Raw genomic sequence first — 72,089 nt, forward strand, 5'->3', positions numbered from 1 at the left:
GGCTAAATTACGGGCAACTTTAAATAGTTCCAAAAAAAAGTTTGTTGTTTAACGACACCACTAGAGCACATTGATTTATTAATCATCGGCTATTGGATGTCAATCATATGGTCATTTTGACACAGTCATAGAGGACACCCACTACATTTCTTTTTCCATTAGTAGCAAGAGATCTTTTATATGCACCATCCCACAGACAGGATAGCACATACCACGACCTTTTATATACTAGTCGTGGTGCACTGGCTGACGGACTTTAAATAGTTGTTACCGGCATTAAAATAGCAGGTTATTTAAGTTTAATTTTTATGTTTTGTTTTAGACTAGAACTGGTAATGAATCTATATTAAATATTGTTTTTGTGACAAAATTTTACCTTTCCCCACCCCCTTCAAGTTCGATATTTTAGAATCGTTGATTGATTAATAATTATCGATTAATAATCGATTAAATGCATATTCTGATTTTGGAAACTTAAATATGTATGCTACTTAGTATCATAAACGTCTAAGTTACGGTACATAAAAAAAATGAAAAAAAAGAACAAATAAATAAACAAACAAAATCATGACATAATTTGATATGAGATTTATTTTGCAGGGAAGGAAGGAATGAATGAAGGAAATGTTTTATTTAACAACGCACTAAATACATTTTATTTACGGTTATATGGCGTCGGACATATGGCTAAGGACACACAGATATTGAGACAGGAAACCCGCCGGCTGTTGCGACTTCATGGGCTACTCTTTTCGATTTACCGGCCTCGGTGGCGTAATGGCAGGCCATCGATCTACAGGCTGGTAGGTACTGGGTTCGGATCCCAGTCGAGGCATGGGAGTTTTAATCCAGATACCGACTCCAAACCCCTAGTGAGTGCTCCGCAAGGCTCAATGGGTAGGTGTAAACCACTTGCACTGACCATTGATCCATAACTGTTTCAACAAAGGCCATGGTTTGTGCTATCCTGCCTGTGGGAAGCGCAAATAAAATATCCCTTGCTGCTAATCGGAAGAGTAGCCGATGTAGTGGCGACATCGGGTTTCCTCTCAAAATCTGTGTGGTCCTTAACCATATGTCTGACGCCATATAACCGTAAATAAAATGTGTTGAGTGCGTCGTTAAATAAAACATTTCTTTCTTTCTTTCTCTTTTCGATTAGCAGCAAGGGATCTTTTATATGCACCATCTCATAGACAGGATAGCACATACCACGGCCTTTGATGTACCAGTCGTGGTACACTGGCTGGAGCGAGAAATAGCCCAATAGGCTCACTGACGGGGATCAATCCCAAACCGACCGCGCATCAGGCGAGCGCTGTACCACTGATCTACGTCTCGACCCCCCCCCCCCCCAATTTATTAGGGAGTCAAGTTTTTAGGTATAAAATAACTAAAAGTTATATAAACCAATATGTCAAACAGGGTTCATGAAATAAATATATCAATGTCAGTCATTGAAAAGAATGACTAAACAATGAACTTTTAAACAATTCCAGCTTACTTAAAGGAGCAACGCTCAGTGAAAACAATAAATTGCAACACCAATGAAAGATACGCAGTGGAACATTAGATTCAGTCAATTTTTCGTTATTTAAAACAAAGGTATTGTTCGTAAAAACAAACTTAGGTATATTTGTCCGAGAGCATTACCCACTCAACTACCCTTTCTGCGACAAATACAAAAGGACATTCGCACAAATATTTTAACCATCGGCATTTAAAATGAATTAAAACAAATATATAATAATAAAATAAAGAAAAAAAAAAAAAAAAAAAAAAAAACAGGAAAGAAAAGGAAAGGAAAGGAAAGAAAAGAAAAGAAAAGAAAAGAAAAGAAAAGAAAAGAAAAGAAAAGAAAGACACGCTCGTCTTATTATTTTAAATAACTACAATACGCTAAAAATGTTTATAATATTTTAATTATATATCGAATATTTGTTTTTGTCGTGTTTGGTCGTAAGAAAGAAAAAGAGCACAAGGGATCAATACGAGCCAACTGTTGCCGTCTTCAGAACGTTCTCGTGTGCTCGAACCTGATGATTGATTTTTAACATTGACTATTCATAGCCTGACTTATCATATTATCAGAGCCATAATCCAACAAATCATATATTCGTCAACATATGGAAAGTGTCAGGCTAATAATACGCTATACTAAATATACACGTTTACAATAATACACCTCTTGTATAGTTTTAGATTTTATATTTAGGCTAGAAATGTTGCGATTTGTGCTGCTTCTTACTATATTAGATGTAGTTAGTGGATATATGATTTACTCGAGCGCAAATGTGCATGCATTTATTAAAGCAGAAAAAAGAATACTCGATGGATTGGGAAACTATATTGACTATGAGGAAAAACGGCTCGTTGACTTGAGAAAGTAAGTAGATACGATTAAGTTAATAACAGTCTACACGTTTTATATCTTTCATTAAAATAATTATTCAGTTACACGTGGACACGTAATTCCAACAAACTTGAAAATAAGACACCAGCAATTGAGAAATTATAAAACTGCTATGTTGAGTACATTGTGTCTATTGTTGTTATTACATTTTAAGCATTCTGAATTTACCATCCATATACATATTTAAATTTTTTGTTTGTTTAACGACACCTCTAGAGCATACTGATTAATTAATCATCGGCTATTAGATGCCAATCATTTGATAACTCAGACAAAGTCTTAGAGAGGAAACCCGCTACAGTTTTCAATTAGCAGCAACGGATCTTTTCAATGCACTTTTCCTCAGACAGGAAATCACATACCACGGCCTTTGACTAATTGTGGTGCACTGGTTTGTTTGTTTTGTTTAACGACACAACTAGAGTACATCGATTTATTAATCATTGGCTATTAGATGTCAAACAGTTGGTAATTTTGACATACAATGGTCTAGAGAGAGGAAGCCCGCTACATTTTTTTTTTCATAAGTAGCAAGGCATCTTTTACATGCACCATCATACAGACATGATCCTCAACGGGGATTGATCCCTGACCGTCCGCGCATCAGGTGAGCGCTTTACCATAGAGCTACGTCCCGCCCTTCTTAAATCGTATGCTGTTCTTTGGTAAGCCTAATGTCTAGTTTTTAAACAACGTCACTTAAAAATTCATTCATTCATTCATTCATTCATTCATACGTATTTCCGTGCTTACATCTAATAAAGGTTCAAGCACGCTGTCCTGGGCACGCACATTAGCTACTTGGGCTGTCTGTTTAGGACAGTGAAAGCCTGTGTGTGGTGTGGGTGGGTGGGGTGGTGGTAGTAGAGGTTGTGGTTATTGAGACAGACGTGAGTGCAGTGGCCTTACACCTAACCATTGGATCGTTAAACTCGCTCTGGGTAGGAGCCGGTACCGGAATGCGAACCCACTACCTATCAGCGTTACGAGCGATGGCTGTCCACTAAACCACTATATTATTCTCCATTTAACATTGAAGTATTGTACAGTTTTGTTAATAAAAAATAAAAAATATTATAATAATTTAAAACTACATAGAAAGTTAAAAGTTTGTTTTGTTTAACACCGCCACCAGAGCACATTGATTTATTAATCATCGGCTATTATAATAATATTATATATATATACATATATTATAATTATATGTCAAACATTTGGTAATTTTGATGTATAGATTTAGAGAGGAAATCCGCTACATTTTCCTATTAATAGCAAGGGCTTTTTAATATGCACCATCCCGCAGACAGGATAGCACATACAACGGCCTTTAATATACCAGTCGTGTTGCACTGGCAGTGGCTGGAACGAAAAATAGCCCAATAGCCCACCGATGGAGATCGATTCATCGACCGCACATCACGTTCAAAACGTCTAGAAAGCCTGAGTTAACGTAAAAGCGTTTTAATTTTTGTAATCTTTCGTGTCAAAAAAGTAGTCGACACAACACAATTCGTAAATGTGAATGACAAACGTTTTAACCGTTATCCGCGATCAAGACTGTATCTTTGCACAATGCAGAGTCGAACGGGTGTAGAAAATCCTTTACAAGACAATACATCCTTCCTGCAAAGCTCTAGGAGGACTGCCACTCCCAGACCAGTTTACCAAATCAAACCTAGAACCGGACAGAGCTAATAAAAATAAGCACAGCTGTGATCACATGTACATATGAATCACTGTCATAACAATGATGATATCAGGTGTTTGCGAAAGCTGAGCATATCCTGCCCCACCGGTCGCACCCGTGATGAGTACTGCCACCATAGCTGCCAATTTTGCCACTTCATCCAAACGATGAAAACAAAAAAAAACCATCACACTAGCCCATGAACTTCTGTCTTGGTAGCGGCCTCGGTGGCGTCGTGGCAGGCCATCGGTCTACAGGCTGGTAGGTACTGGGTTCGGATCCCAGTCGAGGCATGGAATTTTTAATCCAGATACCGACTCCAAACCCTGAGTGAGTGCTCCGCGAGGCTCAATGGGTAGGTGTAAACCACTTGCACCTACCAGTGATCCATAACTGGTTCAACAAAGGCCATGGTTTGTGCTATCCTGCCTGTGGGAAGCGCAAATAAAAGATCCTTTGCTGCCTATCGGAAGAGTAGCCCATGTAGTGGCGACAGCGGGTTTCCTCTCAAAATCTGTGTGGTACTGAACCATATGTCTGACGCCATATAACCGTAAATAAAATGTGTTGAGTGCGTCGTTAACTAAAACACTTCTTTCTTTCTGTCTTGGTGTTGTGCCGACGATTTAAGGGAAATATAAGAAGTTAACCTTAAGATGCAGGCAATAAGAGAGACAGATAAAAAACCCTGTTATGATGTAAATAAAAATAAAATCATTTTTTTTTTTTTTAAATGTGAAAGTTCCAAGAAAAAGATAGCTGGAATAATAGGTACTGCCGCGCATGTTATAATTAACGGTACCTAAATTGTCTGCTGTCTCCCGCAATCTGTTATTTGTGATATTTATGCAGTAATCATTAAACAAATGTTCGTGTGTTGTCTGTTTTAGGTCATCTGGATATGAAAAAGACATTGAGTTGGCAGAATATAGAATTGGAAATTTAACAGAGTATGTTTCTTATTAATATTCAGTGTTTATTGGTACTATTCAGTATTAATCATGAAAACTATTGAACAGAATATCTGAATATCATCAGAATGTCTCTGTCTGTCTGTCTGCCCCCTCCTCTCTCTCTCTCTCTCTCTCTCTCTCTCTCTCTCTCTCTCTCTCTCTCTCTCTCTCTCTCTCTCTCTCTGTGTGTGTGTGTCTTTCTCGCTCTTCCCTCTCCCTCTTTCTGTCTATCCCTCCCCTCTCTATCTCTCTCTCTCTGTAACTGTCTGTCCCTGTCTCTTTGATTATTATTATGATTGTATTATGAAGAAGATGATGACGACGATAATTATTATGATTATGATGATGTCTGTTTTTCATGTAAATTGCCTGTGTATATTTCATGCAAATTGATTCACCCATATTCACATTTTTGAGAATCGATATTAACACATCAACACTGAATAAATTATTATTCTTGCAGGTTTTTCGAGCAAGTCAAAGAAAACTACACATCGTTCTCAGAAGACGAATATTTAAAGAGAGCGTCTCACCCAACCACAGTTCATCACATTTTAAACAATTTTGTGACCAACTGGAATAAAAAACTAAAAAGTACATTTTACGGTAAAAGTAAGTCAACTTTAAAGTCGCAGACCCTAGTTTCAACTCGTGAACATAGACACTAAGTTTGGTTAATCTACAAACCTGTAGTACATTTGAATCAAGTTACAACAAAGTCAAACAAGAGTCTGTGACGTTGAAACGGGGAAATACCCGTAGACTTGAGCTCGTTTTCATAACCATAACATTTCAGAAGTTCATGAGGTTTTAAAAATAAATAAAAATGCATTTCTTGTATCAGAAACTCCAGTTTGACTCGAAACACTTCTGATGTACGGAAATGGATAATGTAAATAATAAAATTAAATTATGTCTGATTTCAATTTTTTTTAAAAACACGGATCTAATAGTGAATAATATGCCATCGAGTTTTAAAACTAGGGACTGTCATTGTAAGTGTATTAATGTTTTCTTACCGAGGGAAAAACATGTAAACTTATTAAATGAATGGCACTGATAAGCATGACCCAGAACATAATTGCAATATTCCAATAGCGTGTTCATTATACCGAGTACTCGCCGACGCTTAGAATCCATTTTTGTATACTAGCACACCATATTAAATTTATTGCTGTCGCCCGCTAACAGTCACCCTGTACATCATTGTTTGTTTTTTTAATGGATAAATAAACAATTTTCACAACATTAAAACAAACACTATTTAAAGGTGAACAGTCGTAAAACAGTGTTTATGGTACGTAAGTAGATCTAAGGCGGTGATCCACAGTAGTTACTGTTGACTAGTATACCAAAGTTCATGGTATGTGTTATTCTGTTCATTATAAATTATATATAAAAATATAATGTTTTTAGCAATCAGAATAGCCAGTGTTGGGCCACCGGGTCTCCTATCATACTATCAAATGCTAGTATATATATGTCACGGGGATTCTATAATTCCCGTAACTGAATAAAACACGATTATCCAAATATCTCTCCTAACTGTATATCTATTAGATCTCTCTGTAACAGGCAGTTCAAAACCGCTTTGGCTCGTCTAGGTATGATCAGAGATACGATCTTATATAAAGTATATATTATTATAGCACGTTTAGTTCACTAGAAAACACAACAAAAACACAATACACTTTGGAATCTGTTTTAACCTACGCTGACAAATGTACAGCCGTAGTAGTTAATTAATAACAACAATAATAACAACCCAGAACTGATCACTTAATTAGTTAATCTCTAGGTGTCTAGGTTACACAATATGCGAATCACTTCACCGTGACACAACACCCACACGTGTGATAATAGAGAAACGCTTCTAGGAGAAGTTAATTAATAAAGGAATTACCACTCTATTCCTAACTGGTTAATTTTTAATTAACCCTTAACTACTCATTCAGTAACCTTGTAACACAAAATTAATACTGGTACCTATCACAATAAAGACAATAACCTACAGTTTACCTAGGTCTTCTAGGATGACTGGCTAAGCTTTATATTACCAAATACTCGTATAATGTTAGAACAAAAGTCTACGATTTACTTCGTCAGATGACCGAAGACACTGTCTAAAGAATATTGGTATAATACAGTATTAAAATATTTAAAAGTCACATCAATCACATCAAGGTTATACAACAGAGCAGAAATAAAATATTTACCAAAGTCCAAACGGACAACGTTCCCGGGAAGCCTTCCTTGTTCTGTCCTTTTTGCTTCTCTTCATAACTCTAAAACACTAGCTATTTATTATAAATCGAAATATCGCCTGGGGGTAAATCGCGGCACCGAATCTTATCATCTGATATTCCATTTTTCTAGAGTCGGTATATTTCTCTCTGATCGTCAGTCTGGCTGTCGCCAGTTCGCTAGAGATTCCACGGTCGCGCGGAGGTATTACGTAACTACTGGCCACATGGCCTCCACACCTGCTCTGGGTGTGTATTAGAATGCCCGATCGCGCGAAGGCATTACGTAACAAGTTGCCCATCTGGGCTTAAGTGCAATGAAACTGCACACGGTCTTCTAAAACAATTAATAACGCCACAGGCGAAAAGAAATTAAGAGCATGTACCGTCACAATATATTTAAAATCTCTCTCTCTCTCTCTCTCTCTCTCTCTCTCTCTCTCTCTCTCTCTCTCTCTCTCTCTCTCTCTCTCTCTCTCTCTCTCTCTCTCTCTCTCTCTCTCTCTCTCTCTCTCTCTCTCTCTCTCTCTATATATATATATATATATATATATATATAATAATTGCTGTTAACATCCAAAATAACATATGAGGGGGAAGCTATCATACTATAATTAGGTTAGTATTTATAATATCTAGAACTCTAGTATATCAATAGCCATATTATATGTGCTATTCTCTTTGTGGTTAAGGGTATATATAAAAGAAATCTTGCCGTTATCATTCAGAATAACATATGTAGGAACAGCTATTATGCTATCATTATGTTAGTATTTGTATTCTTATGAACACCTTGTATTTATTCACGTTATTGTACCTCATTACCTCGTAACATGTTTCAACATTAATTTATTGGCAGAGTTCGTGGACTTTTTGAATATTTCCAAAACCTTGCTGCCAGAATTCTTTGACGTCGAGACCAGTAAGCTTGCCTTGCTTACAATTCAGAGGGTCTACAACATTTCGGCAACGCGTATGATAACAGGTGATCTGTTTGGTCACCAGGGGGAGCCACTAAGTTTTGCCGACGCGTACGAAATGGGAATTCTATCGCTGCGAAAAGGATTCATCCACGAAGCATCTGAATGGTTGCAGCTGGTTGTTGACGAATGTGAAAGACAGCCAAATCAAAGCACCTTCTCCGCGACTTCGGCTTATTCCAGGCTAGGCCTAGCGTATCACGTGGTACGTTTACAGCATAGTGCATGAGCATGGAAAAGGGCGCGTGTGCTGGGATTTATGCACAGAGTGGTTTAGACTGGCAAACGAGATTTCGAGAGTGGGGGTTTGGGATGGGATCGAATCGTACTTCCCCGAAAAAAGAAAAGAACAAAAGAAAATTCGCTTTGAGCAAGAGGGTCGGGCTTCGAACCCGAATCTACCAGCACACGCGCCTGTAAGATGATATGCTGTATTTAGTATTAGAAGACTTCCATCAGAAATATATTTTACTTGTATTATTGTTAGTAATACCTTTTATACAATTAACATTATACTAGTATCAACAAAGGAGCGGAGTGTAGTCAAGTGGTAAAACACTCGCATGATGCGCGATCAATATAGAATCGATCCCCGTCGGACTATTGGACTATTTCAGCTAGTGCTTCACATTTAGTGTATAACAAAGGCCGTGATGTGTACAATCCTGCTGCTAATTGAAACGGGTAGACTATTATTTATATTGCCCATAACCATATACCCATCGCCAAATAACCGTAAAATGTGTTGTTTCGTTATTTTTATTTTTTATTTTTTTGCAATCAGGACTGTATGTGTGAAGACATGTTTTGGGCTATGTAAACCATGGCTTTTGTAATCAGGTTTAAAAGAGGTACTCTTTATTGAAGTTTATTTTGTCTCTTTGCAGCTAAATAAATTTGACGAAGCTGAAGTCCTGTTGGAGAAAGCTCATCATCTTAGTAAATATGTGTTTATATTTAAAATTAATCGATGGGTTGATGTAGCTTAGTAGCTAGAGCGTTCATTCAAAGATGCGATGTATCGTAGGATCAATTCTCCTTGATAGATTCAACGAGTTATCATGGATTCAAACCAGTTTTCTTTACAGCGTCTATATGCAAATCCTATTTAAATGATGTTCTGGCTGTGGGGAAATGGAGGTAAAATATCTCTTGCTGCTAATCAGTAATACAATTAACTTATATGGCGGGGCGGTTTTCTTCTTTCTTCAATACCTTAAACTAAGATGTCACTATTACCGTAAGCTTAACATTTACTATCCAGTGATGAAGCAATATTCTCAGATGGTCTTGTCAAACAAACATTCCTTAAAAAGCCCTACCTAAACCAAGCACAAAAACTAAAACTAAAACAAGCAACAAAAACAATATCTACACTGCACAACAAAAGTTATACCGTATGACAAGGAGAAACGGTAGTCGTAGTGCTCATAGGCGTACGAGACAGAGAGGCTGGGAGTGCAAGTGCAAATCCTCAAATTCGGACAAAAACGATAGAGATATTCGGTCAAAATGTGCAAATACGAGACCTTTTTACCATGTATTTTCATCATTGTATCGTACAAAATTAGTTGCAATCCATGTAAAAATGCGTTCTGATTCATCTGCAGCCCTATATACTGTTTGGCAGTAATGCTAATATGAATAAATGGTGTAATTCACATTTGGGCATTTTCGTTTAATTCGGGCAAAAATCAGCCTGCCCCCTACAAAAATGGGAGGCCGTACGCCTATGGTAGTGCTGGATGGTATACTGGGTCGTGGGGTAGACACTGGACATGGCCGGTATTCCACGACTGATACCCAAATGCACTAAGTTCTGATGGTATCGATCTGCTTTCCTTGTCTATGAGAAAGTACATACATGTATAAAAGACAGTTAGCATTAGCGGCGGAAACGGGTTTTATGTCACATTTTATAGACTTAAGTATTGAAATAGCGTTTTTGTTAGACGTGAAAAAGCCGTAATATAAATTTTAATTACCAAAATTACATATTAAAATATTAAATACATTTTTGTGTGCATAAAATATCAGTGACTGTATACTTAATGTGTTTCTAATCGTCCTAGTGTTTGTATTATGTCAAACTTGTATATATATACATATATATATATATCTAAATATATATATATATATATATATATATATATATATATATATATATATATATATATATATATATATATGTATGTATGTGTGTATGTGTGTGTGTGTGTGTGTGTGTGTGTGTATGTGTATGTGTATGTGTATATGTATGTGTATATTATATACATGTATATCTATATATATATATATATATATATATATATATATATATATATATATATATATATGTATGAAATTATTGGACGATTCAGTCTAGTTTGGGCTACTTACAAACATTAGAACGACCGGAAACACATTGAATTTACAGACACTGATAGAAAGCGTTTTAAAATGGAACATACTTAGGTCAGTCTCTTTAAACAAATACTTGAAATATGTGATGCATGCAATGATAAAACCTATATGCAGTATATGTACAGTATACTATAATTTACATAAAATAACCTGTGATGTGACATTTTTGGTAAGGTGATATATCTATTTTTTTAAAGTTTACAACTCTGCAATTGTGGAATATTTATACCAAAGAAAGCATAATTTACCAACACCCTTTAATGGTCTACCATAAATGTAGGTTTTTAAGTTGGTGTGTCATTGTGGCCTTGACATACACGGCCGTTATAATGCTATGGTATGTGCTTGTTGTATTGGCACAGACGAGAGCGACAAGGAGATGTATATGCTGTATATTCAGTACAGAAACAGAAAAGTGCCAAACGTACACGTGTACAAGAATCCCGATTGGTGGAACAACTACACTCGAATGTGCAACGCCAACAAAACAGTAGTAAGTACATCTTGGCCCGATTTCTTGTAGTCCAACGGTAAGCGCTCACCTGGGCTGCGTTCAGCCAGACCGAGCGGAAAAACGTCCGCCAGATTGGTTTGTGTGCTTCACGGTAAACCAAATGGCCATGTCAGGAACCAATCACATAGTTCGCGAAAGTTAGCGAAACGTTTGCTCGCTGAACTTGGGGCTGATGGGCGGGCGGTCTGGGATCGTTCCTCGTCAGTGGACCCATTTGGGCTATTTCTCGTTCCAGCCAGTGTACCACGACTGGTATATCAAAGGCCGTGGTATGTGCTATTATGTCTGTGGGATAGTGCACATAAAATATCCCTTAGTACTAATGGACAAATGTAGCGGGTTTCCTTTTCAAGACTACCTTACAAAATTCACATATGTTATACATCCAGTAGCCGATGATTAATACACCAATGTGCTCTAATGGTGTCGTTAAAGAAAAAACAAACTTTAACTTCTTGTTGGTGGTTCAAACCGTTTCATGGTTTAAATTTGGTTGGAAAGAATCAACCAGATTTTATTCAGTTTTGACTTCCACTCAAAATCTGTTTGAACTGAATAATTTTGTACGTGGAATCACTTTTGACATGATGGACGGTTCATTGTAAACCAATTTTATCTAAACACAGTTCAAGGTTTACTGCTATCATTTTTAAACCATCGACAAGAAATCGGGGTTATAGCCGACGCCACACGAAACGAGTGACTCGAACAATAATATCCGATTGACAAGACAAATATTACAATTTCATCGGTTTTTGTGCCGTCGACTATTCTCGTACGAGGCACTCGTATCGTGTGGCGTCGCCTTAAGAGAATCCACGTTGGTGAAGCCTTTTCTTTTAGTCAGTAGGGTGTATACCACCAAATCAAATCCCACAATCAACAATAATAACATATGTGGCTGAAACTGTTTCTCGCATTTCAATAATTCATTTCATTTTAATTATTTTTGTTCTTATGTCCAATTAAGAATGAATGCATGTTTAACGACACCCCAGCACGAAAAATACATCGGCCACTGGGTGTCAAACTATGGTAATGCAAACAAAGTGATGATCAACATCAATATAAAAATTCAAGACTCAAACAAAAACACTGTGTAAAGGTTCAAGCACGCCGTCCTGGGCATATACCTCAGCTATGTGGGCTGTCTGTCCAGAAACGTAGGTTAGTTGTTAGTGGTTAGTGAGAGAGGGAAGAGGGTGTAGTGGTCTTACACCTACCCACTAAGTCGTTAAAACTCGCTCTGGGTGGGAGCAAATATCAGCCTTATGTCCGATGGCTTAACCACGACACCACAGAGGCCGGTATTATTTCAATGATTTCATTTTCAACTTATTTTCGTGCTTATATCCAATTAAGGTTCAAGCACGCTGTCCTGGGTACATGTCTCAACTACCTTGGCTATCTGTCCAGGACAGAGTGTTAGTTGTTAGTGTTTAGTGAAGAGAAGAGGGTCTAGTGGTCTCGCTCTGGGTAGGAGCCGATACCGGGCTGCGAACCCTGTACCTACCAGCCTTATGTCCGATGGCTTAACCACGACACCATGGATTTTACCTCCCTTCACTCTTAAATTGCTCGGTTCAGACACAACGGGAGGCATCTTTGACTACCAAAGTTCCGCACAAAAATTGTAATACTGTTTTTAATAAGACCCCGCAAATGTTTCAAACTCAATAGTACTAGTAGCTGGTACTAGTTCAAAGTAGGGCTAAATTACTGGCCATATGAAACAGTTTTACTACAGCAAACACTGACACGTGTACCACCAATGGCAGAACTGTTAGTATTAAGCTATGTTTCGTGTGTGTGTGTGTGTGTGTGTGTGTGTGTGTGTGTGTGTGTGTGTGTGTGTGTGTGTGTGTGCGTGCGCACTACTGCCTTCAGATTTCGGTATTGGAGTTGCTCGTATACCATTGCTTAAAGGGACATTCCTGAGTTTTCTGCATAGTAAGATGTTTCCGACTAATAAAATATTTCTACGATTAAACTTACATATTAAATATATTTTCTGGTTTAGAATATCGGTGTCTGTATATACAATGTTTTTCTGGTCGTCTTAATATTTGTAAGAAGCCCAAACTGGATTTTGTCTTCAAATAATTTCGTACGTATGAATTTTTTAAATTTTTTTGGAAATAAAATGGAATTTAACCTAGTACAAATATTAGAACGATCAGAAACACGTTTAATATACAACCACTAATATTTTACGCAGAAAAATATATTTGATATGTAATTACAATCGTTAAAAAGTCTCTGTTAGTCAATGACATCTTAAAAATTGCAGCAAACTCAGGAATGTCCCTTTAATGCACAAAACATGAGCGGGATTTAGCTCAGTTGGTTGAGTGCTTGCCTGAGATGCTTGCGTCGCAAGATCGAGCCACCTCAGTGGATCCGTTCAACTGATTGTGTTTTTTTTGACAACTGGTCAAAGGCCGTGGTATGTGCTTTCCTGTCTGTGTGAAAGTGCATGTAAAAGATCCCTTGCTGCATTAGGAAAATGTAGCGGGATTCCTTTGTTAACTACGAGTCAGAATTACCAAATGTTTGACACGCAATAGCCGATGATTACTTAATCAATGTACTCTAGTGGTGTCGTTAGCAAAATAAACTTTAACTTTAATGCACAAAACACATTATTTTCTATTCCTTTCGTTTATGTTTTCCAGTCCAAGTTATTATGGTACCACCGATGTCGCTACAGATGTTCACGTGACATATTCCAGTTATACAAGGAGGAAATACTGAGCGTATCTCCATACGTATCTTTAATTCATTACGTCATTGACAACCAGACAGCAAATCAAGTGAAACTTGAAGCTACCAAACAGGTTTGTTTACAGTTATATTTAACAATATCTAGTTTAGGTAATCAGAGTAAATGGAATGGTATCATGTGACTGTCAGTTCTTTCATTTAGAATTAATTCCGTCTTAAGCGCATGCGCAGATTCGGAACATTTATCCTGGACACCGATTTGTACTATAAACACCAATGGTATACAAACCGAATGTTATGTACGTTATGTTTTCTATGTTATGCGCAAGATATAAATATACTTTAATTCCTTGTAGTTTGGGGCGGGATGCGAAATTTCTCATGCACCACGACTGGTATATCAAAGGCCGTGGTATGTATTATCCTGTCTGTAGGGCGGTGCATACAAAAGATCCCTTGCTGCTAATCGAAAAGAGTAGCTTATGAAGTGGCGACAGCGGGTTTCCTCTTTCAATATATGTGTGGTCCCTAACCATATGTCCGACGACATATAACCGAAAATAAAATGTGTTGAGTGCGTCGTTAAATAAAATATTTCCTTCTTATTGTAGTTTATTTTTATTTGAAGAAATTGTAATACAAATTATAATGACGATAACCAAAACAACTTGTTTAAAAAAAAAAAAAAAAAAAAAAAAAAATCAATTCAATAATTCCAAGAACAGATACATTGCATTTAATAAAAATATTAAAATTTGTTTTTGTTTGTTTCTTTGGTTAGATTGTTTTAGGAGGGTGGGTGGGTGAGTCGGTGTTTGTTGTTTGTTGTTTGGAGTGTATGGTGTTATTGTCGTTTTGGGTCTTTTTCACTGCTACATCCATAGTGCATAGTCCCATATTGTGCATGCACGCAGTAGTAATATGCAACATAATTTTATTTTAGATCAACAATGCCAGTTCATCGAAATCCGACGAATGGATGAGAGTGTGAGTATCTTTACTGCTTCATTTTCGCCCTTGTTGTTATATATTTAGTTTTTATTACTATAGTGGAACCTCTTTTAAGGGACACCTTGCATAACAATCTGTTTTCTGCGAAGGACAGGTTATTTGGCTCTTTTGAATACACCAATATATGTATCAGACCCTAGTTTTTCATTGAAAGTTCAACCAAGCTTTATGGGTCAAATTCGGTTCGAGATAGTATAAATCGAACTTTGCATTTCACATTAATGAAAACATGAATGATTTTGCACGTGGAATCATTTCGGACAGGATCGACTTTTCATTGTAAACTACGAGGGATAGTCAAAAGGTTCGTATACTAAAGTCCAAATGTTTGCCATCCAATATCCGATGATTATTAAATCAATGTGCTCTAGACAAAACAAACTTTAACTCATATTTCAACCACCAACGAGAAATAGGGATTTTTATTGTTCATAAGTTAATTTTATGAATGTCTGACAAAATTCACTCATTTACAGAACATACTTGTCCAGCGAAAATCAAAAGGCGACAAACATATTTTCGATGGTTACCAAGGTAACGGGACTGCTAGCAAAGCCGACCATTGGCGGGACGCTCAAAACTGAGGTGAGTACAGCCTAACTCATTTAACTCAAATCTTACTGTCACTCAAAGTTGTAAGGCTCCGTTAGCAGACCTGACCAACACAAATCGTTTGCTTGGCCTGAGAACATCTCATTTAACCAATAAAACCCCCACACTATTGACGTGAACTTAACATGGATGCTGAATTCTATTTGAATGAGATGTGGTATGATAGAAAATAATGGTTCTTCTTCTTCTTCTTCTTCTTCTTCTTCTTATTATTATTATTATTATTATTATTATTATGTGACAGTTTACAGAAATATATACAAAAAACAAGCTTTCTGTAAAAGAACATATTTTTATGTGACTCGATTCCTTTTTATTGCCCTAGTAAATTAAAGCTTAGATTCTTTTTAAAAGAAGAATGTGAAAATATCTTATCGTTTTAAAATATACATTACGGTTTATCTTATTGTATAATCTATTGTAACATTATTAATACACGTAACTCTCCTCCAGTGGATAGACTCCTCTTGTTTTAAGGTATAACATTGGTTAAACTGTTCATTATCAGACAAATACGTTTTGAATTATCACAAATTATCATTAATTTATTTCAATTGTTTAATTGAAACATGTTGTCTTCTGAAACCAGGTGCTGAATTATGGTATTGGAGGACAGTATGAGCCTCGTTTTGATGTAAGTATTATAACTACCGTATATACCCTATTATACAATGTCGAAGAAGTATGACCAAAGTCAATAAAGAAATATGGGTTAACTATATCCTTTTTTGACACACATTTGGTCTTTTTTGGGGTACAAAAGCGTTATTAGTCTTCTACTAATATGAACATATAAATCAAATGTATTCTGATAATCTTATATCATCACGTGAAAAATACCATAATTGGTTCAAATGTATTGAAGTTACTGATTATATTGAAAAGTAATGTGTTTTATACAACAACAAAACTTACACATGTAACACATTATTCTATATTTTATTATTATTTACATGTACTGTGTAAATATGTTGTGCTGATAAGCTTGTAGCTTAAAGCAAAAAAAAAAAAGAAGGAGAATTGAATTGAATTGTTCGTGTTCATACCCTCGACATAACTGTTTAGTTACTGCACTTATAACACAGGTGTACAGGATATTCCTCGGAGGTAGAGTGGTCTCTCTCTCTCTCTCTCTCTCTCTCTCTCTCTCTCTCTCTCTCTCTCTCTCTCTCTCTCTCTCTCTCTCTCTCTCTCTCTCTCTCTCTCTCTCTCTCCTCCGTCTTCTGTCTTTCATCACCTCTCTCTTCCCTCTCTTTCGTGGTGCACTGGCTAGAACGAGATATAGCCACACCAGGCGAGTGTTTTACCACTATATAAATAAAGGTAATGTTAGTGTATCATATTGTCTGTCACGGAATATTGTTACTTTTCAGCCTCCGCACCTTGTTGATGTGGACCAAAGGATGGCATCTGTTTTCATTTACGTAAGTATATTAAGTTTGTGATGGTGTCCTCCCGATCTTGGGATTGCGGACGAGGTTAACACGCACAATATATAAACATGCAAATTATCATATGTTTTTTTTTCTTTTCTATCCATCCATACACGCAAATGTTAATTTATGTTATTGTTTTATTATGAATCTTTTATTTTTCTATCCATCCCTTTATCAGTCTATCTACACAAGGCATTGGTGTGTGCATAAAAAAAATTGTCAAAGTGTTCAGCAATGTCATATCACAGTGGATAACAGGAACATATATATATACATACATATGTATATATATATATATATATATATATATATATATATATATATATATATATATATATATATATATACATGTGTATGTATGTATGTATGTATGTATGTATATATGTATGTATGTATATATATATATATATATATATATATATATATATATATATATACATGTGTATGTATGTATGTATATATATATATATATGTATATATATATATATATATATATATATATATATATATATATATATATATATATATATATATATATATATATACACAGTCGACCTTCGATAACTCAAACTTCGATCTTTCGTAAACGTCGATCTCTCGAAGTAAAACGGTGGTCCCGGCCGAACTGCTATACAAACTAGTAATAACAGACTTCGAACACTCAAACTTCGAACATTCGAAAAACTCTATCTCTCAAAGTAATTTTATGGTCCCACCATAAAAAATTAAGGGATATTGCACTTCCAAAACTCGAAGTTTGTGGAGTGACTGAGCCTTTTAACTGTACCGGTAATACTTTAAAGCGTGAGTGTCCCGACTGGTCTCGGCTATCGATGATACACGCGGTAATTACAGAATAATAGATCGCCGACTATGCGGAACGAAATGATCCTACATGCCTGCATTTGGTTGTCAGTGTTTGTACACGGCAGCGGGCCTCATTACACAAAGTACGGATAGTCTTGTAATCTTCAAAGAACTGTTGTAATAACAATTAACGCTGTTTGTTTTTTCTCTTAAACGAGTGCAAAAAAGTACATAACCTAGTGCTATTTGGCATACAGCGTTTTGATTTGTTATGTTATGTCTCGCTATGTTAGTGAGGGTTTTTAAAATGATTTTTGTGATTTACACTAATTTTGCTATTTATATTGTGTATTTTTTATTTGGTAAACAAACGTACTTAGTGCTAATCGACATTCAGTATTTTAATTTATTACAACGTTACGTTCCGCCTTGTTTTGACATTTGAAAAATATATCAACTTTAATTTATCGCTTACTTCCGGTTATATGTAAGTACGTGCTTTCAGTTTTTTTTTTTTTTTTTATACTTTACTGTCAATTAATACAATAAAAGTACATAGAGATGTACGTCAAATTGATCGGATTTATCTCGTTTCTGTTAATATTTACTTAGTTTTATCATATACACAGAAGAAATGTGCTAACATCCGATATCAACGAAATGATAATACTGCAATGCAGTTTCACTTTGAGGTCTACTGTACGAATTTCGAACACTCGAACTCCCTGAAACTCGAACTATTTCGTCGTCCCCTTCAACTTCGAGTTAACGAAGTTTGACTGTATATATACATACTTTGTTCTATTTATGTCGAATTTGAAAAATCTTGTTTAATTATTTCTATGCCCTTCGTCCGTCCATTTAACTAGCATACCAAAAATAGACATGAGGGTTCCCAATGCTAGAGGCTCTCACTGTCTCCAGCACTTCTGAGCACTTGTTTATTAAACGAGGGCGGGACGCAGCCCAGTGGGTTCTACAACAAAACCGGGTCTCCTCTTTTCGTTTGTACAGCGGACTGCCATCTTTGTACTTACCAGACGGGAAGTATCCTTTTTTCTCAGGTCCAGTCGACTAGCGTACATATATTGTGCTAAATTTTGCGTATAAAGATGAAATAAAAAATATCCAACGGCAGTGGAAGCCGCCATGTTTGTCATTTAACATAGAAGAGACTATATACACGGCAGCCGTGTGTATTGCCTTGGTTAATGAGGGCTGGCTATCTACACGGCGGTCATGTTTTGGGGGAAAGCCCAATGTATGTTACACACCACCATTAATTACTCCATGCAGTTCAATACAATTTCTTTGTCAGACTATATTCTGTGAAAAATACGACACTGTCGACTACTAATTTTAGGGAGTACTCTCGACTGACAAGTACCGTGTAAAAAAGCAACATAGGTCGATCACGAAATGTTTCAATTAATGGCCCCTGTGCCTGACCACCGCCTCGTGTTGCTGTTATACACGTGGCACCATACCACTTACACAGTTGTTATCAGTTAGTACTACATATATCAAGTTACTTCAAACCAATGGGTCATTTAAATACTACAGAGGTCAAGCTACGTGTAATTATCAAAGAAAGATTTCAAAAAGCATATCAGAATTTTGAAGTATTTTTTTTATGAGGAACTATTTTCTAAACCGGACTATAATTAAGCTGCTATAGCAAGTAACGACACGACAAATGATGATATGTTGCCTATATGGCGACCACATCCCATCAAAATGTTCCCGTGATAAGCACTGGTTAATTTTTGTGAACACATAAAATCAGCGACGTAGATGATAATTATTGTTTGCAACTCAGCAATACAGGTTGTTATTTATTACTCTTTACAGCTTACTGATGTTGATGAAGGTGGTGCCACGATTTTCCCAAATCTAGGGATCAAAGTTGCTCCCCGGAAAGTAAGTACCATTGGAATGTTTTCGGGGTGCCTGGACACACTCTCAAAGATATACTTCATGGGCGGACCCAGGAAATATTTAAGAGCCGGGACAAAGGGCATTTCAATGAAAATTTTAAACAAATTGTTAAAAAAGGGCATTGTTAATTGTTTAGTTTTTGTTGGGGTGGGTGGGGGTGATGTCTCCTTGGTCCCCTCGCGTGGATTTACCCTTGGATTTAGCAGAAATAAAATTAATTGTTTTGTTTGATTGTTGAAACTTTATTCCATTATACATTATTGACTCATTTCATTATATATATATATATATATTTTTTAATTATAGATCATTCTAATTCAACACATTTGTAAGAACGAATCTGATTGGATCTATACTAAATATTTCAGGTGGTAAAATCACCGATATACCGGTCGCAAATTTTCTGGCAGAAATACATCATAGGTTAAGCAAAGAACAGAATCATAAGGACAATTTCTGTATCATTCATATTACGTACAGAAGTCGTTAAATACTGAGAAGTTTTAATGTCAGAAATGAACATATTATTCTTTATTAGTCGTTATCTAATCACGAGAGCTGATTAAATATGTCAAATTACATATCTGTGTTCGAGCCGCTAACTGTCCGACCACCCATCGTCTGTTAATGGGCTGCCTATTATATGCTTATTCTTACTAAAAATGTGACAATTTCCTATTTAAAATCAATCAGCAAACAGTTTAGTTAGAATAGGGATAACCCTACTGTGTTTTCTGATTTGCGGACGTATATCGGTGGTTTTACTGTTGCCAATAAAACTAAATTTGCGACAGTAAAACCACCGATATACGTCCGCAAATCGGAAAACACAGTAGGGTTATCCACTAATTATATTCCTCCACGTATTCGTTTTCCCCTTTTGTTCTGATCCATTGACGATGAAACTGACTCCATTTAAAACCCACCTCACCCTAACCCTACAGATGTTCCTCGTTAAAACCTGTTCTGGGTGGGAGCCGGTACCGGGTTGCGAACCATGTACCTGCCAGCCTTATGTCCGATGGCTTAACCACGACACCACCGAGGCCATAGTTGATAGTCAATAGCTGCTAGATTTATATTCCAGAACCAGCTCCAGTCATTATATTTGATAGTTTATAGAACGCTATTGTTATTGATCTAACATTAATTATTGTATTTGAATGATAATTTTGTTATCTTCAGGGATCTGCCTTGTTTTGGTTTAATTACAAACCGGACGGAAGACCTGAGATAAACTTGGAGCGCAGAGAATGTCCCGTCGTCATTGGTCAAAAATGGAGTAAGCCAATCGTTTGTTTTTCGTGCAGCTTATCACCAAATAACTAGTCTAAAGTTAGTTTTGTTTAACGACATCACCAAAATAGCAGACGACGAACTAAATAAGATCAACTGTGCATGAAATACAATGCATGCTATGACTGTTATGATAATAATGATGATTATAATTATGAGAATGGTGATGCCGATAATGATAATGATAATAAGTATGATGATAATGAAGGTTGATAATGATGATAATGGCGATGCTGATGATAATTATGATGATGATAATGATGATGATGATCGTAATAATGATGATGATGATGATGCATGGTTTTACTTGGATGTTGATAAATATTGACCTTATGCAGCACGACGTGTTGATAAAAATATTGACTTTCTTTGGATGTTGATAAATACTGACTCTATGCAATACGACATGTTGATAAAAGTATTGGCTTCCTGTAGATGTTGATAAATACTGACTATACAATACGACGTTGCTGATAAACGTATTGGTTTTCTTTGGATGTTGATAAATACTGACTCTGTGCAATACGACGTGTTGATAAACGTATTGGTTTTCTTTGGATGTTAATAAATACTGACTCTATGCAATACGACGTGTTGATAAAAGTATTGGCTTTCTTTGAATGTTAATAAATACTGACACTATGCAATATGTCGTGTTGATAAAAGTATTGCTTTTCTGTAGATGTTGATAAATACTGACTATACAATACGACGTTGTTGATAAACGTATTGGTTTTCTTTTGATGTTGATAAACACTGACTCTATGCAATACGACGTGTTGATAAACGTATGGGTTTTCTTTGGATGTTGATAAATACTGACTCTATGCAATACGACGTGTTGATAAAATTATTGGCTTTCTTTGAATGTTAATAAATACTGACACTATGCAATACGACGTGTTGATAAAAGTATTGCTTTTCTGTAGATGTTGATAAACACTGACTCTATGCAACACGACGTGTTGATAAACGTATTGGTTTTCTTTGGATGTTGATAAATACTGACGCTATGCAATACGACGTGTTGATAAAAGTATTGGCTTTCTTTGAATGTTAATAAATACTGACACTATGCAATACGACGTGTTGATAAAAGTATTGGTTTTCTTTGGATGTTGATAAATACTGACTATGCAATACGACGTGTTGATAAAAGTATTGGCTTTCTTTGAATGTTAATAAATACTGACACTATGCAATACGACGTGTTGATAAAAGTATTGGTTTTTCTTTGGATGTTGATAAATACTGACACTATGCAATACGACGTGTGGATAAAAGTATTGGTTTTCTTTGGATGTTGATAAATACTGACACTATGCAATACGACGTGTTGATAAAAGTATTGCTTTTCTGTAGATGTTGATAAACACTGACTCTATGCAACACGACGTGTTGATAAACGTATTGGTTTTCTTTGGATGTTGATAAATACTGACTCTATGCAATACGACGTGTTGATAAAAGTATTGGCTTTCTTTGAATGTTAATAAATACTGACACTATGCAATACGACGTGTTGATAAAAGTATTGGTTTTCTTTGGATGTTGATAAATACTGACACTATGCAATACGACGTGTTGATAAACGTATTGGTTTTCTTTGGATGTTGATAAATACTGACTCTATGCAATACGACGTGTTGATAAACGTATTGGTTTTCTTTGGATGTTGATAAATACTGACTCTATGCCAAACGACGTGTTGATAAAAGTATTGGCTTTCTTTGGATGTTGATAAATACTGACATTATGCAATACGACGTGTTGATAAAAGTATTGGCTTTCTTTGAATGTTAATAAATACTGACTATGCAATACGACGTGTTGATAAAAGTATTAGCTGTCTTTGGATGTTGATAAATACTGACTCTATGAAATACGACGTGTTGATAAACGTATTGGTTTTCTTTCAATGTTGATAAATACTGACTCTATGCAATACGACGTGTTGATAAAAGTATTGGCTTTCTTTGAATGTTAATAAATACTGACACTATGCAATATGACGTGTTGATAAAAGTATTGGTTTTCTTTGGATGTTGATAAATACTGACACTATGCAATACGACGTGTTGATAAACGTATTGGTTTTTTTCGATGTTGATAAATACTGACTCTATGCAATACGACGTGTTGATAAAAGTATTGGCTTTCTTTGAATGTTAATAAATACTGACACTATGCAATACGACGTGTTGATAAAAGTATTGGTTTTCTTTAGATGTTGATAAATACTGACTCTATGCAATACGACGTGTTGATAAAAGTATTGGCTTTCTTTGAATGTTAATAAATACTGACACTATGCAATATGACGTGTTGATAAAAGTATTGGCTTTCTTTGAATGTTAATAAATACTGACACTATGCAATACGACGTGTTGATAAAAGTATTGGTTTTCTTTAGATGTTGATAAATACTGACTCTATGCAATACGACGTGTTGATAAAAGTATTGGCTTTCTTTGAATGTTAATAAATACTGACACTATGCAATATGACGTGTTGATAAAAGTATTGGTTTTCTTTGGATGTTGATAAATACTGACACTATGCAATACGACGTGTTGATAAACGTATTGGGTTTTTTTCGATGTTGATAAATACTGACTCTATGCAATACGACGTGTTGATAAAAGTATTGGCTTTCTTTGAATGTTAATAAATACTGACACTATGCAATACGACGTGTTGATAAAAGTATTGGTTTTCTTTAGATGTTGATAAATACTGACTCTATGCAATACGATGTGTTGATAAACGTATTGTTTTTTTTTGGATGTTGATAAATACTGACTCTATGCCAAACGACGTGTTGATAAAAGTATTGGCTTTCTTTGGATGTTGATAAATACTGACATTATGCAATACGACGTGTTGATAAAAGTATTGGCTTTCTTTGAATGTTAATAAATACTGACTATGCAATACGACGTGTTGATAAAAGTATTAGCTGTCTTTGGATGTTGATAAATACTGACTCTATGAAATACGACGTGTTGATAAACGTATTGGTTTTCTTTCTATGTTGATAAATATTGACTCTATGCAATACGACGTGTTGATAAAAGTATTGGCTTTCTTTGAATGTTAATAAATACTGACACTATGCAATACGACGTGTTGATAAAAGTATTGGTTTTCTTTGGATGTTGATAAATACTGACACTATGCAATACGACGTGTTGATAAAAGTATTGGATTTCTTTGAATGTTAATACATACTGACTCTGTGCAATACGACGTGTTGATAAAAGTATTAGCTGTCTTTGGATGTTGATAAATACTGACTCTAGGCAATACGACATGTTGATAAAAGTATTCGCTTGGTTTGGTTGTTGATAAATACTGACTCTGTGTAATACGTGTGGATAAAGGTATTGGTTTTCTTTGGATATTGATAAATTCTGACTCTATTCAATACGACGTGTTGATAAAAGTATTGCCTTTCTTTTTCAGCGGCGCAAACCTGGATCTGGAAATGCGGTAACGAGAATCGACGGCCATGTGCTAAAAATAGTAACAGCACCCAGTTCGCAGTGGAGAGAATGCTTTTTCCACAGCGAGAATGTCGTTACCCATGACGACAACATATATTTAATAGAACATTTCCCAGTTTAACACACGTAAAATACATTTTAATATAATCATTTTCTTGTACAGTTTCATTCACGTGTAAAAGGTGTATTAATTAATGTGTGTTCAGTTTAGTGTGTAGAGAAAAATAAATTGAGTAAATGGTCTGCATAGTTATTTGGGTAGTTCGTTTTGTGGTTTGCTTATTAATTAATTAATTAATTATTTATTTTATTAACTTGTTGATTGATTTAGCTCTGCACGGCTATCTTCCAATTAACCATTGCATATAAAAGCTGTTGGTAAAAATTAATATTTGTAGTAAAAGGAAGGTTTTCCACTCACGTTTCAGGCCATGTCGGGGGAAGATGCGCGAATCTTTTAGTAAGGTTTAAACTAAAACAAGGAACCAGCAGTATTCCAATGAACTAAAATGCAATATAATATATAGATTGTAAAATGAAAATAAAAGTATTTGTTGAAAATAATGTTTTTAGCTCATGTAATTGTATGGATGGTGGGGGTGGTGGCGCTCTCTACACCAATGTCCCACACGTTTTGGCCATTGACACATGCATTTGAGTATACATCTACTGTCCTCGGTGGTTTCGGACATAAGACTGGTAGGTACAGGGTTCGTAGCTCGGTACCGGCTCCCACGCAGAGCGAATGTTAACGACTCTCACTAACCACTAACAACTAACGCTCTGTCCTGGACAGACAGCCCAGATAGCCAAGGTGTGTGCCCAGGACAGCGTGCCTAAACCTTAACTGGCTATAAGCACGAAAATAAGTTGAAATGAATGAGTACACATTTCGAATGCCTAGTTATATTATGTCCCTGATTGTAACATGAATGACATCAGTATACATGACATACATATATAATTATACATATGAACATCTATGTATATGTATGAAAGGGATGAAATTTCCAGTGACGGATCTCCTTAGGACTGACTGTCCTCCTATAGACGAGGCACTAAGTTAGAGATTCATGGAATCAACCACTATTTTGACAAATGGCCATTCTACTCTGCATTGTGCGGAGATACGGCCCTGGTAATTTATTACGGTTTTGTCGTTCAGATACATACATATATACATACATACATACATACATACATACATACATGCATACATATATGAATACATACATACATACATGCATACATGCATACATATATACATGCATACATACATCCATGCATACATCCATGCATCCATACATGCATGCATGCATACATGCATGCATACATACATATATACATATATACATATATACATACATGCATGCATATGTATATCATTTAAAAAGACCATCCCACTTTTAAAGTTAAATAGCACAAACAATTTGTAAAGCAGGCCCCGTGCTTATAAACCTTAAAGTCTAGACTTTAATAAAGTCCGGACTTTAACGTCATTTCAAAGTCAGAGACTCAGGTTTCACTCAATTGTAACTTTATCCAAATGCGTTAAAGGTCTGTAAATTAACTAAACTTAGTGTTAATTTTCACGGGTTAAAACTTGGGTCTGTGCCTTTAACATTTAATTGGATGATCAACTCAATATGAGCCTGATGTGTTGGAAAGATGCATACCCGGACCACCAACACATACTGACACTTTAAGAAATGAAAAAACTAGTAATTTTAGAGTTAAAAAAACGTGATTATTCCTGCTAACTGGGGGCAGCCATTTTGTTTCGTTTTTGTGACGTCCGGTGGTATAGCTTGGGACGTCAGCTCCGTCCAACGCCTCTATGCACAGTGTAAACAAACGCTCTAATTTACGACACGGCGCTTCGCTTTCATCAACCTGACTTGTAAAACAACATAAATGACTTGATAGTATAATAAACTATTTAACAAAACATATTTCAATTTGCATCAATAGAACGAAATGGAGTATTTTACTCTTAAAAAATCCAAAGAAAAAATGCGTATTATTTGGCCTATTGGTAGGGTACGTTCAAGCAAAAACGACCACTCACGATACCCAAATGATAATTTTCTTTTCTTTGGGACTACGTAATTGGTTAGTTTTGTGATTTTAGATGGGGAAAGTCTACATAATCAAGGGTTTTACAGAATTACTTAAAGTAATAAAGCAGGACGCCTGATAATGCTATTACGATTTGAGGGGTGTCAGCGCGGTTATCACACAATACCATGTGATCTTAATAAGAGAGACACGACTTTTTAGTGTGTCTAGACACAGTGTTTGGGGACCGTCTAAATATACACCTGCCAATCAGGAACCACAGGTACAGGCCACGGAAAGAAAATACCAATTAACCAAGAAAACACTCCGATTATTATTTAAGTACGTGGGTTAATTTATGTACAAAACATAAGACAATTATTTCAACACTTTGACAATGGTGGTTTATTTGGTATTGAAAAATAATATATACTTGGTGCTGGTTTACTGGGATGGATATTATCACAGCACATTGCGATGCATCCGCAAAAATCAGATATGTTTTGTTTCTTCAGTTCGAAGACTAATTCCTGGCGTGACATGTTAGGTATTACGTAACCACCAGCTCGCCAGAGGGCGTATTCACTGGGATGGTACAAAATAGCTGTGCCCGTTATATATAATAGCCGTCACATTTAACCGTTTTATTAATTAACTATACGATTATACTTGTTGATATTAAGCAATAATGTGAATTATATATCGTTGACTATGCATACCAAGCCAAATGCCTTAATTGTCCCCTCCTTTAAACCCATACCAACTCAAAATATTTTGTTAATAAACAAGCATTTTGTTTTTACCCAGGGCTGTATTAAAATGAGATTAATGTATATAATTTGATTGCAATTTGCTAAGAAACCTTTTATTTACACAGAAATGTTTTTTGAATTGGTATGGGTTTACAAATAAAACTCAGTAATGCAGTGTTCGTACTTAAGACATTTTTTGACTTGCCCTTTGGGAAAGTATTGATAGCACTTTCTCTTGCCCTTCTTCTTACGTAAAACAAAACTGAAATTATTTAACAAAAACATTGTTGTAGAACGATGGGACCAACGATAGAGATTAAATTTTGCTTTTAATACATGGCAGAATACAGTAAAATAAGATAGACATTTATATGCTAGACTAGAATGCTGACAGACGTGTCCTGTTTTATAAACTGGGTGAGATGTTATATTTATATATGTGGTGCAAGTATAAATTTAAATAATTTGCGTAACAGCTGTAATCATTACAGTTAAACTTCGATAACTCAAACTTCAATAACTCAAACTTCGATCTATCAATTTTTTTTTTATCTTAATAAACCTGTCCGGCCGAATTCCTATATGAAATAATTTTGAAACACCCCCACCACCCACCCCGACCCCCTGTGAATGTATTTTATATGAAAGGCAAGTCGTATTCTCAGGAATTCATTGCAAAGATTTCCGCCAATAAATTTACAATTGATTTTAAATGGTTAACATGTTCTAAGTGAAGAAGACAATAAAAAATAAAGAATTATTATTTTTTTCATGCAGGTAGAAATACAAATGAAAAACCCCCAACGTTTTCCTAAATTAGTAAATAATGTATAGTCGTTTCTTTGTGTGTGCTGCCTTGTTTGTGTTTTGTGTTTTTGTAGCAAACCTGCTATCTGATTATCGATCACTTAGATAATTTTATTGCTTATTTTCTTTCTTTCCTTCTTTCCTTCTTTCTTTCTTTGTCTCTTTCAATGATATTTAGTTATGTTCATACTTAAATTGCATAAATATATTACGGTCGTGACATATATGTATTATGGAGAAGACCTAGCAAGTTGTATAACTTGTGTCTAATACCGTTTTTTTAATTATTATTATTATTTTACTTTTTTTAGCAAAAGAACCAACATGTTTCAATCAATTCCTATATAAACGAGTAATAATCGAATTCGAAAATTCATAAACCTCAATCTCTCAGAGTACATTCTTGTCCAAGTAAACAGATTTAATTTATTAAAGGTCCATGACTCGATGTTTGTGGACTAATCAAACTATTGTTCGCGGCACAACAATGAATTGTCAGAACCACACGTGCAATTGCTTCATCTTGACTGTTCCAGCGAGATGGCGGGATTTAGCGCCGTCAGTTGAGTGCTCGCTTACTGTAAACCATTCTGTAAAACCTTTGATTAAGTAGAACCGGCCTCGGTAGCGCAGTGGTTAAGCCATCGGACTACAGGCTGGCAGGAACAAGATTCGCAGCCCGGTATCGGCTCCAACCCAGAGCGAGTTCTTATTAGCAGGTGTATTGGCAGAAGTTCTTAAGGGTTCAATGGGTAGGCCTAAGGTCACTACACCGTTTTGGTTAGGGGGGCCCGCCCCGAATAATTTTGGCTGTTTTTTTTGTTTGGTTTGATAACCTTTACATCTCGACTGAATGTAAACGTTGTAGCGAGACTAACGGATCGAGATTAACGGCGAGAGTTACAGTAACGGGAAAATAACCTTTGAATCCATCTAGAAACAAGTGGCGTCGTGTCAAGCCATCGGTCTACAGGCTGGTAGGTACTGGGTTCGGATCCCAGTCGAGGCATGGGATTTTTAATCCAGATACCGACTCCAAACCCTGAGTGAGTCTGACGCCATATAACCGTAAATAAAATGTGTTGAGTGCGTCGTTAAATAAAACATTTCTTTCTTTCCATCTAGAAACAAAGCGGTTATGCAAGGAAGCCATTTAACTATTAAAAATAAAATACAGACAGCTTTTTGACCGTCTAGACACGTCTAGACTTATCGATTTCCCACCACAGTTTATACTTATGTATACGACGTCACGGGACTAGTCGAATTTCCCGTCGCATTCCTGCATGTTCGGTACGATGTCGTCAACACCTGCAACCGCCCCCCCCCCCCCCAAAAAAAAAAAAAACACACAAAAAAACCCAGAATACGCTGACATCCTGGTAGTTCTGAAAGGACCGAAGAACCAGCCAAAGGGTCAGATGAGGATCATGTAGTCGAAACAGTCAAATGCAAGATTAGAATACAGAATGAGATGTGCGTGCCGGCTCAACCAAATCAGCCTACTAATTTTCAATTTCCCTCTAAGTCGTTTGGAGTTATGTACCCTAAAAAAAGGTGGTTTCAACCAACATGGTTTGAGCGCTTCACGTGGCTCCATTATGACGAGGAAAAAGATATTGTCTTTTACAGAACAATCAACTCTCCTCCTCATAGGCCGATCATACGTTCACACATGTGGGTTTCAGCAATTGGAAGCACGCGACTGACACGCCCAAAGGCTTCCGAAAGTAGGAGACTTGTGTCACACCTTGAAGCTTTTTCCACATAATATGTGGTTGTCCCTGCAACATCTATGGGCGATATCGGTGAACTGATCTCTAATCAACGTTCATTAGAGAAGTGTAAGAATAGAAAGTTGTTACTGCTCATCTTATCCAGCATCCGATATCTAGCACGACAAGCTTCGCCCTTGAGAGGCGACTGGAATAAAGAAACTTTGCCCCCGGACCCCCCAAATAACTCGCGCCTTCGGCGCTCGTTCAATTGGGTCCCCCCCAATAATATCCACCATGCTACGGGCCTGTATTATCAAGTCATTTATGTTGTTTTACAAGTCAGGTTGATGAACGCGAAGCGTTTTGTCTTAAATGACTGCGTTTGTTTACACTGCGCATACACGAGTTGGTAAAAGCTGACGTCACTTCGCCCTAAGCTAGAATACCGGACGCAACAAAAACAAAAGAAAATGGCTGCCCCCCAGTTAGCAGGAATAATCACGTTTTTTATTAACTTTAAATTACGCGTTTTTCATTTCTTAAAGTGTTAGTATGTGTTGGTGGTCCGGGTATGCATTTTTCCAACACATAGGGCTCATATTTGAGTTTTGTTCTCCATTAACGCAAACGGACTTTGAAACATGTACAGGTGCCAGTAAAATATTATGAAAATTTGATGTTGGACTAGGAAAGTCGGAGACGTGTTCTGTTATATAAATTATTTCAACGGTAAGGTTTTATGGGGTTTTATATCTGTGGTGCATCTGTTCACACTGAAATAATGGATGTAACAGCTTTATGTATATTTGAATATTACTAGTTTATTAATCGTTTATGTGATTTGATCTCGTGGTAATTCGCTATCTGGCTATTATGCTAAACACACTTCTCTTTTTCATGTATGCGTGGCTTATAATGCTATATAACATGTACACCACTAATAACCAGATACCTTTGCGTGTGAGAAAGCAGACAAAACAGTTTACGGAAGAATCTCTTCACTTGAGCAAGGTAATTCCTACTTATCTGTTTAAATCATTGACATCCGACATCATTGTATGGTACATTGTATTTCTGTATTTCTGATCATTGTATTTCTGTTTAGATCTAAGCTTTTTATTGGAAATAATAATTAAAGGTACATCAATGGACGGTATTTCTGTCTAGATCTTAGCTTTCTGCTTAAAATAATAATTAAACGTACATCAATGTACGGTATTTCTATCTAGAGTTCAGTTTTCTGCTAATAATTAAAGGTACATTAATGTACGTTATTTCTGTCTAGCATTTAGCTTTCTGCTAGAAATGACAATTAAAGGTACACCAATGAACGGTATTTCTGTCTAAATTTTAGCTTTCTGCTAGAAATAAAAATTGAAGGTACATCAGTGTGCGGTATTTCTGTCTACACAGATGAGTTAACACATTGCTAGATAGAGTCGTCAAAGACAGATGAGTTAACAAACTGACTGTCGATTGCTAGATAGGGCCGTCAGAGACAGATGAGTTAACAAATTGACCGTGGATTGCTAGATAGGGCCGTGAGAGACAGGTGAGTTAACAAATTGACCGTGGATTGCTAGATAGGGCCGTGAGAGACAGATGAGTTGTGCTAAACACCAAACTTGTCGCCACTTCCTCCTGGCATAACGTTACGTGTGTGTGTGGGGTGGGGGTGGGGGAGGCAGCCCCGTGATGCGTTGTCGGTCTGGGATCAATCTCCGTCGCTGAGTCCATTAGGCTATTTCTCGTTCCACCCAGTGCACCGCGATTGGTATATCGAAGGCCATGGTATGTGCTATCCTGTCTGAAGGATGTGTATATATATATGTATATATAATATTATATATATATATATATATATATATATATATATATATATATATATATATATACCTTGCTGGAAGCCGTCATTAAGCAATTTAGAGATAGCACCTTTAACAGTGAATGGCACCGAAGCAGAGACAGCTAAAATACAAAGCGGGGTTTCTTCTACCCCCAAGACGATAGGACCTCATTGTCTGTAGTATGTGGACCATATACTTTTTCGGTACCGAATCCGAAGGACAAAACCGTTGCAGCAATCAAAACTCGTATCTGCACGCAAAAAAGAGTCAAAGAGACGGTTTTTATTACCCTAATTACATATATGCTATACCCTACCACATTGATAATAATAAAAACACACGTACATCTGAGAAGTAATGGCTGTGAAAGCAAGTTCTAGTCTAGTTTTAGACGATATTTTCAAGTTCAACATCAACGACTCTTTTCTCACTCTATTGTAACTTTTTCCAGATGTGTTACGGGTTTGTAGATTAACCAAACAGTAGTGTCTATTTCCGCGGGTTCGAACTGGAGTCTGCGACATTAAGCTTGTATTGCACCAAGGTAAAAATAGGTTATTTGAAACTATCTTGGAGTTCCTTTTATTTTACTACACTTGATCGTCTACATACATAAGTGTAACGCGACTTTCTTATTATGCGATTTGTCGTACCGACTTCTCGCATGCGATTTCTCGTTAAATGACTTATTATATAAGACTAATGTCGTTATGATTTACGTGTTCTCATCGGATAAGCGTACGAGACAGGGGATAAGATGAAAATGTACGTTTTTCTTGTCCTCTATATAAATAAAAGTAAAATATGGTTTGTGCCACCCCCAAACCCCCAACTATGAAGACTGTGATCCACGCTAGAGACTGTTTCGCCACCCCACTCCACATATAGTTCCTACGGGCCTGAGCGATTAAAAGATAATATTAATACTAATAGAAATACAAATGTGGCGTGACCTATTGGTTACCACAGGGCGCCGTCCCACGAAGCGATCTTAGCACTAAGATTACCTTAAGTGCATACGGCAGTTTCGTGGTATTTTGTAGTTATAGTTCATGGGCCAGACCCTGAAATTTAACGAATTGGTATCACCTGATCGGGTAAATTACCATGTGAATGAATGAATGAATGAATGAATGTTTAACGACACCCAAGCACGAAAAATACATCGGCTATTGGGTGTCAAACTATGGTAATGCAAACAAATAAAGTGATATTCAACATCAATATAAAAATTCAAGATTTATATAAAAACGCAGTGTAAAGAACTGTGCAAAAATACAAATATCACAGATAGATACTGACTTTTATTCAAAATTTTAATTGTATTTCGAAGAAAACAAGGGGATTTGTGCTGTATTGGCCATTCTCAAAGAAAATGTTACACCCCTGCACCACGGTGAGGTTACAGCACGCGCAGGGGAAATTAAATGTGTTTTTTCAATAGCCCTATGCCTGTAGTTACTAAATTAGTATGATAGACGTTTGTAAGGAGTAGCTTTTGGATGGATATCACACCATACACATAATGAGGCGAGAACAATTCATTGTACAACATTTTGCGGAAGGGATAACAAACGTATCATAACTTTGCAACCAATGAACATACATTTTCCACTTTTTAATGAGAATAGAATGATACAAAAGAACACATATGGCAAGACTGACAGTATTCATTGTTGTATTGTTCCTCAATAAGTTGTCTATATATTTCAATTATTTTATTTAAAACGTCAATCTAGTAATATTGATTTAACTTTGAGTTTGCAGTTATATCAATCAAAATATCACTAGATGGATTTTTGATTTTTATACAAATAACGAAATATACAGTCGAATTACTCAGGGAAAAAAGTGCAGCGTCACTTTGGTATCATTCTGTTAATACAAAACATTTCTATTGAACAATTTACTTCTCACAGTAACAAAATACAGTTTTCAGTGCAGTTCGATGGACCTATTTACATGCCCATCTAATGCCACATCCATTCAGACTCTTGTAACCACTCTTAATCAATTCACTGCAGAAGTTAGGAATGAATGAATGAATGAATGTTTAACGACACCCCAGCACGAAAAATACATCGGCTATTGGGTGTCAAACTATGGTAAATGCAACCACAAAATGTGATGAACAACATCAATATAAAATTCAACAGTTCAATTAAAACACAGTGTAAAGAACTGTGCAACAAATACAAATATCACAGATATATAAAATTAAAATTTAGAATAAAAGTCCGTATCACGTAAAAATTGTAAAACTAATTCTGGATGGAATCGAAATGATTCCATCACATTTCTCTCACCAAAAATATCTTTTCTAGTTTCTTCGAGATAAGGACACTCCACCAACATGTGGCGTACAGTCAGAGTACACTGACAGTGCTCACACTGAGGTGGAGGATCCTTCTTCAAAATAAATGAATGGGTCAAATAGGTATGACCGATGCGGGCACTGGAAGTTAGGATATTCCACAAAAGAACGTAGAACTAGCTGTCTTTATCAAAGATACTTGCCATCTCTCAAGAATGGGTGCATTTTTTTTTCACTGGTGGAACATGGTGTTAGCTTGATAGGTAAACCAGTTTGAGTGATGCAGTTTCTAGGCAGTGATGTTCCAATAATCGATTATAATCGAACATTGATCGGTTTGGCTGTGTCGGTGTTATGACCGATTATAAAAGTCTATAACCTGTTGTGGGAAAATGTTAACTGTAATTATTCCTCTAGTCTAGATGATGCAATTGCTGTAAATATGTTGGGGTTGGTGTTTTTTGTCATGTCTACATACATTTAAAAAAAAACCTAATTAATTATTAAAGGTAGGGTGTATTGCAGTGTGAACATGACGTTATAATACAACGTCACGAAGCAATGAGATGCTTTACGCTGGTCAACGCATACACAAGGTTGCACAGTACTTTCATGTTCATGACAGTACCACATTAAATCTCAGATAACGCGTACATGAAACTGAGCAGGTGCGAGATCGACCTCGTTCCGGAAAACCACGATCAATGACCCCAGGGAAGATTGATATTTAGTGACGTCATCACGACGTCATAGGCTTGAAAGTGCACCTCGTTTAGCCCGCACTTTGCAACAGATCACAGGCACTAGAGTTCATGTACAAACTGTCCATAACCGTCTCCATGCCGATCGATTACGTGCACGTCGCCCTGTCGTTGCCATTCTTCTGACGTCGCGTCACGTTCAAGAACGTTTGACATGGGCCCGAATTCATCATCGTTGGCTTCGCAGACAATGGGATCAGACGTTATTCACGGATGAATGTAGGTTTTGTGTTCAATTTGCGAATCGTAGGCGTCGTGTATGGAGATGACAGCGAGAACGGTATGACGCAAACAACGTCATTCAGCATGACCGATATGGCGGTGGCAGCATTATAGTTTGGGCCGGTATTAATGGTGATGGAAAAACAGATCTCGTTTTTTTCATTAATGACGAGATCATCACACCATTTATCATTACATTCCTACATCAGCATCCTGGTTGTTTTTTTTAATTATTAATTTTTTTTTTTTTTTTTTTACTGAAACAGGACAATGCGCGACCGCATACCCCTAAGCTCACCACTAATCTTCTTCAGAGAAACCACATACAGGTGTTAAACTGGCCACCAAAGTTCCCTGACTTGTCCCACACACACATTATTGATAATGTCTCAATATTTGATGTACCCCTCCGTTACATGAGTTGACGATAAAGTGATGACGTTGATACTGTGACAACAAATTACTGCTGGTCACATTCACACATGCTGTATCAATGGAATAATGTATACAAATAAATTCAACATTCTATCAGGTTGTGTTTATTTTATGTTTTATATGTACTTGCTAAAATATTTTGGCACAATATATGTATTTATTATGTTGATATAATTTTAACCGATTGTGTAATCTAAAGTTGATTATTTAATGACAACCGACGGTAGGTGGAATGGTTTTCATTGCCATCCTATTCTGGTAGTACAGCAATGTTCTTGCTTCGTCAGCATGTTCCACGTAGCTGGTCTTATTAAATAAGATAACAGTGAAATGTTTTATTAGCTAGAAGTGTCGATCATTTACAATTACTTTGGCGTAAAGATTGGGTACCATGTAGGTAAAGGCACGAGCCACACCAGGGTAGCAGTTTTAAGCTGTCCTTTTATCTTTTCCCGTGAAAACAGAGATAGTGTCACATCCTGTGAAGTTGTGGAAGAGAGGCAATGCCAGGGATTGTTCTTTATTCAAGACATCATATTATATACTACAGTGTTTGCTGCCTCGAATACCCTTTCCTAACTTTCTCTTAAAATTATGTGATGTTTCACGTGATGCGTGTCTTTTGGAACACGCTATATTATACGAAACAGAAACATGGTCGGCATACTCATTAAATGACCGTTATCTGGTAACAACAACATTCCAGGAAACATGAGTTTTTTCGTGATCCAACGAACAGTCAGGAACCTTTTGCATCACAATTGCTATTGCTTTCTCATGATAACATGGTGGCATTGAACGATTGGGTCATCGAAGAATAACAGTGGTATCTACCAGATGTAATGATCATTTACTTCATGGAAGTTTGCAATCTTATTAGTGAATGATTACGAAATCAACCATACCAGTTAGTCCTACCTGGTTATCAAATACCTGACATTTGATGAGTATGCCGGCCATGTATTTGTTTCATATAATATAGAATATTCCAAAATACGATGTTGTATGGGATACAGGTATTATGAGTAGCATCAAACAATTTAGACGAAATGAGTAAGATAAATGTATTCGAGGAAGTAGGCACTATTGTATATATGACGTCTTATAAAGTACAGTTAAAACACTGGCCATGCCTTTCGTCCACAACTTCACAGAATGTGACATAACGTCTGCTTTCTTTGGGGAAAAAACGGTAAAAGGAAGTCTTGGGTGTGCATGGAACAGCTACTCTGATGTGACTTTTTATCTACATGGCATTCAACTCTTACACCAGTGACTCTCATAATAATACCACTGACCTTGGAACATGTAGACGAAGAAGGAATGTGTTGTCATGCTAGAATAGTAAGACAATGGAAACCATTCCACCGACCCAGTATTCCCCATTGCCGAACTCAAGACGGTGTGCTTACCAAGCGAATAATATGAGTAACCTGTGAACAATATAAACACCATGCACCCACTCCCGAGGGCCAGTACAGTATTGATGGCCAGTACAGGTTTCTTGTGTGAATTACCCTTAAACTAACTTTAGCTTCCAAAACCTGAAGCAATATGATGGCAAATTAAGACTCCCAAAAGAAATTGCAGCTTTTTTTCTCAATAATTTGTCTGTATATTTCGTTTCTTTTATAAAACAACCATTTAGTGATATTTTGCATTATATAACTGCATTCATTACCATCAAAGGGCGGGACGTAGCCCAGTGGTAAAGCGCCCGCTCGATGCGCGGTCGGTCTGGGATCGATCCCCGGCGGTAGGCCCATTGGGCTATTTCTTGCGCCAGCCAGTGCACCACGACTGGTATATCAAAGACCGAGGTATGTACTACCCTTCTGTGCAATGGTGCATATAAAAGATCCCTTGCTGCTAATCGAAAAGAGTAGCCCATGAAGTGACGACAGCGGGTTTCATCCCTCAATCTGTGTGGTCCTTAACCATATGTCTGACGCCATATAACCGTGAATAAAGTGTGTTGAGTGCGTCGTTAATAAAACATTTTCTTCCTTCATTACTATCAAAACTCTAAGTTAGACCCCCCCCAAAAAACAAACCCAACAAAAAACGACCCCCCCCCCCCCCAACAACAACAAAACCCCCCACAAAAAAGCCCTCATAAGGGTGTATACTACCAAATCAAATCCCATAGACGACAATAGTAACATATGTGGCTAAAACTCCTACCTGCAACGTATCAACCGACATAAACGCCACGGATATAAATACTACCACCCCTTACACTTAAAGTGAATCAGAAAAAAATGTGGGTCAAGCTGCTCGTTTCTGAGATAACTGGTAGCGTCTATGACTACCCTAGTTTCGCACAAAATTCGAGTACTTTTTTTTACAGGTACCCCATACATGTTTCAAGCACAAGGCTACTTGACACATTGGTACTAGATGAAATAAAATTGCAATTTTTTTTTACCCAGATGAAACTATTATTTTTTACATCCAACACACTCACATTTATAACCAATCACAGGACTTGTGGTGTTCACTTCTCTATCAAAAGTTGGGTGCACCTCGAAGTTTGACCCAGCCGGAAGTTATTTGGTTTAATACTACCATAAGACTAGGTGGTATGAGTGCTGAGATATTGGAATACCCTAACTTTGGCTTCCAAAGCCTGCAGTGAATTGGATAAGTATGAATACAATAGTCTGGGTGGATGTGGATGGGCATGTAAACAGATCACTTCGAAATAAATTGTTCAATATAAATTTCTTGCATGAACAGAATGATACCAAAGTTAAAAGATGGAAAGATTCACAAGTGACGTTGCACTAGTCGACTGTATATTTCGTTATTTGTATAAAAATAAAAACCCTTTTAGTGATATTTTGATTTATATAACTGCATTAATAACCGCAAAAACTCAATTGTAGACCACAAAATTACATGTATAGGTGGCAAGGATTCTGAGATATTGGTACTAATAGCTATTGTATGGTGGCCACCCTGGAAATCCACGATTGCCACCATAATGTATCCTGGGCAAGTGGTCCCTATTACAAGTTGAAAACTAAGGCAATGGACACACCTTTTTCATTTTTAATGAGAACAGAATGATACAAAAGCAATATAGCAAGACTCACAATAGTCACTACAGCATTGTACCTCAATAAGTTATATACATATTTCATTTTTTTTTTTTAAATTTAAAACATTCATCTAGTAATAATGTGAATGATATAACTACATTCATTACCCTCAAAACTCTTAGTTATATTAAAGGAAAAGCCACTAGCCTAGGTGGTATGGGTTCTGAGGTATTTGTATTAATAGGTTTTTGCATGGCGGCCATCTTGGAAATCCATGATAGTGACCATAACGTATATTGGACAAGTGATCCCTTTTAAAAGTTGAAATCTAAGGCAGTGGTAAAATATTTACAAATTGCTACTAGTAGTATGTAAGTATCTGGTCACTGCCTGCAAAATAATTATGGATTTTTCACACTTTTATACTAGTTTTGTAAATATGACTTTCTGTCGTTTGTTTTAAAGGCACATTTTATTTTTTTCAAAACAATTTAACAATGACCCTATAATTACTCACAGGGTGTCTATCACTCACATTCGAGGCAGCTGATTTTAAATATGTCCCTCATACATGAAGCAATAATACCATTAATGTCAAGGTGTCGGAATTTTAAAATCAACAAATGACCTAATTATTACACCAATTTGTATATATTATATGTCAGGATGTAGAGTGATTTAATATAAAAATTTGAGTGCTCAATTGTGTGGCTATGTTCATTGGCTGCAAAGTTACGATACATTTTGTTATCCCTACCCCAAAATATTGTACACGAATTTGTCCTCGCCTCACTATGTTTATCGGGATGTGTTCATAAAAAAGCTACACCTTAGAAACGTCTATCATACTACTTTATTAACTACATACACAGGGCTATTAAAAAAACCCACCATAAGACTTTGCCCGCCCAATTTCGACTCTGGCCTATGGACTATTACCAGACAGATTGATTATATCTATGCCTGATTTACGGTGATTTCTTTCAGTATGACGTACCCTGTGAAGTTTGTATTGCTAGTGCTGGTCTTGGCCACTGTGTGTGGTAGCGTGGTATCCGAGTCAAAGCGGAAGTGTGTGAAGAACTGTCTCGACGCCTGTGAAGAAGCATTTGCATGTGTGAAGTTCTCCAGTAGATACAGCGATTGCATGGCGAGCTGTGACTTCTTCGACGTCTGTAAGAAGGACTGTGTTTGAATGTAAGCAGACAGAACCTCCGAATGATCATACCTGACCTGCGTTTATCAGCAACTGATGCTGTCTGTTCGAAACTGTAAACTTCACAATTTAAATGCTAAATAGGTATAATTAATATTGGAAACAAAATATCAGTCTTTTGAATAAACCTGAATGCATACCTGTGTGGCCATGGAGCCTTTAAGAAATTCATGTTATTTTTTATTTCTCTTATGTGTGAACTAGGGGTGACTATTGCGGTCAGTTTTACTATTGCAATAGTATTGCGACAGTTAAAATACTATTGTGATAGTATTGCAATAGTGACAGCACTATTGTTATAGTATTGCAATAGTATTGCTAATTCTTAAATCGCTTGATAATAATAATATGAATAGATATTTTTCAAAAGTATTTACCTCAGTCTTCAAATATATATATATATATATATATATATATATATATATATATATATATATATATATATGTGTGTGTGTGTGTGTGTGTGTGTGTGTGTGTGTGTGTGTGTGTGTGAATGTGCGTGCGTATGTATGTCTGTGTTTGCACTTCATTATTTGTAATAATGTCACTAGGTAGTGAAAGCATGCGTTGGTCGTAGATTGTATTATTTGACTATGCATACTATCGAAACTATCGATAGTTGAGCAAACAATTGCGATAGTTATCGATAGTTGAATTAATATCGATGCATTGCTATCGAGGCACTGACTATCGCAATATATCGATAGTTCGATGTATTGTTACACCACTAGTCTGTACTTGCGAGCGTGTGTATGTTTGTGTTTTGTGTGTATGTGTGTGTGTGTGTGTGAGAGAGAGAGAGAGAGTGTGTGCGCGCGCGTGTGTGTGTACGTGCGTGTGTGGTATGTAGGTATGTGTATGTGTGTCTCTACCAGAGCCGTCTACAGGCTGGTAGGTACTGGCAAGGCTCAATGGGTAGGTGTAAACCACTTGCACCGACCAGTGATCCATAACTGGTTCAACAAAGGCCATGGTTTGTGCTATCCTGCCTGTGGGAAGCGCAAATAAAAGATCCCTTGCTGCTAATCGGAAGAGTAGCCCATATAGTGGCGACAGCGGGTTTCCTCTCAAAATATATGTGGTCCTTAACCATATGACTGACGCCATATAACCGTAAATAAAATGTGTTGAGTGCGTCGTTAAATAAAACATTTCTTTCTACCAGAGCCGAACCTAGCCTGAAATAACCAAGAGGTTGGTGACAGAAAATAGGTCTTCTTCAGCAAGACAAGGACACTTTTGAATTTAAAATATCATATTCTTCGTGGGCAGGGAGGGCAACTGCCCTTAGCCCTCCTCACACTCTCGGTACAGCCATGGTGTTTGCATGAAGGAAGAAATGTTTTATTTACGAAGCACTCAACAAATTACGGTTATATGGCACTGGACATATGGTTAAGGATCACAGAGATAATTAGAGACAAAACCCGCTGCCGTCATGCAGTGGACTACTCTTTCCGATTAGCAACAAGGTATCTTTTATATGCAGTATCCCACAGACATAACAGTACACACCACGGCCTTTGTTACATCAGCTGTGGTACACTAGTCGGAACGACCCTCAGCTCGCAAAAGCAAAACGCTTTATAACTGGGCTACGTCCTGTCCGGTCTTTGTATGAATGTAGAAGCATGTGTGTGCGCGCGCGCTCGCGCGTGTGTGTGTGTGTGTTGTGTAGTCTTTGGCACAAATATTTGGTCAATAAACGAAAAAACTAGTGAATGGTGGGTCATAAGGTGTCGAATAAACACAGTTTGTAGTACATAACGGAAAGGGAAAACTCATACCGAGTATCGCCCATTCTATAAATATCAGAACCCTTTCTAGAACTCAATATATGAGGCAATATCCGCCAGAGAAGAACGCACTATAGTGGTAAAAGCATTAATATACGTCTTCTGACATCTATATCACCCCACCCCTCCAAATACAATGTGTACATCTAAACATAAATACATCTATCGTATGTAGGCACTGCGTGCGCGAATTTTAGGCACATTTATTTTAGTCCTTGAACCAAATATTTGGTCAATAAAGAAAAAAACTAGTTTTGGGGCCAAATTCTTCTGGAATGATTTTTGACGAATGGTGAGTCATAAGTAGTTTTTAGTACATAACCACTCACACAGGGTATCTTCCACTCTATCAATATCAGAACCCTTTCTGGAAGTCAGTATATGAGGCAATGACCGCCATACAAGAACACACTATAGTGGTGAAAACATTAATATTTGTCTTCTGACATGTATATCACCCCATCCCTGCAAATAGTGTACATCTAAACACAAATGCATCTATCGTATATAGGCTCTTCGTGGGAAAATCATAGGCCATTTATTTTAGTCCTTGGACCAAATATTTGGTCAATAAATGAAAAACTAATTTTGGGGCCGAATTCTTCCAGAATTATTTATCAAATGAATGCATGCATGTTTAACGACACTCCAGCACGAAAAATACATCGGCTATTGTGTGTCAAACTACGGTAATGCAACAACATCAATATAAAAATTCAAGATTTAAATAAAAACAGTGTAAAGGACTGTGCAAAAATACAAATATCACAGATAGATACTGACCTTTACTAAAAATTTCAATTTGTGCTGTATTGGCCATCCTCAAAGAGAATGTTACACCCCTGCACCACGGTGAGGTTACAGCACGCGCAGGGGAAAATTATTTATCACGAATGGTGGATCATAAGTAGTCGAATAAATACAGTTTTTAGTACATAACGGATAGGGTCCAGTCATTCAGGGTATCCCCCACTCTATAAATACAAGAACCCTTTCTGGAAGTCAGTATATGAGGCAATATCCGCTAGAGAAGAACACACTATAGTGGTGAAAACATTGATATTCGTCTTCTGACATCTATATCACCCAAACCCTCAAAATACAATGTGTACATATAAACTCAAATGCATCTATCGTATGTAGGCTCTGCGTTGGCAAATCATAGGCCATTTAATTTAGTCCTTGGCCCAAATATTTGGTGAATAAACAAAAAAACTAGTTTTGGGTCCGAATTCTTCCAGAATAATTTTTGACGAATGGTGGGTCATAAGTACTGTTTTAACATGCTCATGTACCACAGAGGTTTCGAGCATGTCCGAACCGGGGTTCGGCCACTGAGATGGATTGTCTGTCTACCTCGTAGCATTTTGCTTGAAATAATAATTAAAGGTATATCAAGGTACGGTATTTATGTCTAGATTTTCATTCAAAAAGACACCGCGTCACATATTCTTATACCCCCATCACACTGGAGTGTGAGCCCACGGAGACCTCACTGCGTTGCAGTTTTCATGAAAAAGCGTAGAGTGACCGTGGGAAAACTGACAGAAATGTGTGAAATGTATTAAGCAGGTAGTACACAGTACGCTCTTGACTCGCTTACTGCGCTCTCACTACGCTCTGACTGCGATCCTATACGTTCCCAATTTGATTATCGGCGCGCTCTCACTGCGCTCCCACTACGCTCTATGCGATCTCGCTGCGACCAAGTCGCTTTTGCTACGATCTCACTGCGCTCTCACTACGTTGCCACTACGTTCTCCTACGTTTGGACCACGCTTGCGCTCCGCCTATAAATACAGCGAGCTCGACCTCAGGAGATCAGTCCAGTTGTAACCGCTACGATTAGAAGCATCATCACCAGGATGCCGAAGGCATTCTCTACTATGCGACGCCCTCTGGATATCCTGTAGTTGAAATCCGCTGCTCCTTGGTCAAGTGGCGCTGTGAGTAGGGCTTCATCATATATGTCCGCAGCCCAAAGGCATCATCTCCGAGAATGAAATATTTTGTGTTTCTGTCGTCATTTGGTAGTGGGGCTGGGACAGGAAGACCTATGGACCCATCATCTAAGCACTCCTTCAGCTCAGATTCATTGTAGGTCTGTACATCTGACATGTGTCCATGGCCTCCAACATCTATCCAATGGAACTTATAATCTGCGTCTACCAGACCGATCAGAACAATGGAAAAGAAGCCTTTATAGTTGTGATAAATGCTTCCACTATTCGATGGCTTTCTGCAGGCGACATGCTTCCCATCAAGGGCTCCACAGGCATGAGGGACGTTCCATCTACATTCAAACTGGTCAGCAATGGGAGCCAATTCTGCAGGGGTGGTTGGACAGTTCATGACTTCATCCTTGTACTCGTCTACAATGGCCTGGCAGACTTCCTTTACTATGACAGACATGGTATTCGATGGAATTCTGAAGTCAAACTTCAGGCCGGAATACTTCTCACCAGATGCCAGATGGCGCAAAGTCATTGCAATCTTCATCCCTGGTTCGATAGCCTTCCTATAGTTGGTATCTTGCTTCGTGCATCGTGGACCAAGTCTGGCAAAGAGCTCATCAAACATTTCTGGTACTACTCTCAGGAAGTTGAAGTAGGATGCAGGATCTTCATGCCTTAACTCGGGCATCAGGCGATCGTAGTGGCCAAACTGACTTCTTCTTCTCTCACCTAGCCATGGTCGGACCCAGCATCTCCTCGGCTTTGCCCTCCTCCTTCTTCGCCTTCTTCTGATGATGTTCAGAGCAGCCACATCATTATGTGCCTGTTGTTGCTGGATATGTGCTATCTGTTGTCCAATTATTAGCAACTTCTGACAGTCTGCAGCCATGGTGAAGAGGAGGTGACACTGATGATGAGGTTGTATTTATACCATTTGTGTGTGCGCGCGTGACCAGATCGCATGTCAAAGTCTGAACGCATTATAAACGCACTGTAAACGCTCTTTGAACCTACAGCAAGCTTCGTAAGAACGCCATGGACGCATCAGGAGCGACGTAGTCACACTGGCAGCCCCGTGTGGACGCAGTGTAAGCGTGAACAAGCGCACAGCGTTCCTACTTCTGACGTACTTCAGTCGCAGATTGGGCAGACGGCGATACTAACTCGGTCTTGCTACGCTGTCGACACGCTCAGATAGATTGCATTGCGCTCATGTTGCGCTCAGGTAGTTCCCGTTATGCTCCCAGTGCGCTTTGGGCCACAGCGCCAGACTTCCGCGCTTGTTTTGAGCCTGCTCAAAACAAGCGCGGAAGTCTGGCGCTCATGGGGACCCTCTCACGTTCTAGATAGCGTTCATTACGTTCCCAACACGTTCTTTGAGATCCTACTGCACTTTGCCCGCACTTTCCACATTTTTTGGTCGCAGCGGGAGCTCAGTGGCAACGTAGCTCTGGTGTGACGGGAATATTACCTCGTTTCAATATCTAGCAATGGCGGACTGGAATTAAAGTTGCCATTACAGTTTTAAAACAAAATGCGTTGTATTAAGCTTGAGACTATATGATAAAGAGATTAGTCAGTACACAGGAATTTCACATCGTCCATTCATTTGTATTGACCATTAATATTTAAAGGACTGTATCCAGCATGGGTTAAGAGGGCTGTTCAGAACCCCGAAAATACGAAAACCAAGTACCATATTTTAGGCTAAATGAGCCCTTTTTGTCTACCTCAGGTTTTCTGCCAGAAAATAATTTCAGGGAACGCAATAAAAACAAAATGGATCATATCTACCCGTACTAGGTAGTTATGGACTTAAACGCTTCTGAAATTGCATACTGTATTTCATGTCCTTTTAAAAATGTTAAAGAGTTTAAATACTATAATCTTAAAATTATTAAAATAATTATATCCATTAATTTTAGAGTACGCAAATTTACTCTTCGTAACCTCTAGCAGAAATACTGTACCTGTAGTCTTGAATCTTTTTCAACTGCCAACCCACTTACTTTAGGGTGAAACACAATAAGATAATAAGAAAAGTGGATGATTAGAAGCAAAAACAAATTATTTTAGAGGAAGCCGACGAAGTGAGACAGGAAGGTAGTCAGCATTAAAATTGTCATACTGGGTACATTGTTACCAACTCAACACAACTCTAATCATGGGTGATATAATGAGGCAAACAGAACCAAAGCCGAGTTCAACTTGGAACCAGCCGTATTATGCTGAAATACTGGCAACCTGTACATATCCTTATTTTAAGGAATATTGGTTGCAGTGGAAGAGCCTAGCACCTAACGGTCATCGCAAATGGACCCTTTTCCATTAATATGGTACAAATCTGGTTCATGAAACCCCATGTATTTGACATAAAATTGGGTAAGATTAAAGGTGCGAGACCGGCATATAATCCTGATTCAGAGTAGGAAGTTCTTGGTGTCCAGGCAGTACTAACCTGAACACTATAGGCCTACACATATAAAAATATATATGAAGAGATAAATAGTTGAAGATAGGTGAATACGATTTGTGGTGAAAATTGCTATGTGTTGTTACTGACATCGTAGGTACTTTAGATTTTAATTTATACACTAATGTAAAGAGTACTCCCTTTCATGTCAACCTAATGCAATTATACTTTAGTAGACCCAATATTCATTGCACATAAACCGGCGTACTTTTCATGAACAATCTTAGTGATTATTGATCTACAGAACGATGAAACTGAATCAGAGTTTTTGGAAAATGGCATTGCATCTTGCCCTAACGTGATACATAGAGAACATTTTTTATGATGTACAAGTAAGTGCAGAACGCAAAACCTGCATGTAACCAACAACGGATAGTTACACAGCTTCTAAACTAAAATTCAGAACCTTTAATGATATACAGACTTGATACATCCTGAAAATTAACCTAAGCGACTTGGCAAGAAACTTTTATCAGTGTTGGGACGTGCTCAAGACCACAAGAAGAAAAACACATACAGACCATATAATTGTTATATATGATTTTACAACCTGGAATATTTAAGTCATTTAGTATGTCAAACTAGATTAAACATTCTAGACAGTCAAAGGTATTAATAGGCATTACGAACCTGAACAAAAAACGTGTCAGGCCTTGTGAAATTCCAATAAAATATTAATATTGACAGTGAAAAGATACATCTATCCAAATGTTAAGTGTTTAGTTAATAAAAGCCGCCATATGTTTGATCTTTTAAAGACAACTAATTAAAAAAAAATTACGTTTTCTTCTGGAAACGCTCGTCGTGTATCAAATGTTCAGAGCATTAAAAGAAATTGTGATTTTTGTATGCTCTCATATTTAATGTATCCATTATTAACCAATAAATAAGGTTCTTTTCTATATTATATAAAGCCCCATTTTATAATATGAAGTTAAGTAAACAAACATGGATTGCAGGCCTGTATATTATATTAGCACATAAAATACATACATTTTCGTCATCAAGTAGGGGAGCACAGGTCCCTCTTCCCGGACTTTTTAACAAAGACATCCTAAGTCCCTATTTCAGAACTGCAACAGCATCATTAATATTTTTAGGATTTTTGGGGTGTTTTTTTGTGTGGATGAACTATGTGTTTGGATACGCACACATTAATAATTCTGTATATAACACACAACAGATGGTCCTGTAGTTTATGAATACGGCTGAAATGTTTTGCAGATATAACACACGTCATCTTGGTATTAAGACATATTGTTAAATTTAATAATATGTGGTCCTGATAATCCTGATATAGTCACACTAGGTCTGGGGCATGCAAATAAAAATGCATATAGTGACTTTAATTGTTATTCCATTATATGTTAAATCAATTAATATTTTGTAAAATACTTTATCTTAATAATTAATATTTAAAAAATAAATAATCTAAATAATTTTGTTAAATGTATTATCCCATTTAATTATTATCGAATATGTTATTTCTAAGCTGCCTTGCAAAAAAAGAAGGCCTAACCTCAAGCATATTTGATTGTCGTTTTTAAATAAAAGACACCCATACATTTTTTATCTTAATTTTCTTGTTCTAATTTATATGAATCCTGTGATCATTTGGCTGTCTCCAGTTTTTTTATTCATTATTTTATGTCTAAAATGTTCGTGAAATACCAAAATGAACTCTCTAAGGCAGATAACGAAAATGGGTCACATGCGAAAATTGATTACATGATGGAAATTATACATTTACGTCTGTAGTAAAGTTAGCATACCTCGGAAACTTGGGAACATTTGATATATTATTACTAATAATGTTCTATATTTATCCTGAAAAAAATCAACTATGTACTATTTATTTCCTTGTTAAACCCTAATGTTCCTGGACGACCAACAGATTTAAACAGAGAAGTATGAATTACCTTGATCTGGTTAGGGGTTTCTTCTTTAAACAGAGAAGTAAGAATTGCCTTGCTTTAGTGAAGAGATTCTTCCGTAAACAGTTTTGTCTGCTTTCTCACACGCAAAATGACTGAGTTATTAGTGGCGTGTATTATATACAGTATTATAAACAACGCACAAAACAATGAAAAGAACAAGAGGAGCATGTTTGGCTAAGTTAGGCCACACCATTCTGTTTTTTGCTTTTATTGCCATCTCAAGTGGAAATCAAGAAAACAAAAGTAAAGCGAAAAAACCCTCCAGCCAACTGTTAAACTACATAATTGTTAAAAAATACAGCGAAAATCACAGAATTGTTCCAAAATACACTCATAGTCTATAGGCTTATGTAATATTTTCCAGATTTGTCATTTTGTTTGGGTAGATTGTTGGCACTCATGTCTAAACACATCTAGAAACTTCACTGATCAAAAACAAAATGGGTGTTAGTTTTTCCATTAACATTTAGGGAATCCATGTTGAATTTCAAAGTGGCCATCACCGAAAATCATTTTTGAAAAAATAAAAAATTGCCAATTAACCATAACTATTCATTCAAATGTCATCCAATATTTGTTTCATTTTATCTAAACTCATATAAAGGGGTCAGCCATTCATTGGAAACAAAAAATACGAGCACTATAAATACTCTAAATTAGCAAAAATCCAAGATGGTCACCAGATTTCAGACTTTTTCTACGTAAAATGCCATACTTTTGAACAAATGGACATAGGAAGATGTTTTTGGTGTCTAACCATATGTTTTGGTAGATGAGGATTCCAATAATAAAAACATATCTATGAATGGAAAACATTTACTAGAAATAATTTAGAAGATTCAATATAAAATTATTTTGGCGATTATATAACTTGAAGATGGATAAGGCTTTTTTAAAGGTAAGACAATGCAACATGTATGAATCAGGAGTGTCAACGTTAATGATTAAACACTACTAATTGTCATTGCTTCAATCATCTTCTGGATCTTCGCCAATCATTGGTGATATAATGTTCATACAATTGTTGCCTTCCCCACCACATTTGCTAAGTTCGGTACAGACCACATTGTTTCCTCTGCATGAGCACCTTCGCAAACACTTTGATTTCTCTCAGTTACACCTGAGAAGCTGCAGTACCGAGACTGGAGTTGGTGCAACCTTAGAAAGAACCGTCAATAGCATTTTGTCTAGGTGTTGCCATCCCAAGGTCAGAGGGTCAAGACAAGTTGGGTTCAATACCATATTCTGGCGCCAGATATTAGCCTGGACATGGGCACGGCGTATATGTTCAATCCATGCTCCCTGAGTTAGTGGCAGTTTGTCAAGTCCTTGTTTATCATTGAGCTGCTTGAACAAAAAACATCTAGCATCTTTGCTTGCCCAATGTATACCTGGACTCCACCTGGACAGAAAAGAGTGCAAAGAAACTCTTCACAGCCACGTAGAACTTGTTTGGATAGTTCATCTCATTCACCAAGACCAGCTAGTGCTATCAGAATGGCGGGGCTTGCTTTCGGGAAAGTTGCAAAGCATCCTTTCTTTCCCCTTCGTTGGATATGCCCTGTAGTATCACAGCCTGCTAGAGCATGTCAGTTGATCAAAGCTGATGATTTCTCCGGACCAAGCCTGTCATATATAGGCTGTAGGAAGATTGTATGTCGTCTTTTGCTTGTGCTCATGATTAGCGCAGAATGGTTGCCACGTAGTGGTGTTCTTCGTAGAGCCAAAAGTAGTACATCAGTGTCTTGTGAATATATGTGGACATCCATCCCGTTGCTCGCAACTTCTACAGCATGATAAATTATAAGAGTGTAAGCCTCTTCCTATGTGCTGACACCGGTCATTGTTTAACATTCATAATTCGTCATGACCTCCTGCCGTGTTGCAGTCATAACCTTGACGGTACTGTAGTGGGTGAGCTGATGGGAAAGGTAGAAAGTTAGCGAATCATTTGTGCTGCTGCTGGCGAGAAACACCTTTTTGTCTTTGATGCCGTTGAGTCTTGAACGATGTAGGATTTAGTTATCTTCACCTTGCCTTTCTGCCGTTCTCGGTGTAGTTATCAAATATAACTCGCACTTGACAATCCTCGAGCCTTTGAGTCGATGAGTGTGACGAAGGACGTTGCAAGCTCTTTGCAAGTCTTGAAATTCTTGACTGCCATCAACTCCTGTACCACTCCCATTCCATCTACTACAAGACACGTCTCCGGTCCCTCTTCAAACTCGGTAGGCTGTGCAGACGTTTGAGCTGTGTCGTTGGCCACCAAATCTTCCAGAAGCTTTATCACTATGCTCTTGTCCATCCGGTGCCATGAGAACTTTGTTGGTGTAGGCAAACTCATGCATCCCAACCACTTCTTTCAGATCGACACTCTCTCAAGATGACCGGGCACTAGCCAGCAGTCTGGCAAAAAATTATGTGGTTGCCTTCAAGGTCAACACCTCAGACCCTGTGTTCAATTTAATGTCTTTTGCTGCAGACATCCATGTCTTCTGCTTGACTTTGGTCATCTTGTCCCACAAATTTCGACTCCCGACGATGCGTTCCTCTACAAACGTTTTGTAAGCTTCCATGTCAGTCAACTCTGTTGCTAGGATACTTTGTTGAACTTTGTCTCCTTTAACATAACTTTGAACAAGCGGCATGTACAGTCCAAGTTCTCTCTACAAGCCTCCGTTTGGAATAAGTTGCAGGGTGCTAACACTGACTTCAGCTGTGCAATGGAGCGGTCTTGGCGAGCAATTTTTGACTGAGAGAGTAGATGATGCTGTGGTGGTGTAGTTGTGCTAGTAGTAGCTATAAGTCGTTCTGACTCATCAGCAAGTCGTGCCCGCTCCGGACCAGTGAGATAAAACTTCAAGAGTGTTGCTGAATATGATGTTATGCCTTGGCCTTTCATTGATTTGTTCAGGTGTTCCATCGCCTGATCAACACCAATTCATGTGAATGGAATACGGTTGCTGGTATTAACTGCAAACTCACCATTGGTGAAGCTCTGCCATAGTTCTGGATCAGACGTTTTTATAGCATCCATGCGTGCAATGAACTCTAGAATATTGTGAGCATAATCTAGCCTGGCATATGCAAAGAAATACTTGCAAAGATGCTCAAGCAATGCCAAATAGAGGTGCCAGTCCCCTTCCCGTATAGCCCTCTGAAACTGTAACATTGGGTCTGTCTTATGACTAGTGTCACACTTTTGTAGCTGTTTCTCAAGATTCAATAATTCTGTATCCATCAAGAACGCCTAGTGTGCTTCTGGAACGCCTGTCTTATCCCTGCATGCTTCAGTCAGCTGCTTTACGCTGGCTACCAAGGTGTCACATACAACAGGGTGGTCCTGAAGGAATTTCTCCAGCCAGAGACCGAAGAGTTCCTGAAGAGTTAACTGGTGTGCTTCAATCGCTCTGTTATAATGATTGACATTTAAAATCTGTGATACAGTCACGCTACTATACAGATCTGCTTCTTGCCATGCATTGACAAGACCACTGCCTTCAGTTGTCTGTTCCAAGCACCTGTGTGGAACACCCACTTGTTCTTGAACTCTGGATGTAGATACTCGAGTTTCACAACTCTCTTGTATAAGTCCATATCTAAAGTCACAACGAGTGTACTGTTTGCTTCAGCCATAACTGCGTTCAGTCTAGTCAGCTGATCCAAGGCAGTAACTAATGTGGGCCATTCAGTTACAGCAGCATTGATGATAGTCTTGTCGATTACCAGTGTAAGGCATCCTGATCATCTGGTGTGTGCACTAGCGAATTACAAGCTGACCACAAATGCACTTGTTGCTTTTCAATGCTCTGGTTGACTTCCAATCCGTCGGGATCGTCGGTGGTTTCTGCTGATTCATCAGGCTGTGATATACTTGAATCGGACTAATGCAGCAAGGGATCGTTTATATGCACTTTCCCACAGACAGGAAAGCACATACCACGAGAAACAAATCCAATCTGTTGAATGGATCCACCGAGGTGGTTCGATCCTGTGATGCAAGCACCTCAAGCGAACATTCAACTGTCTGAGATAAATCCCACCCCTCTTTATAATAATGTCGAAAACCAGTTAATATCCATGCACACGAGTTAGATCAACAGTTGTCTCAACTATAATGCATTTGGTATCCAAACTATTTGCACACATTTCGATTATATGTTTAAAATAATGTTGAATGCCAAAAAATCATACAGATCGGTTTAAAAAAAGGTGGCCATTTTGAAATTCAAAATGGAGGCCCTAAATGTTAATGCAAAAACTGGCACCCATTTTTGTCTTAATCAGTGATGTTTCTAGGTGTGTTTAAACATTGGTGCCAAGAATCTACCCAAAATTTGACTCTTTTTTTTGCATAAACCCACAGAATATCGGCTTTCTTTTGTAGTAGTGTTTGACAATTCAACTGCGACTCATGGGGCTGAATATCTACCAGCATTCGGTTCAGTGTGTTTAGCATAAATTAGGTAACAAAATTTTGTTACTTGATTCATTGCTATTCCAAGTGGAAAACAAGCAAGAAAACAAAAGCAAACTCGGAAACAAACCAAAACTCCTGTTGATTCACAGAATTGTTTTAACATGTCAGAACCATAGAATTATTCCAAATAATTCAAAAAAGACAAAGAGGCACAATCATCATTCACTTGTAGCCATGGTGTTTGCATGAAGGAAGAAATGTTTTATTTAACGAAGCACTCAACCCATTACTGTTATATGACACTGGACATATGGTTAAGGACCACCGAGATAATTAGCGACGGAACCCGCTGCCGTCATGCAATGGACTACTCTTTTCGACTAGCAACAAGAAAGAAAGAAAGAAATGTTTTATTTAACGACGCACTCAACACATTTTTTATTTACGGTTATATGGCGTCAGACATATAGTTAAGGACCACACAGATTTTGAGAGGAAACCCGCTGTCGCCACTACATGGGCTACTCTTCCGATTAGCAGCAAGGGATCTTTTATTTGCGCTTCCCACAGGCAGGATAGTACAAACCATGGCCTTTGTTGAACCAGTTATGGATCACTGGTCGGTGCAAGTGGTTTACACCTACCCATTAAACCTTGCGGAGCACTCACTCAGGGTTTGGAGTCGGTATCTGGATTAAAAATCCCATGCATCGACTGGGATCCGAACCCAGTACCTACCAGCCTGTAGACCGATGGCCTGCCACGACGCCACCGAGGCCGGTGACTAAAAACAAGGTTTTGCTTGAATGTACGGTATTTCTATCTAGATCTTAGGTTTTGGCTTGAAAAAAAATAATTAAGGGTACATCGATGTATGGTATTTCTGTCTTGATCTTAGTTTTCTTCTTGAAATAATAATTAAAGGTACACCTATGTACGGTATTTCTGTATAGCTCGTAGCTTCCTATTTCAATGAATGAATGTTCAACGACACAAAAACAAATACAACGGGTATTGGGTGTCAGACTATGGTGAAGGCAAAACTTAGCTTTCTATTTGAAATAATTATTAAAGATACACCAGTGTACGGTATTTATGTCTAGATCTATTTGAAATAATACTTAAACGTACATAAATATACGGAATTTCCGTCTAGATCTTAGCTTTCTACTAGAAAGAACAATTAAAGATGCGTCAAGATCTTAACTTTCAAAAGTAGGGGGGGGGGGGGGGGGGGGGGGGGTGGGGGGGGGGGGGGGTAGGGGGGGGGGGGGGGGGGGGTGTCACCATAGGTCATTAAAAGTCAAGAGTGCGTCGTGTGCGTGTGTGTGTGTTTATCATATTACAAACTGGACAGATTGTTTGTTTTCTAAGGCGTTGGGAAGATAAATATGATATATCCTCATTATCCCAGGGTTAGTAGAGATTTCACATATGCAGCCCAAATCTTACACATTCTAATGCATGTCATTTTAAATCTTAAAGATTTGTACATTTTATAAACAACAGACTTTTGGTTATGAACGATTTTTAACCAATACAACAGAAGTTTTTGCCGCTGTTTCCTGTTATAGCGTTGGCCGTGATAACCATCTACATATACCACGGTCGCTAGCGGATAATCTAACACACTACCGGTCACGAACCTCCACCGTTTCGGAAAGCGAGAGGAGGCATTATGGCCAGAACCATCCCACAATGTTTGGCCCCAGACTGTTTGGGCTGGACCCTTACCAGGCTTACAGTATCCGGTCGTCTGTGTCAACATTACGTTCCACCACGAAACATTATAATGAATAAAATGAAATACGCAAACAAATTTACAACACTAGGCGGTGGATCACTCGGCTCTGGTGTCAATGATGAGCAAATCCAGCTATGTGAATTTATGTAAATTGCAGGATACATTGAACATCGATACACTGAACACACATTATAACCTCGTGTCACTCCTGGAGACAGGTCTGACTGAAAGTCGGCTGAACAGTAAGTTAGGATCTAGAGATCGCCGACACACTTGGCTCTTCCAAGGCTTAACCTTCCCTTGGTGGCCTCAAGTGCATACAGCATGCACGTCCAATGCCTGATAGCCACAAATGCAGACCACCCTCTCTCGCTTAACTGAGGGGACAAAACATCCAGAGAAAGCGTTGCCATGCCGTCGGCACGTTGCAAGCCACCATGATGGAAGGGAAAGACATCTTTAAAATGGCAGCTATTTTTAACTTTTAGAAGTTAGTATATTTTCAATAATGTTTAATATAGTAGTAGACTGTATTTACATGTCTATATCCTTTCAAAGTGTAGGCACGTGTTTAAGATGTTAAATTATATCTGTATATCAAATGGCGTGCTATTTTCATTTAACAAGCACACAATTTCTCACCACTTATATACAAATAAAGAAGATATATTTGAGCCAGAACTAAGTTAAAATCTCTCAAAATGTATGTAAGATTATCCACAATATTGTAAACTTGTTTCTGTTTTTATTTAAATTTATTAAATTTGTATATATGGTACACATATATGATAGGATCAAAATATCTGCCAAACTGAGAAAATTGATGTTAAAGTTGAGATCTTGTATTGAATACTATGCTTAATTGAAATGTTAAAACAACAGTTTGGTTATTTCAGTGTGCTGTGTGTGTTTAAAGTAATAGCATTTAAAAGGTATGACTGTTGAGATAATATTTGTGAAAATTGTTTTAAAATTTATTGTTGTCTTCAAATTTGTACCTCTTGACACTGGAATATGCTGGAGAACATCATCATATATGGAATAACCATATTGGTGGCTTCGATTCTCTCTCTGGCAGAATCAGTTGACTGAGAAAATTGACATTAAAGGTAACATTGTGTATTGAATACTATGCAAATTAAAATGTTAAAGCAATAGTTTGGCTAATTCAGTGTGGCATTTGTGTTTAAAAGTAATCCCACATATAATGTAGGGCTATGAAGATAATATTTATGAAGAAAATGAAAATTTAATTTTTGCTTAATGTTTTTATCCCCTTGACCTTTAATGACCTCTGATGACCCCCCCCCCCCCCCCCCCCCACACACACACATGCAGCACGTGATCCTACATGCATTAACCATGGTGGTATCTTTGACTCTCTCGGGTAATACGAAATCGCTTTCTAAGCAACTTTTTGGATTCTGCCTCTAGACTAATAAGTAATGTTATTATTATAGTAGTCAGTAGAGGAGTTCTGTCAAATATTTACGAAAGAAAATTAAATGTTTCATAAAGGACATACGGTTTAACCTGGCCAGGCCCTTTACGGGATGGACCATTCTAGCAATTAACAAGAAACAAATCTATGTACAACACAACACTATGTGCCATGTCTACTTATGGATTGCTCATTACACACTAAGGTCTGTGTTTAGGGACAGATTCGTTCATTAGACAGAATAGGCATCGTATCTTAGGATGTATTGTTCATTCTAACACTAATTACGTCATCATCTCAACGTATGTTTGTGCTTATATCTTAATTAAGGTTCAAGCACGCTGTCCTGTGCATACTCAGCTATCTGGGCTGTCTGTCCAGGACAGTGGGTTAGTTGTTAGTTGGTTAGTGGACAGTGAGAGAGAAGAGGGTGTTGTGGCCTTACACCTACCCATTGAGCCATTAAGAACTCGCTCTGGGTTTAAACCGGTACCAGACTGCGAACCATGTACCTGTCAGCCTGTAGTCCGTTGGCTTAACCACTGCGTCTCAATCCCATCACGAGGAAGATTCGACATGTTTCCCACTCATCTTGGCGCAAGGCAGTGTCCACTTTGCTTCCTTCAGTGGCTATCTTTAAAATGGCAGCTATTTTTTAATTTTAGGAGTATATATTCAATAATTTTTAATGTATTAAACTATATCTGTATACCAAATAATGTGCTATGATAACAAACGCGTAATTTATCACCATTTCGACAAACTTTGATTCCATATTGTAGTCACTTTGCACTTCCTAAAGTTACTTAAAATATCTCAAAATTATTATAATGTTTTCCACAATGTTGTACACTTTTTTGTTTTAACTTACACTGTATTAAATTTGCTTACGTGAAAAACATGTATGATAGGGTAAACAAAATCAGCCAAGCTGAACAAAAATGATGTTAAAGTTGAGATTTTGTATTGACTAATTTGCAAAATTTACATTTTGAAGCAATAATGTGGCCATTTCAGTGTGCTGTATGTGTTTAAAGTAATCGCATTTAAAAAGAAGATAATATTTATGAAGAAAATGGAAATTTACTGGGTTTTTCATATTTGTACCCTTGAGCTTTAATGGCCTATGGTGACCTCCCACACTTTTCAAAGCTGACCTCCACTAGAATATGATGCTGCACAGTATCCTATATGGTAGCTTTGACTATATGTCTTTGGTAGAATTACATCATAAATTAAACCACATTTTTGCATTAAAAGAAATTAGTCGAACTGAGAAAATGGATGTTAAAGTTGAGATTTTGTATTGAAGCCTAATGGTGTTGCTAACCTTTTAGTGTTCCATAGCAAAGCCTCGGGACTGTTGCGGTTAGTCCCAGAAGAAGATGACGATGACATATACTTTTCATTGGAGAAAGTAGCACGCTGCATTATCTCTGAATCCAAGCAACTTGCTCCAGAGAAAAACACATATCGAACAGGTATAGATACAGATTATGCACTTGAATGTGTTAGTCCAACAATGCTAACCCTGCTAATGAAGTTGTCCAAAAAGCTGAATCATACTGCACCTGCTGCTCTCATTGGAAATATTATGAATAGTGTCATAAACAACTGTCACACAACCCTTCAAATAGCACTAGGTGTTGTGCTTGGTAAAAAGTCGCTGATAGAGCAATTCTATGGCTTCTCTGTTCATATGATGAGGTGCTTCGTTATAAAGGTTCAGCTGCTACAGCAGCATTCAAAAACTTAAACTTGATGGGCATTTCAGCTGAAAGTGATGGACTTATTCAAGTTGTTTCAGACAACTTTGATGCAAATATATCATCGCTAAATGGACTTGTAAGCACGCATGTACTTGCGATGTTACTGACAGTTGTTGATGATAATAGAAATAGTGGGACAAAACAAATTGAAACATTTCCTCGCCTTAAAGCAGAGGAGATAATGGATGGACAGATGGAGGACAGTCATGCCAGAAAGTGAATCTAAGCGCAGTGTCTTGCCATTGCGTGTATTAACTCAACAAGCTGTAACTCAACCAAGCGAAATGTTTGGATTTTGATTTTCTGAAGAAAGTTACATCTGATGAGGACACTCCTGAATTCAATGGTTTTAACACAGCACGGCCAAGGGAACAGGAGCAATGTGTGCAACCAGCTACCAAAGCAGTGTACCGTCCTTTAATGGATATGAATCCGGCCGACCCAGATACTATGTTAACTGCAATGGTTGAGGCCCAGAAACTTGCCAATGCTTGTGGACAAGTGGTCACGGTATTCATCAACGATCAGCAATTGTACCGGGTTGCAGTAGGCATTAAGTGGGTCTACCAGGACAAATTCTTACATTTCATTCCTAGACTAGGTGGTATGCATCTCCTCATGAGTTTCGTTGGGTGTGTAGGGGTCTTCATGGCCAATAGCGGTCTTGATGATGTCATGAAATCAAGTTTTGGTGGGGTGCAAAATATGCTCTCAGGGAAAAAGTTTCCCCAGAATGTTAGGGCCCTACGTATTGTCACTGAAGAAGTTTTGTCCACAGTTGTTGATAAACTTGAATGCTATGATGATCTGCTGATTTCACTGGATTCTTTGTGTCAAAAGAGTAAGACAACAAGACTGTGGGTTGACTGTCTGATCAAGCCAGTACTTCTCATGATGATGTTCGTTCGGGCAGAGCGTGAGGGTGATTGGCCTCTGCATCTCTGGGCAGTTAAAGACATGCTGCCTTACTTCTTTGCAGCTGGCCATTACAATTATGCTCGGTATGGACTATACTATCTCAGATCTATGGAAAAACGTCCTGAAGACGTTCTACAAAAATTCAAGAAAGGGGAGCACGTAATGCGCCACAAGCCAGGCATATGGAATGGGATTTGGTCAGACATGTATATTGAGACTACTTTCATGCGATATGGACATGGACCAAAGGGCATCATAGGCATTACACTGAAGCCATCAGCTTTGAAACGCTGGGCTCTCAGCATGCATATCTGCTGCAGAGTTGTAAATGATGTCGCGGACATGACCCAAAGACAGACGCAGGCAGAGGTATCAACACACAAAGAGGAAAAGCCAGCTAGAATAAGGTCTGACAAGCAGGACAGGCAGAACACACAAAGTAAACTACAGATGTGCACTGATCCACTTGATCCTACTGACCACCCAGAAGTAATAATTTACATCGTCACCGGTAGAATTGCCCCACCCTCTGTCAATGTCGATAAGTCTGTGGAAATAGGGAATGCCCAGTTGGCATTGTTTGAAAAAACCTGGCCTGCCGGTTTCAACATACCAATTCCTAAGCAAGTTGTAACACTGGAAGTTTCCAAAAAATCTGTGCGAGTAGGAGACAAAAATATATATGACGTCAATCTAATTTATTCCCGAGTGCTAGGACTGGAGCAGTCACGTAACATAGATTTAACAACAGTGCTGAAGCATGAACTGGCTCCTGTACCTACTTCCATGTTCAAGGAAAATGAAGAAATTCGAATTGCAACAACCAAGTCGGACTTAAAGAAAAAACTACAAGCCGGTGTCTCTGCTCGTTTAACAGAGAAAGTAGATGCTACAGTCATTGATGGGTGTGCAATTTTGTGGACTGTGCATTGGCCGGAGAAAGGGACAGTAAAAGATTACGTCAACAACTTCCTTGGGTATGTCATGGATAAGACAGCACTTTCAGGTGTCTACCTCACCTTTGACAGGTACTATGACTATAGCATAAAAAGTGTGACACGCGGAGCTAGAGCGGGCAAACATGCGAGCCGTCGACATGGCTGAATCTGTCAGGTCCTTTACCACCACAAAAGGTAGTATTGACAGTCAATGAAAACAAGATTCAGTTGATAGACATTATCTGTGAGCAGTTGATATAAAAAGCACTGGCTAATGGCGAACCAACAAAGCAGAGGCTCATTATATTAGGTCGCGAACCAATTCCAGTTGAACTGTTCAGTGGACATCAAAGGAAACGAGATGATCTCAGAACAACCCATGAGAAAGCAGATGTCACAATGGTGTACCAGGTGTTAAACTTAGCCAACAATGGCGTGAGGAGCATCAAAGTCATCAGTGATGACACTGATGTTTTTGTTCTTCTAATGCATTTTTGCAATCAACAGTATCTGAGCTGTAATATAACAATGGAAGGTACAAGTTCTGAGAGGGCCTTAGTTGATATACAAGCATCTGTGAAGAACAGTATAAACATAGTGCCACATCTTTTGGTTGCACATGGTCTCACTGGCTGTGACACTGTAGCAAAGCTGCACGGAATCGGAAAAGGGACTGTTGTAAAAAAAGCTGAAAGAAGGGTACACTTTTAACCATTTAGGAAACCTTGATTCGTCATTGGAGGATGCTGTAGTGGAAGCAACAGAGTTCACTGGCGCATGCTATGGCAGTAAAACGAAAGGTGATCTATCAGAAATTCGAGTGGAAATGTGGTCTAAGAAAATGGGAAAGAAAAACATAACTGCAGCACCAGAACTAAAATCTATACCGCTAACCAATGAGGCATTCAGGGAAAATGTTCTCCGCACACATATTCAAGTAGCAGTATGGAAGTCAGCCCCTGAACCAGATCCCCCATCATTTGACCCCACAAAATACGGATGGTTACGTGATGAAACCACAAAAACACTTACTCCTAAAACACTTCCATCAGATGCTGCCCTTGCGCCACCTGAAGTCCTAGAGTTGCTTCGCTGTGGCTGTGCCACTGATGAAAGGTGTAGTTCTCTGAGATGTGGGTGTGGATCAGGGCACTTACCATGCACATTCTTCTGTACCTGTCGTGGAGGAACACAATGCCAAAATCCATACAATACGCAGAAAGGAACAGAAACAGAAGAAGATGATGATGATGAAAATATTGACTTGATGATGGACTAAATGTGAAACATGGATTAACTGTTCAATGTGTTTAAGATATACAGGGTCAGTATCACAGCGGATAGTGTAAATAATGCATTTCCAAAAATAGCAATCCCTGATTTGTAGAATCTGCCTAATTTTGCTTATGGTGCCACTTTAGCACTGACCTGATTCAAAATACTGACCCTGATAAGCTAGGCAGGCACATAGTTACAAATAATGACAATTCCAATAACTGGTGCAATTTTCTTAGTTTAGGCATACGTGCAATTTTCAGTTATGACAGTGCTCATTTGCATAATTAAGCATATGCAAATCTTGGGACCACTTTGTCAAATGGCAATCGCAGAATCTGACTCTAGAGCCCTGATAACCTTGATATAAGTATACTTTGTCTACTTATATCATCTACCATAAAATTGATTTTGGTATAAAGGCATTTTTGTTAATGACTGCCCCTCATTTGCATAATTATGCATATGCAAATTATTGGATCATTTTGGCAATGATCTAATCTGAATCAGAGACCCTGAAAACATAGGTGTAGACACCACATTTGTTCGTTTATCTTGTATAATAAGTGAATTAGGACACAGAAATGAAATTTCGGTAATGGCCACCTTAATTTGCATATTACGCAAAACGCTCAAGGGTGCCAGGGTGGCATCATCCAGATTCTTAATCAGCACCCTCCAAAGATGTAAGAACAGCAAAAAAAACTTTGTGGAAACTAAATTTCTAGGTTATCTGCTCTACTGCTGGACTATTAAGTCCGTCACTTCATCTAAAACGACGAAAACTAAATGTGGAAGAACAATAGACATGTCTTCGAATTTTAAGTTCAAGTCAAATGTGCGAAGGACATATCCATGGTGTTTTATATGTCTTCTACAGATAACATAGTGATCTTCTGCATTTTGAACACTTCATATATAATGTCTTCTGAATACATTTCGTAGAGTCCATGCAGCTTGTCTTCTGCATGCATTCCTTCTGTTGAGTTCATATATTCTGCCTTCTATATGCATTTCATATATAATGTGTTCTGTATTCATTTAGCAGAATTCATATATCCCGTCTTCAGTATGCATTTTGATGAGTACACATATCCTGCCTTCTGCATGCATTCCGTCTGCAAAATTAATATATCCTGTATTCGGTATGCATTTAGCAGAGTTCATATATCCTGTCTTCTGCATGCATTCCGTCTGCAGAATTGATATACCCTGTCTTCAGTATGCACTTTGCAGAGTTCATATATCCTGTCTTCAGTAAGCATTTTGCAGAATTCATATACCTGTCTTCAGTATGCATTTTGCAGAGTTCATATATCCTGTCTTCAGTATGCATTTTGCAGAGTTCATATATCCTGTCTTCAGTATGTATTTTGCATAATTCATATACCTGTCTTCAGTATGCATTTTGCAGAGTTCATATATCCTGTCTTCAGTATGCATTTTGCAGAATTCATATACCGGTACCTGTCTTCAGTATGCATTTTGCAGAGTTCATATATCCTGTCTTCTGCATGTATTCCGTCTGCAGCGTTCATATATCCTGTCTTCTATATGCATTTTGCGAAGTTCATATATCCTGTCTTCGGTATGCATTTTGCAGAATTCATATATCCTGTCTTCTATATGCATTTTGCAGATTTCATATATCATGTTTTCTGTATCCATTTTGAAAAAATCGTATACCCTGTCTTCTCTAAAGTAAGGTTGATAATGAAATTTGGGCTAATAGTATTCTTATTCTAACTGTAACATAACGATCCCGAACCAACACTGAACCGACTGTTGATGGATATTCCTGTGTATCAGTCCCGATGGTCCCAGCTGAACTGTCCAATCCCAAACATTATTGCACCTTAACCGCTACTACAAGTGAAGGATGATTTTGCCTCTTTTTCTTATTTGAATTATTTGGAATAATTCTATGGTTTTAACATTTAAAACAAAAATTCTGTCGATCAACGGAAAGGGTTTTGGTTTGTTTCCTGGGTTGTTTTTTTCTGCTTGTTTTCCAGTTGCAATAGCAAGTAAACAAGTAACAAAATGGCGTTGCCTAATTTATGCTAAACACACTAAACCGACTGCTGGTAGATATTGAGCTTCATGAGTCGCAGTTGAATTGTCAAACACTACTACAAATGAAGAATGAGTGTATTGTGGAACAATTATGTGATTCTCGCTATATCTTTAACAATTATGTAGTTTAAAAGTTGGCTGTCTTTTTATTTCGATTTTACTTTTGTTTTCTTGCTTTCCACTTGAGATGGCAATATTTTAGGGTGGTTGATCCTTAAAGCAAATAACGGAATGGTGTGGCCTAATTTATACCAAACATGCTCCTCTTGAGTTTTTTTGCTTTGTGCGTTGTTTTTAATACTGTATATAATACACGCCACTAATAACTCGATCATTTTGCGCGTGCGAAAGCAGACCAAACTGTTTAAGGAAGAATCTCTTCACTAGAGCAAGGTATTTCCTACTCCTCTGTTTAAAGAAGAAACCCATCACCAGATCAAGGTAATTCCTACTTATCTGTTTAAATCTGTTGGTCGTCTAATATCAATGTATGGTACATAGTCCAGGGACATTAGGGTTTAACCCAGAAATAAATAGTACATAGCTGATTTTTTCAGGGTAGATGCAGAACATCATTAGTAATAACATATCAAAGGCCCCAAGTTTTCGAGGTGTGCTAACTTTACTACAGACGTAAATGTATAATTGCCATCATGTAATCAGTTTACGCATGTAACCCATTTTCGTTATCTACCTTAGAGAGTTCATCTCGGTATTTCACGAACATTTTTTTTACATCTGCGGTCGGATTTTAGAATAAATAATAAAAGAAAGTGGAGAGATCAAAATGATTACATGATTCATATAAATTAGAACAAGAAGATTAAGATGAAACTACTAAAATCTTGTATTCTTAATTTTGTTTCAATAGTAGATTACGGGCTCTCAAAGGTTGAAGACGAAAATAGGTTACTGATGTAATTAGATTACGGGACGATAAATATACATTTACGTCTATAGTAAAGCTAGCACACCGTCATTATATGTATGTGTGTGTATATATATATATTTATATATATATATCTATATATACACACACACACACCAGAGTGTTTTTCGGTATCGACAATATTATAAATTAGGAATAAAAATTGTATTGTGCGAGCCTCATTATTTTGATTGCTAATGTATGATATTGACGATACCAAAACACACGAGGATAATAATCTCTTTATCATATAATCTCAAGCTAAATACAACGTATTTTTGAAAAATGTAATGGCAACTATAATTCCAGTCCGCCATTACTACATATTCAAACGACATAAGAATATGTGACATGGTATCTATATATATATATATATATATATATATATATATATATATATATATATATATATGATTGATTGAAAACAATTTTAATTCCAAACAAACGTTAACAACCTGCAACAAATGTGGACAACAGTCCAGGAATGTTGCATCGTGTGTACAGTAAACTATATAAATGTGAACAAGCGGGGATGTTTGTCCCGGCTTGTTCAACCATGTCCTTGGACAAATGTATGATCGTGTAGTCGGGCCTTAAAGTATTGGTTACCAAGTCTACATTTTATGGTAGCCTGTACATGGGTTAACACATGCCTAAGTTACGGTGATTTGTTTTTTTCAATATGACGTACTCTGTGATGTTTGTGTTGGTCGTGCTGATCTTGGGCACGGTACCTGGTCACGTGGTATCCAACGCATCCAGGCACAAGTACTGTGCAAAAATCTGTCATAGAAGATGCGAAAAAGAGTTTAACTGTCTGAAGTCCACTTTTTCATACGACAGTTGCATGAGCAAATGCAACTTTTTGAGCCCTTGTAAGAGGAAGTGTGTGTCCGTTTTTTCAGGCAAATAAAATATTGAAAAGACTAAAATGAAAATAAGATCCACCCGAAAACCCCCAATAATTAATTATTTGAATAAAGCTGAATGCATACTTTTGTGGCCATGGTTCCCTAAGAAATGCGTGTTATCTGTTTTTTTCTTCGGTGTCTATGCGTATGTGTGCGCGATCGTATGCATGTTTATATGGTGTGTATACGTGAGTTGTACATGTGTATGTGTGGTGGTGGTGGTGGTGGTGGTGTGTATGTGTTTGGCATGTAAGTATGTGTATGTTTGTGTGTGTATGTGTCATGTAAGCATGTATGTTGGTGTGTGTGTGTGTGTGTGTGTGTGTGTGTGTGTGTGTGTGTGTGTGTGTGTGTGTGTGTGTGTGTGTAGGTATGTGTATGTATGTTTGTGTCCACCAGAGTCGAACATAACCTGCAATAACCGAGAGGGCGGTGTGTCTAATGTTTGTAATGAGCATGCCGTAACTAGACACTGTGCCTAACGTCTCCAATGAACAATCTATAATTAGACAATGTGTCTAATTAACATTTGAAAAAAGGGGTTTCAAATATGATATCGTTCTACCAGAGAGGGAGTCAAAGTGACCACTATGGTCAATGTAGGTTCATGTGCTGCATCATATACCAGTGTAGGTCAGCTTTGAAAGTGTATATGAGTCACCTGAGATCATTATAGGTCAAAGAGTACAAATGTGAAGAAAACAGTAAATTTTACTCTCTTTTTTTTCAGAAATATTATTTTCATAGTCGTACCTTCCTTAATACAATACTAATACTTATAAACGCAAACAACAAATTCACTTTATTGCTTGAAAAGTTTTATTTGCATAAACTTCAATATAAAATCGAAACTTTAACGTCCATTTTCTCAGTTAGACTGATTTCTTTTAATCTAAAAATGTGGTTTAGTTTAGGATTTAGTTTTATCAAAGACAGAGAGTCAAAGCTACCACCATGTGCTGCATCATATTCTAGTGGAGGTCAGCTTTTAAAAGTGTGGAAGGTCACCATAGGTTATTAAAGGTCAAGGGTACAAATTTGACCCCATTCCAGTAAATTTTTATTTTCTTCATAAATATTATCTTCGCAGTCATACTTTATAAATGGGATTACTTTAAATACATACAGCACACTGAAATGGCCAAATTATTGCTTTAAAATGTCAATTTTGGATATTATCAATACAAATTCTCAACTTTTTCTCAGCTTCGCTGATTTTGTTTATCCTATCATATATGTTTATCACATAAGCAAATTTAATATGATGTAAGTTAAAACAAAAACAAGTTTACAACATTGTGGAAAACCTTAGAAACATTTTGAGAGATTTTAAGTAAGTTTATGAGGTGCAAAGTGACTATAATATGGAATCAAAATTTTTCTAAATGGTGAGAAATTGCGCGTTTGTTATAATAGAACACTATTCGGTATACAGATATAGTTTGATACATTAAACAATACTGAATATATACTAACTCCTAAAATTTAAAAATAGCTGTCATTTTAAACATAGCCGATGAAGGAAGCAACGTGGACACTGCCCTGTGCCAAGATGAGTGGCAAACATGTCGAATCGTCCTCGTGATGGGGATTGGGGCTTGTAATTCTTCCTTGACGCTGAAAACCTAGGTAAAGACACCAAAATTATTCAACTAGCTCAATTCCTAGGCAAGCCATTTTGAATTTAATCCTTTCTGCCCATGATCTGCGATGTCCACCTAAGTTCTTTTTACTCTCCTATGGGTCCCCTACTAGGATCAAGAGTCAAGATGAGGGGACATATGATTGCACACAAGACTCCCCTCATCACCCGGACTATTCCTGAGAATACGACTTTGCCTTTCATTTAGAATACATTCACCCTGGAGGTAATTCTTTTCAAAATTATTTCACATAGGAATTCGTCGGGGCAGGCTTATTAATTTCAAAGATCAAAACTTTTGATAGATTGAAGTTTGAGTTATTGAAGTTTGACTGTAATGCAGCTGTTACGCAATTTATTTCAATTTTTAATTGCACCACAGATATAAATATCATAACATCTGATCCAGTTTATAAAACAGGACACATCTTTCAGCATCCTAGTCTAGCATACAAATGTTCGTCTTATTTTAGTGTATTCTGCACATATTTCCCTGTACCGCTATTAAAAGCAAAATTTAATCTCTATAGTTCGTCCCATCATCCTACACAAATGTTTTTGGTAAATAATTTCAGTTTTGTTTGACGTAAGAAGAAAAGTAAACATGTTCTGGAAATAAGAAAAACAAATACTATTTTTGTGTCCAATTTAGAAAACAATCGGCTAAGAAATAAATAACTTGTAGTAAATGCCATAGCATGAAAAAGGCGTTCCCCATGGAACGGACTAAAACAGTTTGACGGCAAGGCCCAACAAACGAATGTGTATCGTCCGGACTACATTAAGCCAGAAAAATTATGCTCGAAGAGGTAGGCTCACATCTGTTCTTCTTTTGTTTCTCTTTCTTTTTTAAAGAACATTTGTTAGGGTAGGCAGGCATTGATTAAACTTTTTAAAGACAGAAATAAGCTCTTGAGCCGATCTTAGCACTAAGCTCTTAGCTTCTTTATGTACTTAAGCTGATCGCAGGGCAATGATCTTAACTTCCTTGTGTACTTGAGGTGATCTCAGCGCTAATATCGGTTTGTAATAACAGGATCCTGGACATATAAACAAAACATCCACATTCCGCCTAACATATATATTAAGTATTATGTTGAAGTACTGGCAACCTACACATATCCATATTTTAAATAATATTGTTTGCAGTGGACTTGTAGTTAGGAAGGACCTAGCACCTAACGTTCATCGCAGATGGACCCTTTTCCATTAATATGGTACACACTTGGTCCATAAAACCCCATGTATGTAACATACAATTGGGTAAGATTAAAGGTGGGAGACCACCATTTAATCCCGATTCAGAGTGGGAATCTTTTGGTGTCCAGGCAACAATTTTAGTGATTTTTGATCTACAGAACGATGAAACTGAATCAGAATCTTCTTCTTGGCCTAACATGATACAGACAGAAAGGTTTTATGATGTACAAGCAAGTGCAAACGCAAAACCTCCATGTAACCAACAACCGATAGCTACACAGCTTCTAAAATAAATTCAGAACCTTTAATGATATACAGGCTTAACCTAAGCGACTTGGCATGAAACTTTTATCAGTGTTGGAAAGAGCTCAAGACTGCAAGAAGCAAAAGTCACAGACGGACCATGTAATTGTTATATATGATATTACAACCTGGAATATTTGAGTCTTTTGGTATGTCAAACTACATTACAAATTCTAGATAGTCAAATATATTAATAGGCTCTACGACCCTGAAAGACAAAAACATTTCGGGCCGTGTGAAATTCAAATAAAATATTAATATTGGCAGTGAAAAGATACATAGGTTACAACCTACCCCAATATCAAGTGTCTAGTTATTATATTACATTATATTATATTATATTATATTATATTATATTATATTATATTATATTATATTATAAAGTATACATTATTAACCAATAAATAAGGTTCTTTTCTATATTATATAAAGTCAGTTTTATAATATGAAGTTAAGTGAACATGGATTGCAGGCCTGTGTGAATGATATCTAATAACGGGACAGTCTCTAACTGTGGGACCGGCCTCGGTGGCGTCATGGCAGGCCATCGGTCTACAGGCTGGTAGGTACTGGGTTCGGATCCCAGTCGAGGCATGGGATTTTTAATCCAGATACCGACTCCAAACCCTGAGTGAGTGCTCCGCAAGGCTCAATGGGTAGGTGTAAACCACTTGCACCGACCAGTGATCCATAACTGGTTCAACAAAGGCTATGGTCTGTGCTATCCTGTCTGTGGGAAGCGCAAATAAAAGATCCCTTGCTGCCTGTCGTAAAAAGAGTAGCCTATGTGGCGACAGCGGGTTTCCTCTAAAACACAGTGTCAGAATGACCATATGTTTGACGTCCAATAGCCGATGATAAGATAAAAAATCAATGTGCTCCAGTGGAGTCGTTAAATAAAACAAACTTTACTAACTGTGGGTCACAAGCAATTTTTCTTTATCTTTATTTATATATTAGCACATAAAAAGTGTACATTTTCGTCATCAAGTAGGGGATCAAAGGTCGCTTTCCCCGGACGTCCCTATATCAGAACTGCAACAGCATCATTTATATTTTTAAGTGTTTTTATTTTTGTTTTTATTGATTTTTTTTTATGAACTATGTATTTGGATGCGCACACTTTACTAATTTTGTAAATGACACACAACAGTTGAAACCCCTTAGTTTACAAATAAGGCTGAAATGTTTTGCTCCTGATATTCCTGATATAGTCCTACTAGGTTTGGGGCATGCAAATAAAAATGCATATAGTGACTTTAATTGTTATTCCATTCTATTTAAAATCAAATTAATATTTGGTTTTTAAAATTCCTTATCTTAATATTTAATATTTCAAAACTAAATAATCTAAATAAATGTGTTAAATGTACTATCTCGTTCAGTTATCGTCGAAGATGTTATTTTTAAGTAGCCTTGCAAAAGAATAGTAGGCCTAACTTCAAGCGTATTTATTTGTCGTTTTTAAATAAAAGACACCAATACATTTTTTTTCTTAATTTTCTTGTTCTAATTTATATTAATCAAGTTATCATTTTGATCTTTCCAGTTTCTTTTATTCTTTATTTTAAAATCTGAACACAGATGTAAAAAATGTTCGTGAAATGCCAAGATGAACTCTCTAAGGTAGATAACGAAAATGGGTTACATGCGTAAACTGATTACATGACGGCAATTATACATTTACGTCTGTAGAACGGTTAGCACACCTCGAAAACTTGGGGATTTTTGATATGTTATTACTAATGATGTTCTGCATCTATCCTAAAAAAAAAAATCAGCTTTGTACTATTTATCTCCGGGTTAAACCTTAATGTTCATGAATTATGTACTACACTGATGTTAGACGACCAACAGATTTAAACAGAGAAGTGGGAATTACCTTGATCTGGTGATGGGTTTCTTCTTTAAACAGAGGGGTAGGAAATACCTTGCTCTAGTGAAGAGATTCTTTCGTAAACAGTTTGATTCTGCTTTCTCACACACAAAATGATCGAGTTATTAATGGCGTGTATTATATAGTGTATTATAAACAACGCACCAAGCAATAAAAACCAAGAGGGGCATGTTTGGCATAAATTAGGCCACACCATTCTGTTATTTGCTTTACGGATCAACCACCCTAAAATATTGCCGTCTGGAAAAAGCAAGAAAACAAAAGTAAACTCGAAATAAAAAAACAGCCAACTGTTAAACTAAACAATTGTTCAAAAGTACAGTGAGAATCACAGCATTGTCCAAAAATACAGTCATCCTTCATTTGTAGTAGTGTTTGACAATTCATCTGCGACTCATGGGGCTTAATATCTACCAACAGTCGGTTCAATGTGTTTAGCGTAAATTAGGAGACACCATTTTGTTACTCGGTTCATTGCTATTCCAAGAGGAAAACAAACAAAAAAACAAAAGCAAACTCGGAAACAAACAAAAGCCCTTTCTGTTGATCCACAGAATTGTTTTAAAATGTCAGAACCATAGAATTATTCCAAATAATTCAGATAAGACAAAGAGGCACAATCATCCTTCAATTGTAAAGGTGCAATAATGATTGAGATTGGATAGTTCAGCTGGGACCATTTCAAGCAGAAAGCTAAACTGTAGACAACAAATACCGTATATTGATGTACCTTTAATTATTATTTCTAGCAGTAAGCTAAGATCTAGACAGAAATACCGTATATTGATATACCTTTAATTATTATTTCTAGCAGAAAGCTAACATGTACCTTTAATTATTATTTCTAGCAGAAAGCTTAGACCTAGACAGAAATACCGTATATTGATGCACTTTTAATTATTATTTATAGCAGAAATCTTAGACCTAGAAAGAAACTCTGTATATTGATGTACCCTTAATTATTATTTCTAGGAGAAAGCTACGATCTAGACAGAAATACCGTATAGTGACGTAGGCTACCTTCAATTATTATTTCTAGCAGAAAGGTAACATATATAAGAAATACCGCATATTGATGTACCTTTAATTATCATTTCTAGCAGAAAGCTTAGACCTAGACAGAAATACCGTATATTGATGTACCTTTAATTATTATTTCTAGCAGAAAGCTAAGATCTAGACAGAAATACCGTATATTGGTATACCTTTAATTACTATTTCTAGAAGAAAGCAGAGATCTAGACAGAAATACCGTATATTGGTGTACCTTTAATTATTATTTCTAACAGAAAGCTAACATATTTACAGAAATACGGTATATTGATGTACCTTTAATCATTATTTCTAACAGAAACCTAACATCTTTACAGAAATGCCGTATATTGATGTAACTTTAATTATTATTTCTATGAGAAAGCTTAGACCTAGAAAGAAATACCTTTTATGGATGTACCGTTAATTATTATTTCTAGCAGAAAGCTAAGATCTAGACAGAAATACAGTATATTGATGTACGTTTAATTATTATTTCTAGCAGAATGCTTAGTCCTAGACAGTAATACCGTATACTGATGTAACTTGAATTATTATTTCTAGCAGAAAGCTAAGACCTAGACAGCAATATCGTATATTGATGTACCTTTAATTATTATTTGTATCAGAAAGCTATGATCTATACAGAAATACCGTATATTGAAAAGACTTAGTCTCATTAGTCTAGTAAGTCATATATATGTATATATATGCATGCATAGATACATACATACAGACAGACAGACATACATACATACATACAGACAGACAGACATACATACATACATACATACAGACAGACAGACATACATACATACATACATACATACATACATACATACAGACAGACAGACAGACAGACAGACAGACAGACAGACAGACATACATACATACATACAGACAGACAGACAGACAGACAGACAGACAGACAGACAGACAGACATACAGACATACATACATACATACAGACATACAGACATACATAGATACATGCATACATGCATACATGCATACATACAGACAGACATACATACATACATACATACATACATGCATACATGCATACATGCATACATACATACATACAGACAGACATACATACATACATACATACATACATACATACATACATACATACATACATACATACATGCCTCAACAGCTCAAAAGGTATTGTGGCAAGTCTGCAAGGTTGCGGGCGATTCGATGCCATAGGTTCGAGTTCCAGCAACGACATGGGACAATTTCTGAGACCAGAACGGATTCAATTATCCCCTGCGCCAGTGCGTCAATATTTATGTATGTAACATATGTTTTTCTTTAGTTTAATTAAGGATTGTTTGTTATTTCGTTTACGTCTGGGTATGGAGAAAGCTAACATCTTTACAGAAATCTGCAAAATGTGTGAATCGGCGATGATTTGTTCGTGTTCAAACACAGATGAACGTAAAAGAAATAGCAGACAATACGTATAATTAAATTTGAATCATATTTGCTAATAATAACACTAAAATTTCATATTTGTTTTGAAGTATTTTGGTCCATAAACAATAATGCTCAATAAGACAAGTGGCCCATATAAAATTACATCATCATGTTGTCACACCAGGTTTTTAATGCATTACGCTCCAATGCATTGACTTGGCTTTCAGAGTACATAACGGTACTAGTACATGAATATATTCTTTCTTGAACTTCCTGTTTCGATATGTTCTATTATTTTAAAACATGGCTGGG

The 72,089-nt window shown here is 37.2% G+C and overlaps 1 protein-coding gene and 2 long non-coding RNA genes across 3 annotated transcripts in view; all 3 read left to right on the plus strand.

Annotated features, from left to right (window-relative positions):
* Positions 1 to 2,151: 2,151 nt before the first annotated feature.
* LOC121391852 (prolyl 4-hydroxylase subunit alpha-1-like) lies at positions 2,152 to 24,766 on the plus strand. The gene is made up of 14 exons (XM_041523334.1): positions 2,152 to 2,386; positions 4,991 to 5,050; positions 5,517 to 5,665; positions 8,156 to 8,481; positions 9,164 to 9,215; positions 11,042 to 11,172; positions 13,869 to 14,030; positions 14,861 to 14,904; positions 15,405 to 15,513; positions 16,130 to 16,174; positions 16,914 to 16,964; positions 19,635 to 19,703; positions 20,907 to 21,003; positions 24,483 to 24,766. Exons 1-14 carry the CDS (start codon positions 2,223 to 2,225, stop codon positions 24,605 to 24,607), a joined length of 1,584 nt encoding a protein of 527 aa, XP_041379268.1. The 5' UTR covers positions 2,152 to 2,222; the 3' UTR covers positions 24,608 to 24,766.
* Positions 24,767 to 30,467: 5,701 nt separating this feature from the next.
* On the plus strand, positions 30,468 to 39,864 carry LOC121391863. Its single transcript, XR_005960392.1, has 2 exons — positions 30,468 to 30,869; positions 39,469 to 39,864. It is a non-coding gene; the product is annotated as an uncharacterized LOC121391863 (long non-coding RNA).
* Positions 39,865 to 62,783: 22,919 nt separating this feature from the next.
* Positions 62,784 to 72,089, plus strand: part of LOC121391867 — a 51,766-nt gene continuing 42,460 nt past the window's right edge. Inside the window, exon 1 of the long non-coding RNA XR_005960393.1 lies at positions 62,784 to 62,880. This is a non-coding gene — a long non-coding RNA (uncharacterized LOC121391867). The remainder of the gene's footprint in view (positions 62,881 to 72,089) is intronic.

The sequence above is a fragment of the Gigantopelta aegis genome, chromosome 3 (assembly GCF_016097555.1).
Source record: "Gigantopelta aegis isolate Gae_Host chromosome 3, Gae_host_genome, whole genome shotgun sequence".
Classification (NCBI taxonomy): domain Eukaryota; kingdom Metazoa; phylum Mollusca; class Gastropoda; order Neomphalida; family Peltospiridae; genus Gigantopelta; species Gigantopelta aegis.

Excerpts from the sequence above, each read along its gene's own strand:
- LOC121391852 (XM_041523334.1), top strand. The coding sequence starts at position 2,223 with ATGTTGCGATTTGTGCTGCTTCTTACTATATTAGATGTAGTTAGTGGA. Across the intron at positions 9,216-11,041 it reads GGAGAAAGCTCATCATCTTA|ACGAGAGCGACAAGGAGATG; the intron begins GTAAATATGTGT and ends GTATTGGCACAG. Across the intron at positions 14,905-15,404 it reads TCCGACGAATGGATGAGAGT|AACATACTTGTCCAGCGAAA; the intron begins GTGAGTATCTTT and ends ACTCATTTACAG.